The 72,089-nt window shown below is 45.1% G+C and overlaps 3 protein-coding genes and 2 non-coding genes across 22 annotated transcripts in view; 3 read left to right on the top strand and 2 right to left on the bottom strand.

Moving 5' to 3' along the window:
- Positions 1-4,344, top strand: part of cct5 (chaperonin containing TCP1, subunit 5 (epsilon)) — a 5,024-nt gene extending 680 nt beyond the window's left edge. Inside the window, 10 exon segments of the mRNA NM_001173839.1 lie at positions 167-227; positions 615-779; positions 1,166-1,364; positions 1,631-1,823; positions 2,275-2,424; positions 2,676-2,795; positions 2,913-3,098; positions 3,288-3,425; positions 3,570-3,750; positions 3,936-4,344. Coding sequence (NP_001167310.1) covers positions 167-227; positions 615-779; positions 1,166-1,364; positions 1,631-1,823; positions 2,275-2,424; positions 2,676-2,795; positions 2,913-3,098; positions 3,288-3,425; positions 3,570-3,750; positions 3,936-4,063 — 1,521 coding nt within the window. The 3' untranslated portion in view covers positions 4,064-4,344.
- On the top strand, positions 933-1,067 carry LOC123729063 (small nucleolar RNA SNORA49). Its single transcript, XR_006760846.1, has one exon. It is a non-coding gene; the product is annotated as a small nucleolar RNA SNORA49 (small nucleolar RNA).
- On the top strand, positions 2,018-2,151 carry LOC123729062 (small nucleolar RNA SNORA49). The gene has a single exon (XR_006760845.1). It is a non-coding gene; the product is annotated as a small nucleolar RNA SNORA49 (small nucleolar RNA).
- Positions 4,345-18,880: 14,536 nt separating the features above from the next.
- On the bottom strand, positions 18,881-65,738 carry phldb2b (pleckstrin homology-like domain, family B, member 2b). Of its 18 annotated transcripts, none has more exons than XM_014157222.2 (25): positions 65,718-65,738; positions 52,277-52,333; positions 51,893-52,013; positions 50,848-51,030; positions 42,078-42,197; positions 40,004-40,188; positions 38,711-39,904; positions 34,996-35,367; positions 33,600-33,737; positions 33,292-33,429; positions 28,938-29,066; positions 28,350-28,505; positions 28,127-28,237; positions 27,921-28,010; positions 27,666-27,812; positions 26,486-26,638; positions 25,132-25,323; positions 24,897-25,040; positions 24,703-24,805; positions 23,567-23,720; positions 21,410-21,500; positions 21,154-21,300; positions 20,849-21,068; positions 20,651-20,736; positions 18,881-20,505 (listed from the first exon to the last, which is right to left on the bottom strand). In XM_014157222.2, exons 1-25 carry the CDS (start codon positions 65,721-65,723, stop codon positions 20,365-20,367), a joined length of 4,578 nt encoding a protein of 1,525 aa, XP_014012697.1. In that variant the 5' UTR covers positions 65,724-65,738; the 3' UTR covers positions 18,881-20,364. The 18 variants fall into 18 exon arrangements, with proteins under 18 accessions (XP_014012697.1, XP_014012695.1, XP_014012701.1 ...); XM_014157220.2 differs by lacking the exon at positions 65,718-65,738 and adding an exon at positions 65,350-65,677; XM_014157226.2 differs by lacking the exons at positions 25,132-25,323; positions 65,718-65,738 and adding an exon at positions 65,350-65,677.
- Positions 65,739-71,419: 5,681 nt separating this feature from the next.
- The window catches only part of plcxd2 (phosphatidylinositol-specific phospholipase C, X domain containing 2), a 9,938-nt gene continuing 9,268 nt past the window's right edge, over positions 71,420-72,089 (bottom strand). Inside the window, exon 7 of the mRNA XM_014157238.2 lies at positions 71,420-72,083. Coding sequence (XP_014012713.1) covers positions 71,924-72,083 — 160 coding nt within the window. The 3' untranslated portion in view covers positions 71,420-71,923. The remainder of the gene's footprint in view (positions 72,084-72,089) is intronic.

The following is a 72,089-nucleotide window of genomic DNA, read 5'->3' as shown; positions in this document are numbered from 1 at the left end:
TTTTGGCGATTAACGAGGAAGCTTGATCGTCAATTTCATTTTCACGGACATGGCCATCTAGTCAGTGGGTCCCAGAGATATCTTGATTTTATTTGGTTATAGTTTGACTCCTGCAGAATCCCAGCCTCAGTGAAGAAATTCACTAATGTCCTTTTGTGTTGTGCAGTCTCACATCATGGCAGCAAAGGCAGTTGCCTCGACGCTGAGGACCTCTCTAGGACCAAACGGTAAGCCCACTGAAGCTTATTTATTAGATTTTATTTAACTAGGCAAGTCAGTTAAAAACATCCATATTTACAATGACGGCCAAACCCTAACGACACTGGGCCAATTGTTCGCTGCCCTATGGGACTCCCAATCGTGGTCGGTTGTGATACAGCCTGGAATCGAACCAGGGTCTGTAGTGACGCCTCTAGCACTGAGATGCAGTGCCTTAGACTACTGTGCCACTCGGGAGCCACATTTGTAAACAGAGCTATAAAGGAACTTCTAGTATTGGTGTGTGCCCAATCCCTCTGATTACTCAACACAGTAATGGCTACCTAAAGCTACACATTCATCGTGTAGTACATTTGATTTCCCCCCCACACCCTTAATTTTTCCTCTTCCTACAGGTCTGGACAAGATGATGGTTGACCGGGATGGAGAGGTGACCGTCACCAATGACGGAGCCACCATCCTCAGCATGATGGATGTGGACCACCAGATCGCCAAGCTCATGGTGGAGCTCTCCAAGTCTCAGGACGACGAGATCGGAGACGGGACCACCGGAGTCGTTGGTACGGGACCCTACAGATTTGAGTCCCTGTGATTGGTCTGACTCATTAGCTTACAAGATAAACAAATTATTATGAAAATTGGATTGTACTCTTCTCCTGGTTCCTTTTTTTGGCGCCAATCTGGACATTGGATTAATGTTGCTCGACGCTGCTCCTCCCCTCCCTTACTCCAGTCACTCTGTCCCCAGTGAGGGTTCTGGCATTGACGGGGATAGAGCAGCATGGCTTTCTCACTTCTCTCATCTAGGAACTTAATCTTACATGGGGCTTATGAGACAGCTGATCATTTCTAAAAGCCATGCTCAATTCTTTCTATGATAAGATTGTTCTTCAATGCAGAATCATATTGGTACACTCATCCTAACTTACTCATCTCCCCTCTCCAGTGCTGGCTGGTGCTCTCCTGGAGGAGGCAGAACAGCTGCTGGACAGGGGCATCCACCCCATCCGTATCTCTGACGGTTACGACCAGGCCGCCAAGATCGCCATCGCGCAGTTGGACAAGATCAGCGAGACCTACCCATACGACCCCAGCAACACGGAGCCACTCATCCAGACCGCCATGACCACACTGGGATCCAAAGTGTGAGTCTCACTGGCAGTTAGTGTTTTTTGTGGTCGTCATGGCAACTTTCAAGAATTTCATTAATGGTCCAGCTAGCGGTTGCCTTTTTATTGTTTGCATGTCTACTTGTATTTTAATGGAACCATGCAGTCTTTGCACAAATATGAATGATACACAAATTGATTTGGCCCGTATGGAAAGTAGGATTAAGTTATTATTTGCGAACCTGGTCATTGGTTTCATAAGGTCTCATACAGATTTCTCTCCCCCATCTTCCCTTTCTCAGGATCAACCGCTGCCACAGACAGATGGCGGAGATTGCAGTGAACGCCGTCCTGACGGTGGCGGACATGAACCGTAAGGACGTGGACTTTGAGCTGATCAAGATGGAGGGCAAGGTGGGAGGCAAGCTGGAGGACACCCAGCTCATCAAGGGAGTCATCATAGACAAGGAGTTCAGCCACCCTCAGATGCCCAAGGTACACACCACACACAGCTCAGGATAGTTTAATGTAATAGCGTTGACATTTAGGCTAGCATGACCTTCATCAACGGTAGTGGTACCTTATCCAAGGTACAAACCCAGTCATACAGTTGATATAAACGTGGGTCATGTTAGCACACCTCAGATCCAACCCAGTGTAAACTAGGACCGACTGGATCAGTAACTCTTCTTCCCCTCCCTTACTCCAGTCACTCTGTCCCCAGTGGAGTGGTCTGGCATTGATGGGATAGAGCACCACGGCTATCTCGCCTCTCTCATTTAAGACATTCACCTTAAATTAGGCTTGTGAGAGAGCTGACAATTTCTGTAGATTTAGAGGTGTACTTTTTTTTGTCCATCCAAGTCCGAAGCACTCCCTTTTTTTAATTGTATTTAGCCAGATAAATGATCTTGTACAGTAATTGCCTGTATTCTTTTCCCCTCAGCTCCTGAAAGACACAAAGATGGCCATCCTGACCTGCCCGTTTGAGCCCCCTAAGCCCAAGACCAAGCACAAGCTGGACGTGACTTGTGTGGAGGAATACAAGGCCCTGCAGAAGTATGAGAAGGACAAGTTTCTGGAGATGATCAAACAGGTCAGTCACAGAAACTTTAGGACTTCATATTTCTCTATAGCACAGCTGCATACTTTTAATTCCAGCCATTCAGTCTGGACAACTTAAACATGTGTATATGAAGTTCCCCTATCTCCTTGAATCTAATTGAATATGATCTAAACTAAAAAATCTTAAACCAGATAGTGGAGTTACCTGAATGTAATTTGGTGAAATAACATGAAGGTGTGAAATATGTAATATTTTAACTTTTTATTTATATATATTTTCAGATCAAGGATACTGGTGCTAACCTGGCCATCTGCCAGTGGGGCTTTGATGACGAGGCCAACCACCTGCTGCTGCAGAATGAGCTGCCTGCCATCCGCTGGGTCGGAGGGCCTGAGATCGAGGTGATACGCGCACCGTCACACACAAACTACATCTACCTACAAAAAGTAATCGGGGGGGGGAGGGGGTTCACCAAAGTATTTCTGCATCGCTAACCTCACTGTTTTCTCCTCCCTCAGCTGATTGCCATAGCGACAGGGGGCCGCATCGTGCCTCGGTTCTCTGAGCTGACCGCTGAGAAGCTGGGCTCAGCCGGCGTCGTTAAGGAGATCTGCTTTGGCACAACCAAGGACCGCATGCTGGTCATCGAGGAGTGCAAGAACTCCAGGGCAGTCACCATCTTCATCCGTGGAGGAAACAAGATGGTGGGTGGACTGGTAGTCTGCTAATGTTGACTGTTAAGAGATTATGCTGAGGCAACTGATAATCAGTTAATGTAGACAGCTGTGATTCCTCAATCAGCTGTATCTTTCGGTCACGGATGGGCACTTCCTGTACCTAAGTGTACAGGCTTTCATTGCAGCCCAGAACTAACTGTTTCATTTCCCTGTCAGATCATTGAGGAGGCTAAGCGTGCGCTGCATGATGCACTGTGTGTCATCCGTAACCTGGTCAGAGACAACCGCATTGTGTATGGTGGCGGAGCCTCTGAGATTTCCTGTGCCCTCGCTGTCAACCAGGCTGCTGACAAGGTAGTGTGTACACACACAGTATCAGGTGAAAGATTAAAACCTTGTATTTGACTGGCATCAAGAGTGTGCCTCGGAGTAACACTAATAGCCTGATGATGATTCTGAAACAAAGCAATGTGCTCATACCTCCATCTCTCTCTGCAGTGCCCGTCCCTGGAGCAGTATGCCATGCGTGCATTTGCTGATGCCCTGGAGGTGATCCCCATGGCCCTGGCAGAGAACAGTGGGCTTAACTCCATCCAGACCATGACAGAGGTCCGTGCCAGGCAGGTCACTGAGAACAACCCAGCCCTGGGCATCGACTGTCTGCACCTCAACACCAATGGTAAGGACAGACTCACAACTTGTCAGCTGTACATTTTTGTGTTTATACCCATCTTTTGTATATCCAATATTAACAATGTTAAATGTTTTCATTCACCTGTCTAGGGGCTACAGGTAAACACTTAATGTGAAGCGTTATATCTTTAATATAGCTGTTATTGATGTGGATTATTTTCTCTGTCCTAGACATGAAGCAACAGCATGTAATTGAGACACTGCATGGGAAGAAGCAGCAGATCTCTCTGGCCACCCAGGTGGTCAAGATGATCCTGAAGATCGATGACATCAGAAGCCCGGGAGAGTCTGAAGACTAAGGACCCCCACCTAGCCACCTACCCCCACTGAGCGCGTTACAGTCTTCTAGGACTCAGCAGACTTCTAATCTAGAATATTCTGGAATGGAGGTGTTCTAGAATTACCGCTTTAGAATGTTCTAGAACTCTACTCTGCAAAGTTCTAGAATGTTAAGTGTCCTAGGTTAGGCACTTGTCCAGCACAGTGTCCAACCCTGCGTACTGTTATTTATCATTTGATACTGAACTGCCGCCCCCCCTCCTTCAAGCTGAAGTCATCAATAAAATGTTGGTCTGTGAAATTTCTCTTCTGTGTGGGTTTTCACCCAATATGATACAAATATGCTTGTGCAATACTGTTCATTGTTTCATTTGAGTACACTTGTCACTATTGCTTTGTAGGTAATAATTATATGCACTGTGTCAAACGCATTTAATTCATATGAGATGGTAGGCACATGGAAGCTTTGCTCTCAAAGACATGCTCTGGTACATTTGATGTTGACTATTGAATATTTTACACCTCTCACTTTGGGCTGTATGTGTCCGTGTAGTTCATACATGCATAATAAGTAATTACTGTCTTACCTCAATTAGCCACAATCCCTAGTTTAAAAGCAATTTTCCTTAAAGCTGTGGTATTTTCCCTACACTTCACCACAGGTGGGCCAGCCCACTAGCAAATTAAGTTGAAGTCAATGGTGAGGGGAAAAATACTTAATGCTTTTATTCATGGTTATGAGAACATTTGATCTTGGATGGGGTGGGGGCCACAAACATTCTGAATTCACCATGAGGGTTACCTTGGGTGCTGTGGGTCTGCTTACGCTCACATCCATACCCACACATGCAGTCAGAGCCCCTAATCTTTTGGGGGTCCTAAGCAACATTCTGATGGGGGATCCCCTGCCACCTTGTGACCTAAACATTTTGGCGGCCCCCTCGAGACAGTGGAGAGCAGTTTTAGAGTAAATTTCCTGCAATTCTAAACATTTTGCCATTGGGCGTAGAGAAAATGTTGCAGTTTTCAAGCTAATCTATTCTAAACACAAAAGTGGAGCAGCCAGTTGCCTCCTGACTCTTCAGTTGAGCTCAATATAACATTTCTCTCACACAGGGAAGAGCAGGAAGCCACTGAAGGTGTTGCACAACCAAGAAGAACCAGCCAGCACATGCTCTTTGGGGAGACGCATGTAGACCACCTCCCCCTCTTCCAGCTCTAGAGACAATGCATTAGATATACAGTTGAAGTTAGAAGTTTACATACACTTAGGTTGGAGTCATTAAAACTCGTTTTTCAACCACCACAAATTTCTTGTTAACAAACTATAGTTTTGGCAAGTCGGTTAGGACATCTACTTTGTGCATGACACAAGTCATTTTTCCAACAGTTGTTTACAGAGTATTTCACTTATAATTCACTGTATCACAATTCCAGTGGGTCAGAAGTTTACATACACTAAGTTGACTGTGCCTTTAAACAGCTTGGGAAATTCCAGAAAACGATATGGCTTTAGAAGCTTTCGATAAGCTAATTTACATAATTTGAGGTGTACCTGTGGATGTATGTATTTCAAGGCCTACCTTCAAACTCAGTGCCTCTTTGCTTGACATCATGGGAAAATCAAAAGAAATCAGCCAAGACCTCAGAAAAACAATTGTAGACCTCCACAGGTCTGGTTCATCCTTGGGAGCAATTTCCAAACGCCTGAAGGTACCACGTTCATCTGTACAAACAATAGTACACAAGTATAAACACCATGGGACCATGCAGCCGTCATATCGCTCAGGAAGGAGACGCGTTCTGTCTCCTAGAGATGAACGTACTTTGGTGCGAAAACTGCAAATCAATCCCAGAACAACAGCAAAGGACCTTGTGAAGATGCTGGAGGAAACAGGTTCAAACGTATCTATATCCACAGTAAAACGAGTCCTATATCGACACAACCTGAAAGGCCACTCAGCAAGGAAAAAGACACTGCTCCAAACCTGCCATAAAAAAGCCAGACTACTGTTTGCAACTGCACATGGGGACAAACATCGTTCTTTTGGAGAATTGTCCTCTGGTCTGATGAAACAAAAATTGAACTGTTTGGCCATAATGACCAACGTCATGTTTGGAGGAAAGTGGGGGAGGCTTGCAAGCTGAAGAACACCATTCCAACCGTGAAGCACGGGTGGTGGCAGCATCATGTTGTGGGGGTGCTTTGCTGCAGGAGGGACTGGTGCACTTCACAAAATAGATGGCATCATGAGGGAGAAGATTATGTGGATATATTGAAGCAACATCTCAAGACATCAGTCAGGAAGTTAAAGCTTGGTCGCAAATGGGTCTTCCAAATGGACAATGACCCCAAGCATACTTCCAAAGTTGTGACAAAATGGCTTAAGGACAACAAAGTCGAGGTATTGGAGTGGCCATCACAAAGCCCTGACCTCAATCCCATAAGAATGTGTGGGCAGAACTGAAAAAGTGTGTGCGAGCCAGAACGCCTACAAACCTGACTCAGTTACACCAGCTCTGTCAGGAGGAATGGGCCAAAATTCACCCAACTTATTGTGGGGAGCTTGTGGAAGGTTTCCGAAAGGTTTGACCCAAGTTAAACAATTTAAAGGCAATGCTATCAAATACTAATTGAGTGTATGTAAACTTCTGACCCACTGGGAATGTGATGAAAGAAATAAAAGCTGAAATAAGTCATTCTCTCTAATATTATTCTGACATTTCACATTCTTAAAATAAAGTGGTGATCCTAACTGACCTAAGACAGGGAATTTTTACCAGGATTAAATGTCAGGAAATGTGAAAATCTGAGTTTAAATGTATTTGGCTAAGGTGTATGTAAACTTCCGACTTCAACTGTATACTCATCGCCCTCATAATGATTGTACTCATGAGGAAACATAATACTCTGGCTGTTCTTAGAAGTTTCACACACATGGTTCCTAAATGACGGTGATCCATGGCAGTGAATCTGAAGTAGTAGACTCCTCTCACTGGTGCAGTGAAGATACCTGCATCAGAGGAGAAGCAGGGAGACATCAACATTGTCCATTTCTGATAGACACTGCAGGACTGTTAGTCATTGCATTCATACTCTGTCTATGAATATGAGAGAGAGCAGCCGATCATGACTTTAAAGCTTGAACCTCTCAGTAGAGGTTGTTTACTCCTATCATTGGCGACCCATCATTCAGGACTGGTGGGGCTTGTTTTGCATGTTATTTGGCATTAATACGTTTCACATCAGTTGGCAAACAATGTAAAAAAAAAAAAGAGAGAGTCGTGTTAATAAAGCCGCATACAAACATGATCTTTTTTTTGCTTTCTTGTGTAAGGCAGCTCCAAAATGCAGATGTTTCAGCCTAGCTTAGTGCTTTCTGAGCTTTTTTACGTCACCGCAAAATCTACAGGGAGAATTCGAAAATTCAAGCTCCTTGGGTGCTGCCATAGAGTTACATTTGAAGTGCCCATCCAAGAAGGCTCAAGGTCATTGGCCACAGATAAAATGACGTCAAATCACATTATATCTACTGTAGCTTTGTTTGGACTGATCATGTCAACATCATACTTTCAAAATCTTAGCTAGCAAGCTAGACAAGCACTCATGAATCACGTCGACAATCTACTGGTAAATCCTTTTCAATCCTTGTCATATGAAGAGAAATTATGGATAAAACGTATCGGTGCTCATCGGCCATTGGACATAAACATTACACAACAAGTTGGAAATTGCAAATTCAACAATGAGTGGTTTGGAAGGAATCAGTGGCTAACTGCAAGTGCTGCAAAGTAATCACTAGTCTGCTATTCAGTGGAGTGGGTGTGTGGTCCAAGTCTGGGTTTAAGGGTCTCTTTTCCAAGCTTAAAAGAATAAACTTTCGGGCTCCCTGAGTGGCGCAGCGGTCTAAGGCACTGCATCACAGTGTTCGAGGGGTCACTACAGACCCAGGTTCGAACCTGGGCTGTATCACAACCAGCCATGATCGGGAGTCCCATAGGGCGGTGCACAATTGGCCCAGCATTGTCTGGTTTAGGGGAGGGTTTGGCAGGGGGGGCTTTACTTGGCTCATTGCTCTCTAGCGACTCCTTGTGGCGGTCCGGGTGCCTGCAGGCTGACCGCGGCCGTCAGGTGAACGTTGTTTCCTCCAACACATTGGTACGGCCGTATTAAGAAGCGTGGTTTAGTGGGTCATGTTTTGGAGGACGCATGACTTGACCTTTGTAGAGCTCCAACCTGAAGATCACTGACGTCATGATTCAACCTTGTTTTTTTCAGAGTTCCCAGTTGTCTTTAAAGTACCCTAAATCCAGAGAATACCAGACTTTTATGACAAAGTTTGATGACAAAATTTGGCCACAAGGAGCGCCGCACCACCTTCCTGTTCAAGTGAGCACAGCACAACAAGGTATGTCCAAAAATGTATTGTATGCTGCTGCATAACTTATGTAATATGCCAGGAAGATATGTATACCATGGCTAAGAAAGTAATACTAAGTGTATGTTGTGTAGTAAGCTGTTAGTAGCCCATGTGCCTCACCCTAATAATTTGGTCCCTTTCCCCCTCATAACTTACTGTCTACTGTTCTGACTTGGTGGTGCACATGTAGCCTATAGCCTGTTTTAGAGAAATGTAATCATCAAATATTGTAAGACCTTTCATTGTCTGTTTATATGCCCCCTTTATTTATCCTACGGTTCTGACTTGGTGTACATGGAGAATACTGTTCTGAATTCTGTCACTGTACATTTCAAAAGTGCTAAACAAATAGTTATATTGACTACATCCGTACTAGCTCGAAATTACGAATTGCCTCTTATCCGCTCTTCATCTCCTTATGCCATAGTTTGTTCATCTCAATTGTCAGTAGGAAACCACATTTGTTTATGCAAGTCAGCCATATTAAAGGCAGTAAATGAGGCTGAATGAACTGTTTCACTGCCAGACAAGGCTCTGCTGATAGCCATCTGTAACAGTGGTAAGGATTCACTCCATGATGCTGAAAAGAAAGCTCTGCTGTTGGGACAGCTTTATGTAGGCCCTAACAGTTTGTGGGCACCGTTTGTCACCGTTATAGTGCAATTCATGCATTGTTTAGGGTTGTGTTTTGTAATAGCTTTGCTGGCATGCATAATGTTTGTTATTGTTGAGTTTGCCCCACGAAGATTTACATGCTAAAATCGCGACTGACTCCTATACAGAGAGGTCACAAGTCATTGTTCTTGTTTTCTGTGTGTATACCTATACTTGTTCTTTACAATCTGATGGCACAACTAATACTTTTTGAAGTAGTAGTAGTATGCACTACTATACCAGTAACTGAGTTGTAGGCTGTGCCGATGTTAATGATGACTCTACTGTAGATGAGCGGGATTTCAGTACTGAAGGGTCCCAACAGTCCATCACCTAAATCAACAGAGACGGCCAGCTTTGGTCTGTCTGTAAACACAGGAGAGTGAAAAAAATACATTTACATTATAATTTACTTAAGTGTAATCAAAGTTAAATATAAATTATGTTTTTTTCTGGTTGTCTTTTATGCATTTTATCCAAATCCTAAAGCAAACTATAACTTTAAAATCCAAATGTGAATGAATAAACATGAGGAAAGGGTTGTCTGCATCTGTTACCTGCGTTCTGTCTCTTCAGCTCGTCCACCTCCCTCTCACTGGTACTCTGGCATCCAAGGCTGTGGTTTAACAGAAAACATATGCAAAAGCGAACTTGAATTTAGTTATCCTGACCATTTTTAAGGTGATGGTTTCATTATGTTAAAGTCCTCCTAGTACTTGTGTAACCGATGTGAAATGGCTAGTTAGTTAGTGGTGGTGCGCGCTAATAGCGTTTCAATCAGTGACGTCACTCGCTCTGAGACCTGAAGTGGTTGTTCCCCTTGCGTTGCAAGAGCTGCGGCTTTTGTGGCGCGATGGGTAACGATGCTTCGTGGGTGTCAGTTGTTGATGTGTGCAAGGGTCCCTGGTTCGAGCCCAGGTTGGGGCGAAGAGAGGGACGGAACCTACACTGTTACACTTGTGTTTTCACTCTCACTGGCTGTCACTGGCCACCAGGGCTGACATAACATGAAAGAAAATATGATTACTGAACAAAGTTAAACCATAATATCAAACAATACTCAAATACAGTAAATGTATCATTTCTAACTGATGACATCTCTGTGACATTTACCTGCATTCTGTTTCTCCAGCTCCTCCACCTTGTTCTTCTGGAGCCGCAGTTCAGTCTTGGCGACACTCTGCTCCTCTCTGAGAGCCGTCGCCTCATTTTCACTGGCTGTCACTCTGGCCCACATGGCTCGCAGTTCAGCTGCTTGTGCTGAAATTATGTCATTTTGACAATCAGTTCTCAAAAATGGTTAATCTTTCACTGATATGACCTCATAATGCCCTATAAATCAGCTAATTACCTGCATTCTCCCCCTCACTGTCCCTGTCTGGCCTCCATGTTCCTCAGCTCCACTCATTTTGAGCGGCAAGGCTGGTAGACTGTGTTTAACCCTGTTAAGTGATGTCTTTCTCTCTGACCCCTCCACTCTCTCCCTGACTCCATGCCCAAGACAGACAGAACAGCAATACCAGCAGAGAACAGCACCCCTAATTCTGAAATGGCACCTCTTCAGAAATGATGTAGTCTATGAGGCTCTGTCCCCTTGTTTATGTACACTCACAACGTAGTGAGCCGCTGCATGACAATTTAACATGTTTCTGACTCGCTGATTGGACAGAAACCCTTGCCAAAGATGATGTTATAGCATGTCTCTTGTATCTGATGTTTTTTAAGACTGTGGGAGAAATGAACCTGTGCTTTGTCCCAAAGTAACCCCCTATGTGTACACAATGCACCTCTAGCCTACACCTATGTCTGGAGAGAATACTCAGAGCCAGTCTGAATACAGAACAAGATTATCCTCTAGTGGTTTGGAACTGCGGGTTCTGAGCACATGACATAAGAAATGATGAAGCCTCTCATTGATGATGTTGATCACAGCCTCAATAATAACCAACACTGCACTATGTACAAAACAATGTTTCACTGTCCCAGGTCACCTCATCTATTCACTACTTTGTTTTACAGTTGTTAATGTTGCGACAGTTCGTTTCTGGTAACAGAACAAAATAGTCAGCACATAGTAACTTCTGATTTAGCTGTACTTTAATTAATGCAAACACGTGCGTGGTATATGTGTGGTTCGTATATATACGGTCTCGCTGTTTTGCCTCGCAGGGTAAAACAGAGAAGAGAGCGACACATCCTATTGTTCTCGCTTTTATACTCTGACAGAGATAGTTCCTGCTCAATACTGGCCTGTCAGAGGGAGGAGGAGCGTGGTTTAAACTTGCTCCTCCTATCGTTGGCGTGCAGGCTGGTCTCAGCCTATTGACGCACTTCCTGTCGCCGGTTGTAGTTCTTCTTGTCTTCAACAGTTGATTTATCCGTAGTTCATATACTTAATATTGTAGCATAGCGTCCCCAGTATATTATATAAGTTATGCATACAAATAGCCAGTTCAACCCTAACACAGTATAGAATAGTAAGAAGTCATAGGTACAAGGAGAGACATAAAGCCTTTATCTGTTTATTCATGCTAATGAGAAGAACAGTTATGTGTGGTAATTAGAAGCCCTCATCTAACTTCACTTGAGATAGAAACATTTCCCCGTCACACAAGAGTGAGCAGGAAACCACTGAAGGTGTTGGAGTTATTACTATCATCCCCCTCCTACAGCTCTAGAGAATGCATTTGAAATATGCACATTCTAGCCATGTGAATCGATATTGATATTCTCATTAAACATAACTCTGAGGTCATTGTGATATAGCTTTACACCCATGTTATGTCCAAGATATTCTATAGTAGTGAATGTGAGGTAGTAGACTCCTCTCACTGGTGCTGTGAAGATACCTGCATCAGAGAAGCAAGGGGGCCAGCACTGCCCACTTCTCTATGTTACAGTAAACTGTTCAGTGTGTGTTGATTAGTGTTGCCTGGTGCTGTGAAGATGACATTTAATATTTAATAGCCTTTGGGTTGTAGGCCCTGCCAGTGTTGGTGATGACTCTACTGTAGACCAGTGTTGGTGATGACTCTACTGTAGACCAGTGTTGGTGATGACTCTACTGTAGACCAGTGTTGGTGATGACTCTACTGTAGACCAGTGTTGGTGATGACTCTACTGTAGACCAGTGTTGGTGATGACTCTACTGTAGACCAGTGTGGTGTCAGTATTGAAAGGTCCTACAGTTTCTGAATCAGTCAAACCTGCAGAGGTCACATTTGGCCTGTCTGTGAACACAGGGCAGTCAGCTGGCTGATTAATCAACGGATTTCTTTTTGAAGAGAAGATAGGCTACTGCACATAGAAAATATATGCAGGGCTCATAAAACAAATTTGTTTTCGTGGAAACAAAGATGGAGACAAAATTACTGTTGATCTTCCTAAACAAATAGAACATTTTATTTTGTAATACATTCACATTTAATGAGTTACCTTGTTCAGTTTCAGGTCATTACTTGCCTTCTCACTCTGACTGATTCCGTCTGGTCCTCATAGCTGACAGTTCAGCTGTTTACCCTGAAATAATGGGAAGATGTACATTTCTTCTTTATGTCAAGGGTGGTGGTGGTCTGTCCGGTCGTCTGTTTGTCAGTCATCTCTGTAGCTTCAGTCATTTGGCTCTCGATCTGAACCTCTCTCACCCTGCTCTCCCTCCCTTCCCTGACCCTGTTGAGTGATGTCATCCTGTCTGACCCCTCCACTCTCTCCCTGAGCCCATGCCCCAGACAGACAGACCAGCAACACCAGCAGAGCTAAAGCACCCCTGATTCTGAAATGGCACCTCTTCAGAAATTACATAGTCTATGAGGCTCTGTCCCCTTATTTATATACACAGACTGTACAAAACATTAGAAACACCTTCCTAATACTGAGTTGTACCCCCTTTTGCTCTCAGAACAGCCTCAGTTCATCAGAGCATGGACTCTACAAGGTGTCGAAAGAGTTCCACAGGGATGCTGGCCCATGTTGACTCCAATGCTTCCCACAGTAGTGTCAAGTTGGCTGGATGTCCTTTGGGTGGTGTTCCATTCTTGATACACACAGGAAACTGTTGAGCGTGAAAAACCCAGCAGCGTTGCAATTCTTGTCACACTCAAACCGGTGTGCCTGGCACCTACTACCATACTCCATTCAAATGCAATTAAATATTTTGTCTTGCCCATTCACCCTCTGAATGGTACACAATACATGTCTAAATTGTCTTAAGGCTTGAAATTCCTTCTTTAACCTGTCTCCTCCCCTTCATCTACACTGATTGAAGTGGATTTAACAAGTGACATCAGCAAGGGATCATAGCTTTCACCTGGATTCACCTGGTCAGTCTATGTCATGGAAAGAGCAGGTGTTCCTAATGTTTTGTATACTCAGTGCTGCTTCATAAGAATTGTGCAAATGTTTCTGAAAAAATTGCCAAAGAAGATGTAATTGCAGGTCTCTTATATCTGATGTTCTTTAAGACCGTGGGAGAAGTGAACCTGTTCTTTGGTTGAAGGCCTCTCCCCTCCTGCTCTGGTCTGTGTTGTTGTTTGGTGAAAGTGACAGCCTTCATTGGTTAGTCAGCCAAAGTAAAGCAGGAACACATTGAAACATACACCCACTGACATACATGGTAATATAGCAAGGTAATATAGCATGTATTTCCTTTAGAGGAGATATGTATGTGCAAATAAATATGGTTATCTGTATGTAAGTGTGTGCAGAGCAAAGAGTAGGAATTAAATTATACATCCTTTATAAGGAGGTTGTTAAAGGTTACGAGAAGAACAGTTGGGTGTCTAGGAAGCCCTAACCTCCTGACTCTACACCTAACCTCTGGACTTCACCTAACCTACTGACTCTTCACCTAACCTCCTGAGCTCAATACAGCATTCTCCATCACACAGGGAAGAGTAGAAAACCAATGAAGGTGGTGTAGTTATTTATGTCACCTTAGAGCCCACACCCTGAATAGAGATGACATCCCCCTCCTCCAGCTCTAGAGACAATAAACTGGACAAGGACTCATGTTTTCCATTGTCAGGATGTTCATATATTACCATGACCCTCTGATAACTGTGGAAAAGGACTGCACCTGTATTATAGCTGTGCCAATCCACTGTATTTTATCTGTGGTAGTAGACTCCTCTCACTGGTGCTGTGAAAATACCTGCATCAGAGGAGAAGCAGGGAGAGATCAACATTGTCACTGCAACTTATTGGAGATATTGGACTGAATGTCTGTCTATACAGTGCCTTCGGAAAGTATTCAGACCCCTTGACTTTTTTTGTTACGTTACTGTCTTATTCTAAAATTGATTAAATTGTTTTTTATCCCTCATCAATCTACAAACAAAACCCCATAATGACAAATCCAAAACAGGGTTTTAGACAATTTTGCTAATTTATAAATAATTACATTAGTATTTAGACCCTTTACTCAGTACTTTGTTGAAGCACCTTTGGCAGCGATTGCACCATCGAGTCTACTTGGGTATGACGCAACAAGCTTGACACACCTGTATTTGAGGAGTTTGTCCCATTCTTCTCTGCAGATCCTCTCAAGCTCTGTCAGGTTGGATGGGGAGCGTTGCTGCACAGATATTTTCATGTCTCTCCAGAGATATTCGATTGGGTTCAAGTCCGGGCTCTGGCTGGGCCACTCAAGGACATTCATAGACTTGTCCCAAAGCCACTGCTGCGTTGTCTTGGCTGTGTGCTTAGAGTTGTTGTCCTGTTGGAAGGTGAACCTTCACCCAGTCTGAAGTCCTGAGCGCTCTGGAGCAGGTTTTCATCAAGGATCTCTCTATACTTCGCTACGTTCATCTTTGCAATCCTGACTAGTCTCCCAGTCCCTGCCGCTAAAAAACATCCCTACAGCATGATGTTCCCACCACCATGCTTCACCGTAGGGATGGTGCCAGGTTTCCTCCAGACATGACGCTTGCCATTCAGGCCAAAGAGTTCAATCTTGGTTTCATCAGACCAAAGAATCTTGTTTCTCACCGAGGAGTGGCTTCCATCTGGCCATTCTACCATAAAGGCCTGATTGGTGGAGTGCTGCAGAGATAGTTGTCCTTCTGCAAGGTTCTCCCATTTCCACAGAGGAACTCTAGAGCTCTGTCATATTGACCATCGGGTTCTTGGTCACCTCCCTGACCAAGGCCCTTAGCCCCCGATTCCTCAGTTTGGCCGGGCGGCCAGGTCTAGGAAGAGTCTTGGTGGTTCCAAACTTCTTCCATTTAAGAATAATGGAGAGCACTGTGTTTTTGGGGACTTCAATGCTGCAGACATGTTTTGGTACCCTTCCCCAGATCTGTGCCTTGACACAATCCTGTCTCGGAGCTCTACGGACAATTCCTTCAACCTCATGGCTTGGTTTTTGCTCAGACATGCACTGTCAACTGTGGGACCTAATATAGACAGGTGTGTGCCTTTCCAAATCATGTCCAATCAATTTAATTTACCACATGTGGATTCACATCAAGTTGTAGAAACATCTCAAGGATGATCAATGGAAACAGGATGCACCTGAGCTCAATTTAGAGTCTCATATTAATGGGTCTGAATACTTATGTAAATAAAATTGTAAAAATGTCAAATTTGCAAAAACTTTGAAAAACATGTTTTCGCTTGGTCATTATGAGGTACTGTGTGTAGATTTCTGAGGATTTTGTTTTATTTAATCAATTTTAGAATAAGGCTGTAACGTAACAAAATGTGGAAAAAGTCAAGGGGTCTGAATACCTTTTGAAGGCACATGTTTAGGATGATTTGCATTTTATATTTAGAAAGATGCATTTGTAGCAAGATAAATACAGTGAGGGAAAAAAGTATTTGATCCCCTGCTGATTTTGTACGTTTGCCCACTGACAAAGAAATGATCAGTCTATAATTTTAATGGTAGGTTTATTTGAACAGTGAGAGACAGAATAACAACAAAAAATCCAGAAAAACGCATGTCAAAAATGTTATAAATTGATTTGCATTTTAATGAGGGAAATAAGTATTTGACCCCTCTGCAAAACATGACTTAGTACTTGGTGGCAAAACCCTTGTTGGCAATCACAGAGGTCAGACGTTTCTTGTAGTTGGCCACCAGGTTTGCACACATCTCAGGAGGGATTTTGTCCCACTCCTCTTTGCAGATCTTCTCCAAGTCATTAAGGTTTCGAGGCTGACATTTGCCAACTCGAACCTTCAGCTCCCTCCACAGATTTTCTATGGGATTAAGGTCTGGAGACTGGCTAAGCCACTCCAGGACCTTAATGTGCTTCTTCTTGAGCCACTCCTTTGTTGCCTTATGTTTTGGGTCATTGTCATGCTGGAATACCCATCCATGACTGATAAGAGAATTATCTAATAAAGGTAAATGAATCAATAAACCATGATGAATTATTAGTCATACAGCATGGTTAATGAATAATCGATGTAATGATCAATGTAGTGATCGATTAGTGTGATTAGTCCCAGAAAGTCCAGGAACCACTGGAGAGGGAAAGAAATGTGTGTGTGTAATTAGTGTAGAGAGCAGGGGACAGATGGTAAAGGGAGTAAAATTTCAAGGGGTTCCTAACCTTGAGGGAAAGGAACAGGCTGAGCTGGATAGTGATAAACAGTGTGGGAAGTCAAAGGGGGATGAGGTTCACCAACAGTTTGTGTGTAAATGCATGTGCGTAAGTAAGCAAGAACTATATAATGACTGTTTTGTTATCGTGACCTCAGAACGTTCTCTGAATAAAGCTACAGAAACCTTTTGCAGAAAGCTGAGTCCTTGCCTAATTATTTAACCCATTGTCTTACAAACCTTGGGCATTAGTCAAGGCGTATTGATTATTGATTATTATCATCAAGATATAGAATTCCTTTATCAATGACCCATTTTCAATGCCCTGGCTGAGGGAAGGAGGTTCTCACCCAAGATTTGACAGTACATGGCCCCGTCCATCGTCCCTTTGATGCGGTGAAGTTGTCCTGTCCCCTTAGCAGAATAACACCCCCAAAGCATAATGTTTCCACCTCCGTGTTTGACGGGGGGATGGTGTTCTTGGGGTCATAGGCAGCATTCCTCCTCCTCCAAACACGTTGAGTTGATGCCAAAGAGCTCCATTTTGGTCTCATCTGACTACAACACTTTCACCCAGTCGTCCTCTGAATTATTCAGATGTTCATTGGCAAACTTCAGACGGGCATGTATATGTGCTTTCTTGAGCAGGGGGACCTTGCGGGCGCTGCAGGATTTCAGTCCTTCACGGCGTAGTGTGTTACCAATTGTTTTCTTGGTGACTATGGTCCCAGCTGCCTTGAGATCATTGACAAGATCCTCCCGTGTAGTTCTGGGCTGATTTCTCACCATTCTCATGATCATTGCAACTCCACGAGGTGAGATCTTGCATGGAGCCCCAGGCCGAGGGAGATTGACAGTTCTTTTGTATTTCTTCCATTTGCGAATAATCGCAACTGTTGTCACCTTCTCACCAAGCTGCTTGGCGATGGTCTTGTAGCCCATTCCAGCCTTGTGTAGGTCTACAATCTTGTCCCTGACATCCTTGGAGAGCTCTTTGGTCTTGGCCATGGTGGAGAGTTTGGAATCTGATTGATTGATTGCTTCTGTGGACAGATGTCTTTTTTTACAGGTAACAAGCTGCGGTTAGGAGCACTCCCTTTAAGAGTGTGCTCCTAATCTCAGCTTGTTACCTGTATAAAAGACACCTGGGGGGGCAGAAATCTTTCTGATTGAGAGGGGGTCAAATACTTATTTCCCTCATTAAAATGCAAATCAATTTATAACATTTTTGACATGCGTTTTTCTGGATTATTTTGTTGTTATTCTGTCTCTCACTGTTCAAATAAACCTACCATTAAAATTATAGACTGATCATTTCTTTGTCAGTGGGCAAACGAACAAAATCAGCAGGGGATCAAATACTTTTTTCCCTCACTGTAAATGTGCCAGTTCATGTCTGTAGTTGTGTAGTACCTGCATTCTCTCTCTCCAGCTCCTTCACCTCCTTCTCACTGACTGTCACTCTGCCCCCCATGGATAACAATTCAGCTACTTTGACTGGAATTAAAGGGAAACAATATGAATACGTTGATCTAACATCCACTCTCTGTTACACCACATCACTCAGCGCACCTCAGTTCGGTCCAGATGTCAGGGGCGGTGGTGGTCTCTTGACCTTCACTGTGACCCTGTCGAGTAATTATCTCTGACACCTCCACTCTCTCCCCCTTCCCTGTGACCCTGTTGAGTGATGTAATTCTCTGACACCTCCACTCTCTCCCTGAGCCCATGCTCCAGACAGACAGACCAGCAGAGCTACAGCACCACTTATTCTGAAATGATACATCTTTTAGACATGTATTCTATAGGCACAATCCCCTTCCTTATATACATACACAAGTTAGGGAGCCACCGCATGAGAATTTAACAAGAACTCGCTGTTTGAACATAAAACCGGGACAAAGATGAGGTCATAGCAGGTCTCTATTATCTGATGTTCTTTAAGACCGTGGGAGAAATGAACCTGTTCTTTGGTTGAAGGTCTCTCCTCATGTAACCCCTGTGTGTATACAATGTGCCAAGAGGACTGAGAGCCAGTCTGAATACAGGACCAGAGCACCCTCTAGTGGTTCTGATACAACACCGCTGCTTCTGATTACATGGAGTTTCCCAGTGATATTTAGCATAACCAGAATCTTTACATGGATCATGGACCCTTCATCAAATCAATGTCTCATGAAAACATGTTCTCTTTTCAAGAAAAATTACCAAACACATTTTCAAGTGACAATATGCTCTTGCTTTAATATGTGTTCTTGCTTTTTCTGTATGCAGAAATAAAGATACATGCATTGATAATCAATAGCATAAATACAGTATGATATAGCTACATGATTAAAAAAAACAGCCATTTAAAAAAAAATATATATATATATATATATATATAATGGTTAAAAAGCACATTAATGCCCGATAATGAATCAAACCCCTGGCTAGCCCGACCCCGGATACTTCATATCTGAAAGGATACAGTAGAAACAATGGGCAGGGTGGAATTTTGTAATTTAAGTAAGCATTTCACTGTTAGTCTTCACCTGTTGTTTATGAAGCAAGTGACAAAAAATGGATTGGATTTGCTTACACCTGTCCTACACTCACTGCATAAGGTGCTAGGGTCAAGTTGGGATGGTTTAGGGGTCATTCTCTGTCCCTCAGACTGTTCCGCTGTCACCCTCTACTGAAGAGAGGGAATAACTAGATGTATATGATGGTGGGAAGGAAAAGCATCATGACTGAGCACTAACATACAGTAAGCCTATATGCCAAGGCTGCTCACCATTAAACATGAAACAAGGCATTTGATTAATACAACTCACATATAGCTATCTGGTTAGTCAACGTTAACATACGCAGCGAAAGCTTGACCAGCATGATTATAATCTGTGAGGGTTAACCTATATGATCCTGTATTTATTATACCACTGACATGTATAAGGCTGCATCTCAATGACAACCTATTCCCCAGGTAGAAGCCTTGGGTATTGTATTTTACCACAGATGACTTGACCTTTGGCTACACTGGAAGACACAATGGAGGACATTGGCCTCATGAGAAAAGACACCATACAAAAAGATTAGCACCTCTGGGTTATGTGATCACAATGTAACACACACACACACACACACACACACACACACACACACACACACACACACACACACACACACACACACACACACACACACACACACACACACACACACACACACACACACACACACACACACACACACACACACACGAGACCTGAGGTCTTTGGGGATGAGTAAATATCAGTAACTTGCCCCCTGATCATTTGACCCTACACAACCAGGAATTTAAATGACCATTCTGTTTGGTTGTTTACTAATGATGCATAAAAACACTGGCCAATCCCAGCAGAGCTACTGTGAGAGTTAAGGCACACTGTTGGAGAACACGTCCTTGGACATTTTTATAATAATAAAATACAGAAATAAAAAGTCCATCTGTGTCACAGAGAAGAGAGAGGAGCTAGTCCTGTCGTTGTAACCACACACTGGCTGTATCCTTCCACTCCGAAGCACCCCTCTTCACACCATGAACTGAGTGTATCCCTCCGACGCGTACAGATTAAGTCTCCTACACCATAAAGTGGGTGTATCCCTCCGCCATGGCCATATCACGCCTTCTACACCATGAACTGAGTGTATCCCTCCGCCATTGGCCATATCGCGCCTTCTACACCATGAACTGAGTATATCCCTCGGCCCCAGTGACAATGACATCCATCCAGATCCTCATGGCCTCAGGAGAGGGGGCCACCATGTAATAGACCCTGTCATGAGTCTTCACACTGAACGTCAGACATGGGTTAGGACTCTGGAGGGGGGAGGGAAGGAGGGGGAGAGAAGAATAGGGAAAGGGATCAGATACAGCAAGGCTACAAGGATTCAGCATTTAATAAGAGAAAAACCGTGTCTAACACACACACACACACACACACACACAATAAAGGAGTAGGTACCTTGTGTGCGTTCTTTAAGTGGTCGTAGTAAACTTCCTCTATTGCTTGGAAGTAGATGACCCCTTTCAGCTTGGCCTCATGCTTGTCTGCAGCAGAGACAAAACACATAACAGTTAGAAACACACAAGCAGACCAGAAGACTAGGACTTAGTGGTGTGTTACTCAGAGTCCAGTCCATGGTCCCTGTCCGTTCTTTACCTGAGAAGTAGGAAAGCGTTCTTCGGTTGCGGTCAAAGACGAACCAGCGTTTTTTCCAGGTCTTGATCTTTCCCCCCATCTTGACCAGGAATCCTCGGCACGTCTTCTCCGTGAGGGACAGGTGGAAACAGGTGTCAGCACTGTGGCCCGCTGACTCTATATGGGCTTTTAGGTCAAAGTCATCCTTACGAACTGGCAGGTAGCGCGTCAGAGGACGGGACTGTGGGGACAGGGGTTAAAGGTTACTCTAGTAGTCAGCAATCTTAGTCCTGGAGAGATACTGTTTCGTATGCCTATTGTTTTACCTGTGCTCTCTGTTTCTCCCGTAGTTTCACCTCCCTGTCGATGAGTTTCTGTCGTCTGTTGGTCTCCTCCTGCAGTCGTTTCTCCAGATCCTCCCTCCTCCTCCTCTCCTCCTCCAGAGCCTGTTTGCGTGACTCCATCTCTTGCTCCTGCATCAGACACAACACACACTTTACTTTAGATGTCTGTGTGTGTGTGTGTGTGTGTGTGTGTGTGTGTGTGTGTGTGTGTGTTTATCTGTGCACATGTGTATGTTACCTTGTGTTCTATGAGGCGATTCTTCTCTGCCTGAGCCTGTCTCAGCAGACGCTCCATTTCCTCCAGTTTGGTCACGTTAGACATACTGGCACTGCAACACACAGACATTCTACAGGCTGGGAATGATGCAGCACAGGACTTATTCTTCCCATGGAACACACACAGTCATTAAGAATGGGCCCTGCTGGAACACATTAGAACCAGCCTGGACGTGTGTGTGTGTGTGTGTGTGTGTGTGTGTGTCTCAGCACAGTCTGCTGCTTTTCATTTCCACTTCAAAAGAAACACCTGGAATAAGTCTAGCTAACTCCTCCTCTATCCATCTCTGCTTCAGCTCTACCATAATCCTTCATTCGTTCTCTCAGCCCTCTCATCTCTCTCGCTCCTCTCGACATCTCTTCGCTTACATTTGAATCATTTAGCAGACGCTTTTATCTAGGGCGACAGTAGTTAGTGCATGCATTCTCATCGTTTTTTTGTACTATGGCGTTGCAAGCACCATGCTCTACCAACGGAGCCACACGGGGATTCTCTTTCCTGTTCCTGTCACCTTTCTCAGAAAGAGGCCTCTCCCTTACATAACTAGTACACACACACACACACACACACACACACACACACACACACACACACACACACACACACACACACACACACACACACACACGTCACTCCAGTGATGGCTTTACAGAGATGCAGTATTCCATATGGTGTTCCATTCCCGAGGCTACATGGATACTCCTTTGGGAATTATCCTGATTGGAGCACTGTGTGTGTGTCTGTATGTGTGATTACAGCGCCATGCGGATCAGAGAGGTAATCCAACAGGAATGCTAGCCAGGAAATATAAGCAACCTGAAGCTCAGACTATCTCCCTCCCTCACTCCCTCCCTCTCTCTCTCTCCCTCCCGCTTACCTGCATATATGAGAGGGAATGGAGCTTATGGTCCATTCAGATGCTCCAAGCTAGTCCAGTCCAATTTAACCCAAAAAGAACCAACCAGAGCCAAGACCCACAGAATACAGAATCTGTGCCGTGAGTTTACAGAACCAATCCCGTTTTACCTTCAGTCCAATCCGAAATGAAACCACAAAACCTAATTGTGCTTTGCTGTGTCACTGAAAGCTTCACAGTGCACAGAAACAAGCAAACAGCTCCAATGTCTGGACCACAGAAACGGACTAACCCATCTAAAACCCAGGGGTGTAGAGCTGGACTGAACCCTCTCCAGACAGACAGAGAAAGAGAAAGTGAGAGAGGTACAGAGAGAGAGAGCGAGAGAGAGCGAGAGAGAGATAGAGAGATACAGAGTCAGAGAGAGCGAGAGAAAGATAGAGAGAGAAAGATACAGAGAGAAAGAGAGAAAGAGAGAAAGAGAGAGAGAAAGAGAGAGAGAGAGAGCACTACATACAGAACTCATGATTTCACCACAGTGAGGCTGAACCCCAAATCTACCTCCGCTTGATAGCTATCCCCGCTTGTAACCTGACTCCCCTAACCTCCCCCTGAGGAGGGAGCCTAAATGGCGGGAGAGCTACAGGTCCATTTGCAAACATACTTTTTACATTAGCTCTACACAAACACACACAAATGTTTCAACATGCATGAACATTCACCTCTCTCTCTCCCTCTCCATGTTTCACATTATAGAAAATGAGAAACTGATTTCATATGATCGGTATGCACATTCAGCCTCTGAACACACACACATCAATTCTCCCCCTTTTCCTTCACCTCTCCTCAACACACACACACACACACACACACATCAATTCTCCCCCTTTTCCTTCACCTCTCCTCAACACACACACACACACACACACACACACACACACACACACACACACACACACACACACATCAATTCTCCCCCCTTTTCCTTCACCTCTCCTCAACACACACACACACACATCAATTCTCCCCCTTTTCCTTCACCTCTCGTCTCTCCCCAACACACACACACACACACATCAATTCTCCCCCTTTTCCTTCACCTCTCCTCTCTCGCTCTCCCCAACACACACACACACACATCAATTCTCCCCCTTTTCCTTCACCTCTCCTCTCTCGCTCTCCCCAACACACACACACACACATCAATTCTCCCCCTTTTCGTTCACCTCTCGTCTCTCCCCAACACACACACAGCCACCTACCAGGAGACGTTGTCGGGGGAACAGGCAGAGATGCTGGTCTCCATTGAGTCAGAGCTGTCCACGCTCATGGTGTCGTATGCCTGGCCGTTATCACAGTAACCGTAGGAGTCCAGGTACACGTTGGACTGGGAGGCGGCCCGAGAGCTCGGCTGACCTAGACCAAAAATACAACAAGACCACACACAGTCAGACAGAAACCACAACAAAATCACACAGTCAGAAAGAGACAGACCACTACCAAAGCACACAGGGTCAGAGAGAGAGAGAGAGAGAGAGAGAACAAAGACCAGAAAGAGAGGATACAAAAATATTTTTTAAAAACAGCGTGAGAGAGAAGCTGTGCATATTTGATGTGTGTATACCATCGAGTTACCTGTCTGTACCCCTCCCTGCACTGAGCCCTGTTCTCCATGACCGCTCCCCACCTCAGGGACCACAGTCTGACCGGATGGTACAGACTGTTGGCCCTCCCTCTGATCACACTGACCAGCCACGGTTAAAACACACAGCAAACTAAAGGTGCAAAAAATTACCACAACAAAAAGGTCCAAATAACAAATGTCCAAAACCGTATAGTCCAAAAAAATAGAGCCCAGAACAAAATGAACAACCCCAACCAGTGGACCTCCAACCTGACTGTCACTACGAAGTGAGTAATGTAACACGCACTCCTACAGTAGGGTACAGCAAAGACACACACACACACACACACACACACCGAGACACACACAGGAAGCCTGATACCATCACCCAAAGAGGGTCAGAGACACACCACACCCCTCTGATGACCCACCCCAAGGGACAGGCTTCAATCTCACCACAACACACACACACACGTTATCCATGGGTTACTAGGACCCGGATGCTTCACAACAGCAGAGAGCATTTCCTGCCTCTCCTCAAATCTCTCGACAAACAAATAAACAAACCATGCTTCTGTCCACCCATCACACACACATCTGATGATCCATCTTATAGGTTGAAACCCTTGCCTTATAAGGTAAGCTGTGTGACTAACTTGTTCCGAGGGTCACTGGTGGTGTGACAGACAACTCTCCTAGACAAACTCCTCTTCTCTCCCCTCTCACTACTTCAGTTTCGCGGTCAGTTTACACATGCGTGAGGTGTGTCCTCACCCTTGTGCAGGCGCCGTTTATCTGTGTCTCTATTGGAGGAAACAGACATGGCCCGGGGTAGAATACTGCCACAGCTAGAACTCTGGACCAGGGGCTGATGGGACTGTGGAGGACCAGAAAGAGAGAGAGATTAAAGGTGATTGTGTGTGTGTGTGTGTGTGTGTGTGAGTGAGTGAGTGAGTGAGTGAGTGTACCTTGTTAGGCATGCTGCGTCCTAGTGTAGCGCAGTTGAACTGAGGGGTGACAATGGACGTGGTCTTCTTCCTGGGTAATGTGTCACTCAGGTGGGCCCCACCTTCTTTCACTAACCTCTTTCTTTCCTCCAGTGAATGGAAGTGCTGAACACACACACACACACACACACACACAAAATAGTCAGAATCATACACACACACACACCAGCACAAGACACAAACACACAGCCTTTACCTGCCTGTTGTGGCGGTGTTTTTTGACAGGCAGAGGAGGAGGAGGGGAGTCAGGGAGGGGAGAGGGGTCACGATAGGTCACCATGTCCTCCGGCCAATGAACCGAGGGGGTTTTGGTGAGAGGGGGGCGGCGGGGCAACAGGGGATGGGAGGAAGAGGAGGAAGGACAATCGACAGGAGAGGAGTGACAGAGCTTAAAGAGGAAGAGATGAACACCATCAAAGAAAGAGAGAGTATAGAGGACAAAATATAAAATCAAGAAAAATTGTAAAGCAAATGCATGTAAAACTGAGGAAGGCATACAGTGCATTGGGAAGGTTTTCAGACACCACCGTAGGGATGGTGCCAGGTTTCCTCCAGGTGAGATGCTTGGCAATCAGGCCAAATGATCCAATCTTGGTTTCATCAAACCAGAGAATCTTGTTTCTCATGGTCTGAGAATACTTTAGGTGCCTTTTGGCAAACTCCAAGCGGGCTGTCGTGCCTTTTACTGAGGAGTGGCTTCCATCTGACCACTCTACCATAAAAGCCTGATTGGTGGAGTGCTGCAGAGATGGGAGAATCTTTCAGAAGGACAACCATCTCCACAGAGGAACTCTGGAGCTCTGACAGAGTGACCATTGAGTTTCTGGTCACCTCCCTGACCAAGGCCCTTCTCCCCCGATTGCTCAGTTTGGCCGGGCAGCCAGGTCTAGGAAGAGTCATGGTGGTTCCAAACTTAATCCATTTAAGAACGATGGAGGCCACTGTGTTCTTGGGGACCTTTAATGCTGCAGAAATGTTTTGGTACCCTTCCTCAGATCTGTGCCTCAACACAATCCTGTCTTCCTACGACCTTATGGCTTGGTTTTTGCTCTAAGCTATAAAAACAAAGAGAGTCGTACACTCCATATGTATAACCTCCCAGTAATTTATTGGGTAAAACATACACTGTCAACTGTGGGACCTTATATAGAGAGGTGTGTGCCTTCCAAATCATGTCCAATCAATTGAATTTACCACAGGTGGACTCAAATCAAGTTGTAGAAACATCTCAAGGATGATCAATGGAAACAAGATGCACCTGAGCTCAATTTCGAGTCTCATAGCAAAGGGTCTGAATACTTATGTCAATAAGGTATTTTTGTTTTTTATTTTTAATAAATGTGCAAAAATTCCTACAAATCAGATTTGGCTTTGCCATTATGGGGTATTGAGGAGATTGAGGAGAGAAAAAAAATGATGTATCAATTTTAGAATAAGGCTGTAAAGTCAAAGGATCTGAATACATTCCGAATGCACTGTAAATAGTGTTATCCTCCTCCACACAAACACACCTACTGACCAACAAACACACGTGCCCCTTACACACACACCTCGTCCTCCGCTGGTTTTTGGGCGCTGTCGTCAGTGGGGGGGCTAGGCTCAGAATCAGGGGAGGGATTGGCCAGAACAGGGGCAGGGGCGGGACTAGGGTTCCCCCCCAGCTGGGAGTAAATTTCATTGATCTCACTGACTGTTACATAGCCCTGGAACATACCATGAGGGAAAAGAGGGGAGAGAAGAAGTGGCTAGAGATGAAGTGGACAGAGAGAGGGAGAAACAATGGTGAAAGAGGGAGATTAAAAGTGAGAGATTAAATAAAGAGGGGGGTTGAGAGATAGAGAGAGGGAGAGAGAGGGAGATTCAGCCATGTTAAAACTTTTTGTTAGCTTGGTCAGTTAAACTGCAGCATCAGAGACAGTTATACTGTTATGCATGTTAAACATGTTCCATTAGTTTCACATAGACAATGAATGAAGAGAGAAGGTTAAACATAAACAATATGAACATCTTTAAAGGCCAGTTTGTTACCAGTGCAATGTGTTATTATCACTGTATAAATGGAAGACAAGAGGAGGTGTTTCTAAAACGGCCTGTAAAAAGTGCTACTCAACCTCAAGATTCCTGGATCTACAAGAAACTATCCATCACACAACTCATTCCATAGTTCTCATGTTATCGTTTGACCATAACCTTTTTGATACAAGGGACCAAGATTCTAAGAAACACTAGCTTAAAGTAACTGTCCAGTGAAACTCTCACTTTTTAAATTCTGTTAACTCATACACAAATAATGTTGTTGACTCGTCCTATACTCGCATTTGTGGCCAAAGCATAAATTGGAGAAAAAAACATGTAAAAAAACCCACCTCAAACTTGTATCTCAAACAGACCGTTTAAAAAAACGCTTGCCATTTTGTCATAGAGGATGATGTCATCCTTCTGAGAAGGATGAGCTGGCCAATCAGCAGTCTACTCACATGAGTATTTTTTATGACCGGTATACGCCGGTCATGTTGTTGGGTACGCCCACATCATTCCAAAACAGAAAAGCTGTTTTTTAACATACCTAATTACCATTTCTTGGAAGGTAAACTATTTCACTCATAATTATTTGTCATTAATTATAGGTCATATTTCATAGAAATCTGGAAAGTTACTTTAAATGTCTAAGGATGATGGAAAGAGAGGTGGAGGAAGGGATGAGAGGTAGATGGAGGGAGGACATAGTACCTCAGCGCTCTTTATGGAAAGAGAAGAAAGGAGGGAGGATAGGACCAGCACGTCAGCAGGAAGGATAAGAGAAGACAGAGAGGAAGAGGCGTGGTCACAGGACTGGTCGCTAGGAGATCGACACACGTCAGCCAACGACGCCATATCCTAGGAAACAGGAAAGGAGGAAAGGAGAGGAAAAGAGGAGGAAGACAGTGAGACGAGGGGGACCATGGGTGGGAATGGAGAAGGTTGCTAGGCAATAGTCAAACATACCCCCTTGAGACTGATAGGGCTGAGAGGGAAGCCCCGCCCACCTGTGAGGTCAGCATACTTCCTTTCCACAGAAGCAAGGTTATCTTTCTCCTGCGAGAGAGAGAGAAAGAGAGAGACTTTAATATGCAATTAGAACTGAAATCAATGGACTGTTGCAAAACACACACACACTCACAAACAGACACACACACAGTGTGCGTACATACCCTCTGCAGCATCATCTGCAGGTTGGTCCTCTCCTTCAGGAAGCTGTCCTTCTCTCGCTGAGCCTGCTGGGTAATCTGTCCTGCCTGCTTATTTAGGGCCACCAGCCTCTCCTTGGAATACACACATACAATAGTTTAACAAACACACAGTTTAACACACACACACACACACACACACACACACACACACACACACACACACACTCTAACACACACACCATACCTTGCGTGTGATGGTGCTCCGTTGGTAGTCAGCTATCTCTCTGAGGAGTTGTTGTGTGTTTTCCTCCTTCTCCTCATCATGACGACTCTCTCTCTCCAGCTGCTGAAACTCCAGGTCCTCAAAACGCTTCGTCTCAGCTTCCAGCACCTCTGAGTTCTGACACACACACACACACACACACACACACACACACGTTTTTCTCAGATTGTGTTATAACTTTTTTGCTGTCCGCAAGTGTTCAATTACCATTTTCTGCATGAGGGAGAGAGCATTCAGTCACACACGCACAAACACACACACAACCATACCAAGGCATGCTCTCGCCAAACCTGCTGCACAACCATGCTTCCTCTCCTATCAAAAAACAGCTACTATCCCCCATGAGCAGGCTGACTGTGTGGAGCCTTCTGACGGACATGATATGACACATACTAAAACTGACAGACTGGAGGAAAGGTGAAGAGGAAGAGCGACCCTCCTGTAGATAAATGATAGGGGGAAGGAGAAGGAGGGGTGAACAGGTGGGGAAGGTGTGTCACAGGAAGTTGTTTATTTTAGCAGGAAGTGTGTGTGTGTGTGTGTACTGACCCTGGCGAGCTGCTCCTGTAGGGGCTCCTTCATGGCCTCAGGACAGCAGTGGAGCTGGGAGCGCAGCTCACACACACTCTGAGACAGCTGCTCTACCCTAGCCCTCTCAGCCTCCAGCGACACACACGCCTGGCACACACACACAGACGGATGGACGACAAGCATACAAGCACGCTCACACACACACGTGCATATGTACGCAGAGGTACAGTACACACACACACACACACACACACACACACACACACACACACACAGGAATGACAAGCAGACACAGGACAGAGAGAGAGAGGATGGTAGCGTTAGTGGGAGTTAGGAGGCAGAGTTAGTTACTACAGTGTTACATTGGTCAGGAAAGCAGAATGGAGGACTAGAGAGCAGGGAGGAGGGAAGGACTGACACAGTGGTGGGTTGGGGATGATGAGGGTTATTATGAGACGGAAAGGGGTCTTCAACACAGACCACCAACAGTCCAAGACGTTCAAGCCGACCAGACACAGCATAAACAGGCTGACCGACCAGACACAGGAGAAACAGGCTGACCGACCAGACACAGGAGAAACAGGCTGACCGACCAGGCACAGGAGAAACAGGCTGACCGACCAGACACAGGAGAAACAGGCTGACCGACCAGACACAGGAGAAACAGGCTGACCGACCAGGCACAGGAGAAACAGGCTGACCGACCAGGCACAGGAGAAACAGGCTGACCGACCAGACACAGGAGAAACAGGCTGACCGACCAGGCACAGGAGAAACAGGCTGACCGACCAGGCACAGGAGAAACAGGCTGACCGACCAGGCACAGGAGAAACAGGCTGACCGACCAGACACAGGAGAAACAGGCTGACCGACCAGACACAGGAGAAACAGGCTGACCGACCAGACACAGGAGAAACAGGCTGACCGACCAGACACAGGAGAAACAGGCTGACCGACCAGACACAGGAGAAACAGGCTGACCGACCAGACACAGGAGAAACAGGCTGACCGACCAGACACAGGAGAAACAGGCTGACCGACCAGACACAGGAGAAACAGGCTGACCGACCAGACACAGGAGAAACAGGCTGACCGACCAGACACAGTATGTGTCAAACTAGACAACTTTATTTTTGTCTTTCTCTCAACTGCTCCTTATCCGTCTTCCTCTCATCAGATCTGTAATCACCAAAATGTGTAAGGGGAAGTCTCTCCCTGTCTCATTCTATCGCTCTCTCTCTCTCTCCATGGTATGTGGTTCCTCTCTCATGTATCTGCCAGCTGTAGGGTTAATGGAACTCTCCGGAAGCAGTCCTGAACACGACCCAGAGGAGAAGAGGGTGCCAACACACACACACACACACACACACACCTTCCTCCTATCTATCCAACCCCACTTCATTCTCCTGTCATCGATCTTTTAGTAGAACCTCACTATACCCCCCGTGTGTGAGAGGCTAGGGTAGTGACCACTATACCCCCCGTGTGTGAGAGGCTAGGGTAGTGACCACTATACCCCCCCATGTGTGAGAGGCTGGGGTAGTGACCACTATACTCCCCCATGTGTGAGAGGCTGGGGTAGTGACCACTATACCCCCCCGTGTGTGAGAGGCTAGGGTAGTGACCACAATACCCCCCCGTGTGTGAGAGGCTAGGGTAGTGACCACAACACCCCCCCGTGTGTGAGAGGCTAGGGTAGTGGCCACTATACCCCCCGTGTGTGAGAGGCTAGGGTAGTGACCACTATACCCCCCCCGTGTGTGAGAGGCTAGGGTAGTAACCACTATACCCCCCCCCGTGTGTGAGAGGCTAGGGTAGTGACCACAATACCCCCCGTGTGTGAGAGGCTAGGGTAGTGACCACAACACCCCCCGTGTGTGAGAGGCTAGGGTAGTGGCCACTATACCCCCCGTGTGTGAGAGGCTAGGGTAGTGACCACTATACCCCCCCCGTGTGTGAGAGGCTAGGGTAGTGACCACTATACCCCCCCCGTGTGTGAGAGGCTAGGGTAGTGACCACTATACCCCCCCCGTGTGTGAGAGGCTAGGGTAGTGACCACTATACCCCCCGTGTGTGAGAGGCTAGGGTAGTGACCACTATACCCCCCCCGTGTGTGAGAGGCTAGGGTAGTGACCACTATACCCCCCCGTGTGTGAGAGGCTAGGGTAGTGACCACTATACCCCCCCCGTGTGTGAGAGGCTAGGGTAGTGACCACTATACCCCCCCCCGTGTGTGAGAGGCTAGGGTAGTGACCACTATACCCCCCAGTGTGTGAGAGGCTAGGGTAGTGACCACTATACCCCCCCGTGTGTGAGAGGCTAGGGTAGTGACCACTATACCCCCCCGTGTGTGAGAGGCTAGGGTAGTGACCACTATACCCCCCAGTGTGTGAGAGGCTAGGGTAGTGACCACTATACCCCCCCCCTGTGTGTGAGAGGCTAGGGTAGTAACCACTATACCCTGTTGTGTATTAACAGCTGTATATTTGGACCGGAGACTGCATGACAGGGATTTACACATACCAAGTCAGCTAGTCACATGTCAATCAATGTATCGCTGGGTGTGGCTCGAGAATACATACTGCAGCATGCTCATTACATACAGTGCCTTGCGAAAGTATTCGGCCCCCTTGAACTTTTCGACCTTTTGCCACATTTCAGGCTTCAAACATAAAGATATAAAACTGTAATTTTTTGTGAAGAATCAACAACAAGTGGGACACAATTATGAAGTGGAACGAAATTTAGTGGATATTTCAAACTTTTTTAACAAATAAAAAACTGAAAAATTGGCCGTGCAAAATTATTCAGCCCCCTTAAGTTAATACTTTGTAGCGCCACCTTTTGCTGCGATTACAGCTGTAAGTCGCTTGGGGTATGTCTCTATCAGTTTTGCACATCGAGAGACTGAAATTTTTGCCCATTCCTCCTTGCAAAACAGCTCGAGCTCAGTGAGGTTGGATGGAGAGCGTTTGTGAACAGCAGTTTTCAGTTCTTTCCACAGATTCTCGATTGGATTCAGGTCTGGACTTTGACTTGGCCATTCTAACACCTGGATATGTTTATTTGTGAACCATTCCATTGTAGATTTTGCTTTATGCTTTGGATCATTGTCTTGTTGGAAGACAAATCTCCGTCCCAGTCTCAGGTCTTTTGCAGACTCCATCAGGTTTTCTTCCAGAATGGTCCTGTATTTGGCTCCATCCATCTTCCCATCAATTTTAACCATCTTCCCTGCCCCTGCTGAAGAAAAGCAGGCCCAAACCATGATGCTGCCACCACCATGTTTGACAGTGGGGATAGGGTGTTCAGGGTGATGAGCTGTGTTGCTTTTACGCCAAACATAACGTTTTGCATTGTTGCCAAAAAGTTCGATTTTGGTTTCATCTGACCAGAGCACCTTCTTCCACATGTTTGGTGTGTCTCCCAGGTGGCTAGTGGCAAACTTTAAACGACAATTTTTATGGATATCTTTAAGAAATGGCTTTCTTCTTGCCACTCTTCCATAAAGGCCAGATTTGTGCAGTATACGACTGATTGTTGTCCTATGGACAGAGTCTCCCACCTCAGCTGTAGATCTCTGCAGTTCATCCAGAGTGATCATGGGCCTCTTGGTTGCATCTCTGATCAGTCTTCTCCTTGTATGAGCTGAAAGTTTAGAGGGACGGCCGGGTCTTCGTAGATTTGCAGTGGTCTGATACTCCTTCCATTTCAATATTATTGCTTGCACAGTGCTCCTTGGGATGTTTAAAGCTTGGGAAATCTTTTTGTATCCAAATCCGGCTTTAAACTTCTCTACAACAGTATCTCGGACCTGCCTGGTGTGTTCCTTGTTCTTCATGATGCTCTCTGCGCTTTAAACGGACCTCTGAGACTATCACAGAGCAGGTGCATTTATACCGAGACTTGATTACACACAGGTGGATTCTATTTATCATCATTAGTCATTTAGGTCAACATTGGATCATTCAGAGATCCTCACTGAACTTCTGGAGAGAGTTTGCTGCACTGAAAGTAAAGGGGCTGAATAATTTTGCACGCCCAATTTTTCAGTTTTTTATTTGTTAAAAAAGTTTGAAATATCCAATAAATTTCGTTCCACTTCATGATTGTGTCCCACTTGTTGTTGATTCTTCACAAAAAATTACAGTTTTATATCTTTATGTTTGAAGCCTCAAATGTGGCAAAAGGTCGAAAAGTTCAAGGGGGCCGAATACTTTCGCAAGGCACTGTACGCACACAGTGCTTATGACACCACAAATTCATAGAAACTCCATATAGCAGTACACACACAGACACACACTCTTTCTCTCTCCCTCCCTCATGTTGCGTTGACCCCAGTTGCCCCAGTGTTATCACACAGTGGTATTACCGGAGTCTTCTGGTTCTGTGCCTGTTGTTCCATGTCAGACATCTTGGTGTTGAGTGTCTCCAGAGCATCTCTCTCCTGCTGCAAGGCTGCTAGCTCCGCCTGCTGCTCTGCCTCCACCAGGGCCCGCTCCACCTCCACCTGGATGGAGAGAAAGAGGGAGTGAGTCTATCCATCTCTACCTCTATTACCTCCTTCTTCCTCCCTACATCTCTCTCCCCAATTTTTACTTCCCTCCATCCCTCTCTCTACCACATCCTTCTCCCTCCATCTCCCTCCCTGCCTTCCTCCCTCTCCCTCCATCCTTCTACCTCTCTGAGAGACTCGTCCATCTGGTTGTCCAGTTCTTTGATCTTCTGTTCTAGCTCCTCCATGTTGTTCAGCACCTGGATCCTTTCCTCCTCCACACGGGTCACTTCCTGCCTCCGCTGGCCCTCCTCCACCAGCGCCTAAAGATGACGTCACACTCTCACAATGGAATCTATGCTATGTTCTTTATTCACTGGTCCTGGAGAGCTACAGGGAGTGAATACGTTTGTTTCCAGCCAAGAACTAACAAACCTGATTCCGTTTATCTAGCTCTTGATGATTAGTTGAATCATGTGTGTTAGTGCAGGGCTGGAACAAAAGCTACAGGTTGTCCTGAATGAGGGGTGAAAAACACTACAGTTCATAGAAAAGTTCTAGGTATTAACATGATCGCTAAATCCAACCAATTAAGCTATCTGTAGAGTACCTTTCTGTTCTTCAATTACTCACCAGAAACTATGCAGCTGTTCATACGGACCACACACACACACACACACACACACACACACACACACACACACACACACACACACACACACACACACACACACACACACACACACACACACACACACACACACACACACACACACACACACACACACACACACACACACACACACACACACCTTAGGTTGCTATCCTTAGCACTCTCTAATCTAATAACCAGACTGTAAATATCTCATGTGTGTGTGTGTGACCTCTCACAGCAACCAATTTTTACAGTATCCAGCACCTCCGGGTTCTCACAGTAAAATAGAAGACTAATTCACAACAACAAACAACCCTGACCTCTAAAACAATAGGTTGCTGTGGAGGTCTAAGAAGAAAATACATTTTTGAGAGTAGGGAAAATAAAAATACAGTATGTGGACCTTAAATGGTAAGGTAAGTCAGATTCCAGAGGAGTTTCCACATCAGAACTAAGGAATGTACAAGGAGGGGTTGAGCCGTGACCATGGCTAGTGTGTGTTTTCTTCTGTTTACAGTGAGAGGGGAGCTCTCTTTCTCTCTACCACTCTCCTCTCTCTCCTTTAACTCTCATTTAGTCATGAGAAGCTACATTAAGCTGCATAAAGCTTCATAGGCTGTTATTAAGCTTGATTAGGCCTGTGTAAGGATTGCCTGACCAGAGGTCTCATTAACAGGTTGCCAGGTGATAAACACTCTGCCTCCTGTCAATCATTTAACAAGGCTTAATTAAGCTTTACTCAGTGGAAGGACAGCAGTAGCACCTTATGTATCTCTGTGTGTGTGTGTGTGTGTGTGTGTGTATGTGAGAGAGAGGCAGGGAGGTTGGCTGAAAGAAGTACAGGAGAAAGGGAACAAGAGATCAAATATAAATGGGAGAAAGAGAGAGATTAAGAAAGTAAAAGCGAGAAAGTGAAAAACTCTCACCCGATTGGTCCTCGGCAGGCGCGCGGTGGGCGAGGTGGTGGAGCTTCGTAGGCTGATGGCCGGCGATTCCGCCCTGTTGTCACGGTGGCCGCTGCTCCGTCGCTGTCGGACTGGACGCTCCTCGTCGTTACCATAGTAACCGTTCTCCGAGCCGCTACCAGCCCCATTTCCGTTAACGGTTGAGTCGGAGAAGACGGATTCTGACTCATCATCGTCAGAGACCTGGAGTTTCTCTAGTTCCCGGTTGATCTTCTGAAGGTCGGCTAGACCAGCACCGGTATCGACACTGGAACCAACACCCCTCTCCCTGTCCTGCTCCGATCGACCCAGCTCTGAACACAGAGACAGAATGGTTTCCAGCCGCTGGCGTTCCTACAACACAGCACACACAGTTAAAAGCCCACAAAAATACGTACATACAGAGTTACACACACAGACACACTTAGATATATATGTACAGAGACACACACACACGGATTTTTATCTATATCCAACAGAGCCAAATACACAGATATTACCTGTGGAAGCATGGCTGCCATTAGGAGCATTTCTCCTCACAGATCTCCATAGGGCAAACAGAATTTTCTCATAGCCCTTATATTTCTCTCATAGAGAATAACGACAGCCCACAGTAACACAAACTAAACCTATAGCTAACTAACTACTAGCGCTGTGCTACTGAACTAGCTATAGAAATTCACTAAGACAGTGGGCTGCTATCTGCAATGCACTGCTGCAGGTGAGAGAAATTAGAAACCACATCGCCCCGAGAACTGAGTGACTGCTAGCAGATATAGTGAGAGAGAGAGGGGGGGGAGAGAGGAGAGAGAGCATTCATGTGTGTGTGTGTGTGTGTGTGTGTGTGTGTGTGTGTGTGTGTGTGTGTGTGTCTGTATGTGTGAGAGAGAAGAGGCAGCAGAAGGCTTTCTTGCAAATGTTATTGGCTCGGAGTCAGACTCTCCAACCGGAAAAGCCCAACGTACTACATACGACATTGGAAATAAATCCCAAACACACACACACACACTCTACACACACACACAAACATAGGCCAATAATAACAACAGTCAGTCAACAAGTAGCAGAGTAAAGCAATATTCTGTCAATTTGACACCTGACTCAGTACTAATGGAGACAAACCGCTGTAAACCTACTACACAAAAGGAGGTGAAGGAGTACAGTTAATAACAACTGGCTCTGGGTGTAACCTGATCTGATCACAAACAGCCCTGGCACCCACAGGAGAGGATATACTGATATAGAAATGCAATCCTTCCTCTTCTCTCACCATCCCTCTCTCCCGATCAACACCCTCTCACTCTTTCTCCCCCGTCTTGCTCTCCCTCCTTCTCCTATCCCCATTCACAATCTCCCCCTCTGCCCTCCTCCATTTTCTCTCTCTCCCTTCCCTGTCTCTACCCACCACTATCAATTCAATTTCAATTCCATTTAAGGGCTTTATTGGCATGGGAAATAGATAAACAAAAGTGAAATAAACAGTAAATGTTGACAGGAAACATTACACTCACAAAAGTTTGTCATCAAATAGTTACAGGGGTACACGCAAAGCCGAATAAATATTTTATTGTTTTTGTAACTTTTCTTCTTCAATTTTTTTTTCTTTTGTAACACTGTTTCACGACACATCAGTGACATGGCAGGAGACGTTTTGTAACAATTACTGCTTCGCATACAAGCCAGTGAACTATATGCATTACAGCTGGATGAGTCAACAGACGTGGCGGGCCTGGCACAGCTCCTGGTATATGTCCGCTACGTTTACGGGTGGTCAATTAAGGAAGACATCCTCTTCTGCAAACCACTGGAATCCAGGACAACATGAGAGGATATTATTAAAGTACTGGACAGCTTTGTGACATCAAATGGACTTTGGTGGTCAAGATGTGTTGGTATCTGTACTGATGGCGCAAAAGCCATGACAGGGAGACATAGTGGAGTGGTAACGCACGTGAGAACAAGAGAGCCTCATCAAAATTGCAACAAGCGGTTCTGTGAAAATGTTATTTAATCAGAAGCCACTGCCAGATTTCTGGATAGAGCTGCGCTCAGAGTTTCATGCCTTGGCAAATCACTCTGTTAAGACATTGATGCCCTTTGCAACCACGTACCTATGTGAGAGTGGATTCTCGGCCTTCACTAGCATGAAAACTAAATACAGGCACAGACCATGTGTGGAACATGATTTAAGACTGGGACTCTCTCCAATACAACCCAACATTGCAGAGTTATGTGCATCCTTTCAAGCACACCCTTCTCATTAACCTGTGGTTAATGAGTAATTCACAATTTTTGATGAACAAATAAGGTTTTATAGGGAAGATGGCTAAATAAAGAGCAAAATCATTGATTATTATTATTATTATTATTATTATTATTACTAGTTGTGCCCTGGTCCTATAAGAGCTCTTTGTCACTTCCCACGAGCCGGGTTGTGACAAACACTCACACTCATTCTTATATTTAATAAATGTATCGTATAGTGTGTGTGGCAGGCTTACAATGATGGCAAAAAACAACATTTGAGAGTGCGCTGACCCTGGTGCTAGAGGGGGTACAGCTGGAGGTTGAATGTTTGAAGGGGTACGGGACTATAAAAAGTTTGGGAACCACTGCTCTAGGGCAACGGTGTCTAGATGGAATTTGTATTTGTGGTCCTGGCAACTGGGCCTTTTTTGGAACACCATTATTTTTTGTTTTACTGAGATCTCCCTCTCTCCCTCACCCAGCATAGGAGCGAGCAGCTGTTGGAAGAAAGATTCCCAATAGTGAAATCAGGGACAGAATAGTAGTGACGTTCTCCTGTCTCGCCTCTAGAGGGCAGAGTAGATCCACAGTTAGCATACAGAGGAGAAGCATCTCAATAGTCTACAATAGTGAAGACAAAGGAGAGGAGACTAGGAGAAGAAGCTATTTTAGACTATTGAGATAAAGCCTAATTCTGTTGAGTGATTGGTGCATAGATGTGTGTTTCTGACATGTTTGTATGTTCTCCCGTGAAGGCAGCCTTTACATCGCTGGGGAAAATACTTTGAGGAATGATCCTCTGGGAATATTCAGCCCACTTCAAAAGGCGTTCACGTTGCCCAACACTTGTATGAAAGCCACCGGCCGTAGTTGTGGCTGCACATCTTTATTTTGGACTTAGCCCTGTTTACTTTGTGTGTGTGTGTGTGTGTGTGTGTGTGTGTGTGTGTGTGTGTGTGTGTGTGTGTGTGTGTGTGTGTGTGCAGAAAAAGAGAGAGTGTGTATCCACCTGCCCTATATTTCTGCTCTCCTAATACAATCTGGTTCTAGCCCACATCTGACAGTTCTGTTATGGGTTCCTAACGATCCAAACCAACCCAACTGTGCTGAACTGCAGATGGCCCCACTTACGGAACCACACACACACACACACACACACAAAACCACAGCGGGCCCAAAAAAGCCAGTGTTTTCCTCTAAACCGGACCCAACCCAGCGGAGGAGTAAGAATAGCTAAGCATGTTAACATAGGCTAGCAGCCAGAGGCAGTACTTCCCTGAGGGAACATATGTTTGTGTGCGTATATTCATCTGTGTGTATATGCCCCAACAGTGCAGCTCCCGAAGAGTGTGTTTAGGAGGTCGAGAGGTCAGAGGGAAGATATCTGATTCCACCTCATAACTTTGCTATTTCATTCAGATCTTTTAAAAATGACACACACACTACTCACCAGTCTCTCCACCTCCTGTTCTCGTAGTCTCTCATCTCGCTGGCGATGATGGTAGTCAGTCAGTTCTTCCTTCCCACTCAGGGAGCTGATACTACCACTCCTCGCCCTGAACCCTCCCGGTGGGGTCACCCCCACCCCCAGCCCCACCCCTCCCTTTCCAAAGGACTGTCTTCTCTCCCCCAGACCAAACCCTGGTTCAAGCCCACCCTTCCCAAAGGACTGTCTCCGTTCCCCTAACCCTAGACCAGGCTCCAGACTGCCACCCCTGTGCTCCCTCTCCCCGAAAAAAAGCTCTGGTCCAGGGGAGACTCCGCAGTTGGCTGGCCACTCTGGCTCCTGGAGGCTGGATGTGGAGCTGGTGGAGGTGAGGCTGAGTTTCTTGGCCACGCGGGGACTGGAGGAGCCCCCTGATCGGAACGGGACAGTCACGTCTGGAGGGGCCTGGGTGGCAGACTTTGGGGAGGAGAGGGAGATGGATACCACCCCCTCACCTTGGTTCCCCTTGTGGTTCATGTTTTGGGCCTGGCTGTAGTTAAAGTTAGTGGTTTGGTTATGGTTGTAGTTACTGATTGTGGTGTGGTTTTGGCTATTGTTGTGAGAAGAGTTGCGTAGAGGTTCAGAGCGCCGCGAGGTTGGGGGGAGGGTAGAGAGCACCAAGGCTCCACTATCATGGGAACGTGACGACGATGACGGGCAGAGGCGGGGCAGAGAGAGGCTGTGACTTCCCATCATGCCGCCTATCGATCCTGCAGAGTACTTCCTGGTTCGGTTGCTAGGTGTCGGCTCATGGTTGCCGTGACTTCGGCGTCCCAGGCGTGGGCTGGAGGGCACGCTGGCTGCTCCACTGGTTGGAGAGAGGGATGAGCGTGGAGGAGGAGAGGAGAGGCTCTCACCACCGGCCACTGAGTTAGAGGAACCTCCCCCATTCCACATCGACAACAGGGGGGAGGAGTTTGGGTTTAGTTGGCGTCGCCCGTCGCCAGGGGAGGCCAGCAGGCTGTCCTGTGATTGATAGGATTGGTTCCGGGTTATGGAGGGTCGGGAGGAAGGGGGGTCAGAGCGCCGAGAGGGGGAGGGAGGGGCGGCGGCTTTGACGGAGAGGGGCGGGCGATCAGAGCCATAGAAACGCCTAGCCTGCTCTTGATAGGCTGACGACATCGAGGTGGGTGAGGTCACAGGCGTGGTGGGTGGAGACTGGGAGAGAGGGGAAAAGACATTAGAAGTGTCATACCATGTCCATCTAGTGCATGCCTCAGTTCTGCTGGGGTTCATTGAGAGCTACAGCTGTCATACCTGTGTCATACTGAAGTAGGAGGGGCTAGAGTCCCCATTGGCTCTCAGGCTGGTCTCCAGGGCGATCTTCTTTCGTTGTAAGGTGTCCATCAAATCACGGAGCTCTGAGGCAGAACGCATCCCTCTTGCACTGCCGGCCCCTCCCACCACCCCATGGCTGTAGTCACTACTGAACTTCAGATAGTCTGGGGAGGGAGGGAGAGAGAGGAGTTCAACTTTAAGTTGTATTAGTTGCATGTACAGGATACACATGGTATACACCATCCAACGAAATGCTTATTTGCAGGTTCCTTCTTGACAATGCAACAGTAGATACAGGAGAGGAGAAAGCAGAAAAGAATACACATAAGACATGTTATTTGAAAGTGTCTTATCTTCACCACTAAGTGAACAGTGTCCATCATCTGTTTCGTCTGTTGAAGCCTATAGGTCTGAGGGTGTTCTTATTATTCGGAGAATATCTCTGTGTAATCGTGCGTCAACGTGTGCCTTCTTCTGTGTGGTTTTGGTCTGAGAGTAAAGGAGAAAGTTATATGGTGGTCGTACCTGCAGCTAAGTCTATTCATAGCTGGACTTGGCAGGACACTCATAACCCAAACAGCAGAGAGCTGCCAGTAAACTGCCTATAACACCGAGGGCCCAAGAGCCAACACACACAGACAGAGAAAAACTCAGTTACACGCTCCCACCTATTCTCAGGTTTAAAACTAACACGCACGGTAGTTCAGGTCTCTAAAAGTAGCAGAGCAACCCACTTCCTGGGGGAAATAGAAAGCCTCTCAGTGGTCAGGAATTTCTTCAATCCCCTCTTGAAAATCCAATGGAGAGGAAACCTAGTCATTTTACTCATCAATGAGCTAAACAAAAAGCAGACAAGGAGGTTAGCCATTTCACCCTGAGTAATGGGACCCCTCTTTACACACCGTCAAGACAGTAACACACACGACCTCCAAAACACACATAGAATCACTAAACTTAGACGGACATGTGTGCCTTGCGTGTACACATGTCCGAAGTGTGTTTACCTAGAGGTGTGTGTATACACGTACTAAATGTGGGCATGACAGTATGTATACTGTGCATGTCCCGTGTGTGCACACATGAGAGTGTGTGTAGGTAAGATTGTGTGAGCGAGGGGTCCTGGTGTGTAAAGGTTTAACCTCAGCCTTGTAAGGAGGGGGATAAATGGGGCAGAAAGCAGAAGACATCTGGTCTCGAGACGCTGTCAGAAACACAAACACAATCACACTAGACTCCATTAATAGACAGATTTTCCTTTAAGGTCTGGTTAATATCAGCTCACTCTGATCTTTATAAAACTATTAACACTAAAAAAGGTCCATGGCTCCTCCCTATACAATTGAGTTGAGAGAGTGTGTGTGTGTGTGTGTGTGTGTGTGTGTGACCCCTATACAGATGTATATTTGTGTGTGTACATTCCTGCTGTCTAGCTGCCGAGACAGTGAGCGAGCAGCGATGATATATACGCAGACACACACACCATGTTCAAATGCAGAGATCAATCACTACGGTTACAGCGGAACACAGCTGCATCACCACGACGACAGCTATTGCCAGATGTGAAAAACATTCCACCCGTCTTGAGAAGTGTGTTTTAGGTGTGTGTGTGTGTGTGTGTGTGTGTGTGTTTCTAACCCTGTGACTTGTCAAAGACCCTCTGCCTCAGCAAAAGCATATCTATGAAGATATCCACATACACATTAAGGACCTAAGAATGCTTTAGTTTACATTTTTGTCATTTGGCAGATACTAAGTCTCCTCTATACAGAAGGACTTACAGTTAGTTCAGTCATCTTAAGATAGCTGGGTGAGACAACCACATATCAGAGTCAAAACAAGTACATTTTTCCTCAATAAAGTAGTTACACATGAGCGCGTCTCTATCACACACACCTGTAACTGTACCCTAACAGTGGGAGAGAGGAAGTGATATGAGAACTGTGGGACTAGGGGCTGATATGGGATCTATAGAGGGGGAACAAAGGAGAAGAGAGGACTGGGGTCAAGGGAGGTCAGAGGTGAAAGAGGGTAGGGCCGAGTGTGTGTGTGCTACCTGTGCTGTAGGCCAGAGGAGAGACAGGGCTCTTCTGGGGCAGCATGCTCTTCATACGGCTGGCCTCTTCTGGATGGTTGAAGCGGAAGAAGTAGGATTTACCCAGACACAGAGAGTAACCTGGAGAGAAAACAAAGTCAGATAAACACACACTAAATGAGAGACAGAAGAAGAATAAATAATTCAACACAGTACATGTGTTAGACCTCTAGGTTCTCTGTATAACTATCCATCTGCACCACACTCACACACACAGTCTGGGCCATTCCAGACCACAGTGTTTGGCCATCAATTAGGATCACAGAGTCAGGTATTAAACAAGACATCAGGGTCACAACCTCATATAACTCTCTCCCCCTCTCTCTCACACCCACACACACAGCAGTCATCCACAGCTGTCCAAATACCTCACAGAAAGAGGGAGAGATAAAGAACGAGGGGGGGGGCCTTATCACTCTCTTTATTTCTCTCTTGAATGCAGTGGTAAGAAGATCCCTGAGTGAAGGTCAGAAAAAGAACACCATCTTGGACATCTCTCTGCCAGCCTCAAACTGACCCTTCCACATGATCCCGATAAACAATTCAGCCACTTATCTCTGTATTAAACAATGCTGATTCGTGTAGGATTGAGATATTATCTCTGTTTTAAACCATGCTGACGCTTGTAGGTTTGATGTTTCAGTTTCAGGGATCCCTCCCAAGCAGCTTAAATATGGAGAAAAACAATGTCAAAATGACAGAACTGTTCCATCCATCTGTCTGATACCAAAGATACCTACACTCGGACAGATACCAGAGAGTAAACCAAACCGGGGAGAGGAAAGAGAGAGCGAGCGAAAGGAAAAATATAGCATGGAAAAAATGTCTGGGCTAATTTTCTCTCTCACTCTCCTCTCTGTCCCAAAACCCCAATGTTAGGAGAGGGTAATAGGGATGACGTAACTCCCTTAGAGGGCTCAGAGTCTGATCTGGTGTGTGTGTGTGTGTGGTTTTAACATGTAGCTGATGTGTGCAACTAATGTGTGAGTAATGTGTGTGTGTCTGGCCGTGTAAAGAAATATATCTGACATGCTTCCCTCATCCTGAAAAACTGCAAGTGTGTGTATTTGTTTTTAGCTGAGGGTACTTTACTGGGCTCGCTGTAGTATTTCTAGAGAATAAGCCAAGCCAAGGAAAAGATCTAAGACCAAAACTTCTCATACCACACTGCTGAGTGTGACTTATTACCCACACACACTTACCACAGGAAATAGTACTCAAGACATACATGTGAAATTCTGGTTTTGACCTTTTCCTTTCAATTGAGAATGTTTTCACACAGGACTGTTTAGTCTATGCAGCTGGACTAGGCACTACACAGTAAACAAAGTAGGATAGGACACATTGTGATGATTTGGCCCGTATCTTCACACACAAAGACTACAACATGCATCCCAAAGGTGTCCATGCATGCGACTTAATCAAAAATAAATAAACAAATATGTTGTATTGTCACATACACCGGATAGGTGTGGAAGAACTTGACTGGCCTGCACAGAGCCCTGACCTCAATCCCATCGGACACCTTTGGGATGAATTGGAACGCTGACTGCGAGTCAGGCCTAATCGCCCAACATCAGAGCCCGACCTCACTAATGCTCTGAATGGAAGCAAGTCCCCGCAGCAATGTTCCAACATATTTTTTTTCTCTCCTTTAACGAGGAAAGTCAGTTAAAAAGAAATTCTTATTTTCAATGACCTAGTGGAAAGCCTTCCCAGAAGAGTGGAGGCTGTTGTAGCAGCAAAGGGGGGGAACCAACTCCATATTAATGCCCATGATGTTGGAATGAGATGTTCGACGAGCAGGTGTCCACATACTTTTGGTCAGGTAGTGTAGAATCATAGGAAAACAACACTGTATATGCCATGTGTGACCATGGTTGTGTATAAAGACTGTTTACAGTCTCTGTTTAATCACTCACAGTACCATATGGTGTTTAGCATGACAGCAAACAGAGGAAAGGAGAGAGCGAGAGAACATCTGTGTGTGTGTGTGTGTAACAGCAGTCTTTCTTCATAAACTCAAATTCCTTGACTCAACAGTCTGCCAGTTTTATAGGACTGTTGCCCTTATTTGTTCATTACACTACATTCTAATTTCCTTTCTCCCAAAAACAACAAATAACAACCCCTCCAAACAACAAACACACACCAATCTTGTTTTTTACAGATATCCCCAGCTACAAAGATAACCTCACACACTTTGATCTCAGAGATGCCAGTGAAGAAGACATCTGGTACCAATTTCTTCTGGTTAATCTAAATTAACCTAACACAGAACCACAATGTTATGGGAGGGAAACCAGTCTATATTTAGGAATAAGAGAGTGTCTATCTAATTGCCAAATGTGGACCATTAGGTTAGAATATTAAACAATTAGACATTTATTCCACAGACTATATGTCACCCTGCCTCTCTTACATGGAGGCTGCTGGAGGGGGAGAGGAGGTGAGGTAATGACCCCTATAACTACCAAATACCATGTGTGGGACACTGGCCATGAGCACACTGACTGACACAAAAAAACAATCTTCCAATCTAGGTCATTGGATTTGGGGGGGGCTCAATCTTCTGGTCTGCTGCTTGGATGTGTTGAGTGGATCACAGCGGTTTTGCAGGGCCCTAAAAAAAAAAAAAAAAAACACTGCAAAAGTCAATGCATCATTCCTTCCTCAGTGTGATCACTGACACGATTAGTGTCCCTTTGAATAATAGGCCTACTATAGGCTGAAGTAGAATAGGAGGAAGAAAGAAAGTAAGGGAGGGAGGATGCATTTGAACAGGGGACGCAGCTGGTATACATGAGTAGCGTTGTCATGTCACCTGACAGATGCTGCCGCTTTCAATTACATGTCCTCTCTCCTTTATGAAACAAATAAAAGTAATGAGGCTAATCTTGACATCTTAAATCAAAGGCACTCTCTCAATAACCGAGTCCCAGGAAGGCAGATACAGATTTCCTTTGGCGTCACTTCAGTTCTACTTTCTATGACCGCAGGCTGTTTTTTCTTGTCAAGTGAAAACCAATCACGTCGTTGTCTGTCTGTGAACTACAACCCCTGAGGTGCGCGCGCTAATACCATTCTTCACAAAGGTGATGCGTACGGTTCCGCTTACCTTGTTGACGTCAAGGTAGCCTTTTCAAATTTGATCGTAGGTCATGAAGTTAATTTCCCCCTGCAAACGTGGACAATATAAAAGACTATCTTGAAAGCATTTAAGCAGGAGGTTCTTATCTCAATTATACAATTTATGGTTGCAACAGTAAGCGTGACGCAAATGGTTTCCTGTTGCCTACCCTTGCTATATTCCTAAAACATTTAGCCTAATCAAGAGCAGCTGACAAACAAAAATTCGCCTAACAATAAAAAGAGCTGTATCATAAAAATTAAAGTACGCTTCCTTCAAGGGGCAAGTTGCTTCATCTATTTTGGGAGTTCTGAATTAAACTCTAGAAAAATTTAACTTATTCTTAGTTTAGTTCAGCATCAGAACCCAAAATATAAGCTTGTTTCACTCCAATGTTTGTAAACGAAACAAATGTAAACAAACACTATATAGCCTCAACATGGTTAAAACTATACTTTTGATATCATGGATAGTCAGACCTTGCATCCATAGCTCGGTCTATGAATTTGAGATTGGTTGCATTTCTCCAGCCCTATCCCTCATCTTTTTACCAAAAAAAAGGGCTGGGCCCCCGCTGTGTTCTTGTTTCAACTGATTATTGCCGCTTTCTAGTCACAAAAGGCTACAAAACCAAATTGATGTACACATGCACGCGCACTCACAGGGGTCTTCCAAGTCAGGGAATTTCTGAAATTAGGCTATCTTTACTAACCTTTTTACTGAGTCCCATTCAGTGAATACAACTGCAGTATTTTCGGTTCTTTCTCTATGTCTGAACAATTACCATCGCGTTCTTATCCTCCTTCAGCCCAGTCCAAAGTTCCAGAAATGACTCGGGACTTCGGGGTACAACAGATTTCCATCCAGATGGGGTTGAGGTAAGGAGCGCACCAACTCTCCAAAAAAGGGGTTGGTGACGTCTGCTTGACGCGAATAGACTGGGGTAAAAAGCAATACCGTCCCCTAAGAAAGTTTACGAGCTCTGGATGAGATCAAAAGCAGCCTCTTGTAAAACCCAAAACGAATGTATTTGATTAAAAATGCATTTCATTTCAGCTAAAATAGCCTCGGACCCCGTTCTCTGTTGGTTGGAACACAGCGGTTTAAAAGCCAGAGGTATTTGGTTCCGCCCCCTTACTCTATTTCTTTGTCTACCTAGCCTACTTTTCCCTTCTCTGTGGAAACACCTTGAGAGGAATGTTACTATAGCCAACCTCACATCTATAGAGCTCAACAGCTAAGAGGGAGAAAATAACAACTCAAACTTAAATAGATGTGATTTCTATCAAAGCCATATTTTCCCAAATTCAGCCTAAATGTTTAATTAGATAACAACTTTGATCTGATGCATAGAAGAACAGCTTCAGAAAACTACTCAATATAGAATGGGAAGGAAAGAGAGACAGTGGACTAGAAAATAAGTGAGAGCCTTGGATAGAAGGGAATGAGGTAGAGAACTGTGATGGAGAGAGGGAGAGAGAGAGAGAGAGAGACTGCATGGTATAGGGCGGAGAGAAAAGGGGAAAAACATCCACTCTGATACTTTCAGAGTGATTCCTCACGAAACCAGGACAAAAAAAGACCATGATTTTTGGGATTTTCACGAAATTTAACTCCGGAACATTGATATGCCCGTGTAGAGTATATAGGCTATTATGTTCACGAATATATAGACAAATTTGACTAATCAAAATGTGTATATTTGTTATATTCATGTTTTTATTTTTCAATATTCATAAATTAATGTAAGACATTTTTTATTGAAATCAAAATACTACCCATATTACAGAACAAGTGGTGACACTTCATATGACAATTTCTGCTTAGTAGCACCTATAGATAAACCATTACAGTCTCTTAAAATACCACCCTGCTTACCACTGCTGGCTTGCTTCTGAAGCTAAGCAGGGTTGGTCCTGGATGGGAGACCAGATGCTGCTGGAAGTGGTGTTGGAGGGTCAGTAGGAGGCACACTTTCCTCTGGTCAAAACAAATATATCCCAGGGCAGTGATTGGGGACATTGCCCTGTGCAGGGTGCTGTCTTTTGGATGGGATGTTAAACGGGTAACCTGACTCTCTGTGGTCACTAAAAATCCCATGGCACTTATCGTAAGAGTAGGGGTGTTAACTCTGGTGTCCTGGCTAAATTCTCAATTTGTCCCTCATACCATCATTGTCACCTAATCATCCCCGGCTTACAATTGGCCCATTCATCCACTCTCCTCTCCCCTGTAACTATTCCCCGGGTTGCTGCTGTAAATGAGAACGTGTTCTCACTCAACTTACCTGGTACAATAAGGGTTCAATTTTAAAAAAGGAGGCCTGGGTAAGGCCAAAATTCCATAAATATCCCACATTTGATCAATTATTTCTCAATTATGCTTTTAGAAACAAATGTCAAATATATGTAAACAATCCTTCCTCCAAAGGGACATTCTATGGGTTAAATTTAGTCAAATTCACCAAAATCATGGTCATTTTTTGGTCCCGGTTTCGTGAGGAATCACTCTGCTCCTGGCAGACACATGTTTAGGGATAGTGTTTCTGTGTGTGTGTGTGTGTGTGTGTGTGTGTGTGTGTGTCTGGTGCCTCCACATCATCATATTGATATGAGTCAGCGGTATGGTTTGTAATCTCTGTTATTGGCAATACTCTGCAAACACAATATGTATTTCCAACAAAACACTCCAGTTACATCACTTTGTGTGTGTGTGTGTGTGTGTGTGTGTGTGTGTGTGTGTGTGTGTGTGTGTGTGTGTGTGTGTGTGTGTGTGTGTGTGTGTGTGTGTGTGTCTGTGTGTGTGTGTGTGTGTGTGTGTGGCTGTCTGTAGCCTGAGAGATTATCCTAGAGGATGTTTCCATTTCACGCTCTCTTTCTCTAAAACCCACAAGGTTCTCTCGCTCTCTGTTCCTTCTTCTCTGTCCTTACCATGAACTCTCCCATTCTCTCTACCTCTTGCCCTCTGCCCTGGCCTTTTTGTCTTCTTATCATCCCTCTCTTTTCACACTAACATGTTTTTCCGCCTTTTCTTTGTATCTGAAAGGTATTGCGGGTGTTGTGCCGAAAATCTCCCCCCTGTATTTTATTCTGTTATATTCCAGTAGATTCTTACTACAAAATATACGTGCGTTGACTGTGATCTTGGTAAGTGTGGCTTGTCTGTTTAATGAACAAAATAATGAACTATTGATTTCATTCATTTGGATGTAAAATGATTAAACTCAAAATATGCCATTCTGTTGTTTTGGACCTGCCTAAACAAATTCATAATGAATTCTTGTTTGATGGTGTATATTCAATGGATTTATTCAAATAGACGTCCACCCACATCTGCACATGGGCACTGGAGGTATAAAAGGCATATTTTTTTATTTAACCTTTATATGCAGGCAAGAATGTGGTAAAAATGAGCCTGTTTGAAAGGGGGGTCATGTAAACATTGACCTTTTTTTTTTTACAGGCAAAATACCGTAATTCCTATGTGAGCGCAGTATAGAGACAACGCCTTGGCCTCCAGGACGTATACATACCAAGATGTTGTCAATATTTGAGTCAGCTAGCCACAGTGAGAAAACAAACAGGTCAGTCAATATTTAACTGACAGTGGTCAGACCAGACCACGACAGAGAGCTGGGGAAGAGGTGTGGAAAGAGAGAGGGGGATTAATGGGGATAGAGGGAGGGGGGAAAAGTGAGAGAATGTAAAAATAGAGGAATGTGTTTGCGTTCTTGTTTACACCTTCCAAAAACCCAAAGAAGGAAAAAGAGAAAGGAATGTTGGGTAATGAATGGGAAGGGAAAGAATGAAAAGGAGGATGGATCAAGGATTTAAAGATGAGAAATCAGAGAAGTGAGAGTGAAAAGGACTAAAAGAGAGAGAGAGAAAGAAATGTCTAAAGAGAGACTGAAAAGGAGAAGGAGAGAGAGAGCGAAAGAGAGGAATGGAAAAGGACGAGTATGTTCTCTGCAGTTGGAAGTTGTGAGTCATTGCATTGTAAACAACAGGAGCTATCCATTCCAAACCAAGGATAATTAAACTAAAAGGCTAATGGCTCAACCACACACAAACACCACACACACAGCTTCACAACACCATGAAGAACCCGGGTCATAAACTTTACTCACACGATTCATACACATATACACTGAGTGTACAAAACATTAGGAACACCTACTCTTTCCGTCACATATACTGACCAGTTGAAATCTATGATCCCTTATTGAGGTCAGTTGTTAAATCCACTTCAATCAGTGTAGCCTTGAGACAATTGAGACATAGATTGTGTATGTGTGCCATTCAGAGGATGAAGGGGCAAGACAAAATATTTAAGTGCCTTTGAACAGGGTATGGTAGTAGGTGCCGGGCACACCGGTTTGAGTGTGTCAAGAACTGCAACGCTGCTATTTTTCATGCCTTCATGGTTTTCCAGTGCGTATCAAGAATGGTCCACCACCCAAAGGACATCCAGCCAACTTGACACAACTGTGGGAAGCATTGGAGTCAACATGGTCCAGCATCCCTGTAGAGTCCATGCCCCGACGAATAGAGGCTGTTCTGAGGGCAAAAGTGGGTGCAACTCAATAGTAGGAAGGTGTTCCTAATGTTTGTATACTCAGTGTATACAGGAGGGCAAAAGCTAACCACACGCGCACACACACACACACACACACACACACACACACACACACACACACACACACACACACACACACACACACACACACACACACACACACACACACTCATAGGCTGAAAATATTTAGCATGGGCTCTTAGAACCTCAAAAAGTTCTACAGCTGCACCATTGAGAGCATCTTGACTGGCTGAATCACAGCTTAGTATGGCAACTGCTTGGCATCCAACCGCAAGGTGCTACTGAGGTTGTGCGTACGGCCCAGTACATCACTGGGGCCGAGCTCCCTGCCATCCATGACCTCTATACCAGGTGGTGTCAAAGGAAGGACCTACAAATTGTCAGACTTCAGCCACCCAAGTTATAGACTGTTCTCTCTGCTATCGCACACCAAGCGGTACTGATGCACCAAGTCTGGAACCAACAGGACCCTGATGAGCTTCTACCACCATAAGACTCCTAAATAGTTTGTCTCGGTAGCTAGGTAACTATTTAACTATTTGCATTGACCCTTTTGGTACTAACTTTTTGACTCATCACATACGCTGCTGTTACTGTCTATAATCTATCCTGCTGCCTAGTCACTTTATCCCTTCCTATATGTACATATCTATCTCAATTACCTCATACCCCTGCACATCGACTCAGTACTGGTACCCCTTGTATGTTATCTATGTTATCATTACTCATTGTGTATCTACAGTATTATTAGGTGTTTACTTTTCTATTATTTCTCTATATTCTTTCTCTCTACATTGTTGAGAAGGGCCTGTAAGTAAGTAAGTGAGCATTTCACTGTTAGTCCACACCTGTTGTTTACGAAGCGTGTGACGAATAACGTTTGATTTGATTTGTAACCAATGCAGGCAAGGCAAACAACACTGCATTTAAACAAGTACTACCGGTAGGTGGCGACAAAGTGTGTTTGTTTGCGGTCCTGTGTGTGCATTGCTCTGTATATCTCACCTTGTGTGAGCGGGACGGGTGATGTCACAGGGACGCCATCCAGGGAGCAGAGGTTACCACAAGGGTCGAGGATGATGACCCCTGACGTGTTGATGATTATGCAGTGTTCCGCCTCGATGCCTACACCCTGGATGGTGATGTCTTGGGGTACCGCCGCGTCCTCACGCCCGATACGGGTCACTCCTGGAAAAATTTATGTTATGTCATTGTGGGGGAAAGTTCAGTTGACTTTAGATCAGCATTTTTTGGGGTGAGTGTTGCATTGTTAGGCTAGAGAGTTATATAGTCAGCTAAGCTTAGCACATCTGTTTAAGAGAGTGTTTAAGTCTCCCTACCAGTCAGTCTGATTCTGTGTGTAGATTTCTGTTATCTCTGCTACCATCTACACCCTGTTGGCTTGTTAGCAAGATATCTGTCTGGAATACTGATGAACCAGAGACACCTGTGGTGTCAACTACTGAAAGGTCTATAAATACACTGTAATTATGTCATTATACAGTAAAAATACTGTGACTGTGTGCATGTGTGCTTGCATGTATGTGTGTGCACTTGTTACAGTGTGTGTGTGATTGCATTTGCGTGCATGCGTGTGTGTGTGTGTCTTTAGTGTTCCCTGAGGGGGGAAGTCAGCTTGGCTCCCTGTCCTGGCTCTATTGTGACCTGATTTCCTCCCAGAGTATCACACACCCCCCCCCCCCATCTCCCTTTCTCTCTCTCGCCATTTCTCCCTCTCTCTCGCCCAAACTCTCTTTCTCTCTCCCCCCATTTCTCCCTCTCTCTCGCCCAAACTCTCTTTCTCTCTCTCCATCTCCCCATATCTCTTTATCACCCCTCTCTCTCTCCCTCTCCCACATCTCTCTCTCCCCTTCTCCCTTTCTCTCTCTTCCCCTCTCTCCCTTTCTCTCTCTCCCTCACACCCCCTCTCCCCAGTAGCAGTCACCATGGTTACAGGGGGTTCTCGGGAAACAGATGAAAGGGACATGGCATGTATGGCCTAATCAAGTGTGTGTGTGTTTGTGTGTGTGTGTGTGTGTGTGTGTGTTACCTTCTTTAAGGGGCAGTAGGGTGATAGCCACACTCAGTCTCCCACTGCCCAGGCTGACCAGATGTGGTGTGGCTGTTTGGACCTTCAGACATTTCCCTGTGTCTCTCAGGTCCAAGGGAGACTGGGGAGAAACATCCACACATTTCATATACAGTCAAATAGTTCTTAATATTACATCTTAAAAGTATGCTTCTTTTCATGAACAACCAATTTGTATTTTAAAGTAAGGAAAAATCGAGCATGTAAACTCTAACAACTTATTTTGAAAATAAACTGAAAGCAGCTTTCTATAGTGCTGCTGGTCCAAACTATAAAGATCTTACTGTAGCAACTATTCTACTACCAGTACATTGTGATGTAGCTGAGTGAGGTATCTATTGTCACCTGTGGCTCGTCTGGACTCATCTGGTCTGACTCTGGCTGACAGAGTGTCTCTGGGTCCTACAGGAGAGAAAGGAGAGTGAGGTTAGACTCAGTCAAACACACATATACTGTAAAGACACAGAGAGGCCCAGAAAACTAAACACACACACCCCAACAGCTGTAAAACCCGGGAACCCGTGTGAGAAGCGGGAATGCCCACAGCCAGCTGATTGCATATTTAGAACAAACACAGAAACGTAAACACATGCACGCACAAAGAAAAGTGTTGATAGGGGACAGAATGCGTTCAGACCATCAAATAATTGGCATATATATTACTCTTATAGAATTTCCATGTGGGCCGAGGATATTGGAAATGTAATCAAAGCCTATTGGATGATAACTTGTTTTTAACTAGGACAGAAGAATTTATAAATGACTTTTTAGGACATAGTGAAGACATCAAAACTATGAAATAACACATATGGAATCATGTAGTAACCAAAAAAGTATCAATCAAATCAAAATATATTTTATATTTGAGAATCTTCAAATTAGCCACCCTTTGCCTTGATGACAGCTTTGCACACTCTTGGCATTCTCTCAAACAGCTTCATGAGGTAGTCACCTGGAATGCATTTCAATTAACAGGTATGCCTTGTTAAAAGTTAATTTGTGGAATTTCTTTCATTCTTGATGCGTTTGAGACAATCAATTGTGTTGTGACAAGGTAGGGGTGGTGTACAGAAGATATCCCTATTTGGTAAAAGACCAAGTCCATATTATGGCAAGAACAGCTCAAATAAGCAAAGAGAAACAACAGTCCATCATTACCTTAAGACATGGCTGTTTATTTACCACCACAGACAGATGCTGGCACTAAGACCGCACTCAGTCAGCTGTATAAGGAAATAAGCAAACAGGAAACCACTCACCCAGAGGCGGCGCTCCTAGTGGCCGGAGACTTTAATGCAGGGAAACTTAAATCAGTTCCACCAAATTTCTATCAACATGTTATATGTGCAACCAGAGGGAAATCACCTAGATCACCTGTACTCCACACACAGAGACGCGTACAAAGCTCTCCCTCGCCCTCCACTTGGTAAATCTGACCACAACTCTATCGTCCTTATTCCTGCTTACAAGCAAAATTAAAGCAGGAAGCACCAGTGACTCGGTCTATAAAAAAGTGGTCAGATGAAGCAGATGCTAAACTACAGGACTGTTTTGCTATCACAGACTGGAACATGTTCCGGGATTCATCCGATGGCATTGAGGAGTACACCACATCAGTCACTGGCTTTATCCATACGTGCATCGAGGACGTCGTTCCCCCAGTGACTGTATGTACATACCCCAACCAGAAGCCATGGATTACAGGCAACATTCGCACTGAGCTAAAAGGGCAGAGCTGCAGCTTTCAAGGTGCGGGACTCTAACCCGGAAGCTTACAAGAAATCCTGCTATGCCCTGCAACGAACCATCAAACAGGCAAAGCGTCAATACAGGGCTAAGATTGAGTCATACTACACCGGCTCCGACGCTCGTCTTATTATGGCAGGGCTTGCAAACTATTACAGTCTACAAAGGGAAGCACAGCCGCGAGCTGCCCAGTGACACGAGCCTACCAGATGAGCTAAATCACTTCTATGCTCGCTTCGAGGCAAGCAACACTGAGGCATGCATGAGAGCATCAGCTGTTCCGGACGACTGTGTGATCACGCTCTCCGTAGCCGACTTGAGTAAGACCTTTAAACAAGTCAACATACACAAGGCTGCGGGGCCAGACGGATTACCAGGACGTGTGCTCTGGGCATGTGCTGACCAACTGGCAGGTGTCTTCACTGACATTTTCAACATGTCCCTGATTACCAACATGTTTCAAGCAGACCACCATAGTCCCTGTGCTCAAGAAGACAAAGGCAACCTGCCTAAATTACTACAGACCTGTAGCTCTCACATCTGTAGCCATGAAGTGCTTTGAAAGGCTGGTAATGGCTCACATCAACACCATTATCCCAGAAACCCTAGACCCACTTCAATTTGCATACCGCCCAAACAGATCCACATATGATGCGATCTCTATTGCACTCAACACTGCCCTTTCCCACCTGGACAAAAGGAACACTTATGTGAGAATGCTATTCATTGACTACAGTTCAGCGTTCAACACCATAGTACCCTCAAAGCTCATCACTAAGCTAAGGATCCTGGGACTAAACACCTCCCTCTGCAACTGGATCCTGGACTTCCTGACGGGCCGCCCCCAGGTGGTGAGGGTAGGTAGCAACACATCTGCCACACTTATCCTCAACACTGGAGCCCTCCTGGGGTGCGTACTCAGTCCTCTCCTGTACTCCCTGTTCACCCACGACTGCATGGCCAGGCATGACTCCAACACCATCATTAAGTTTGCAGATGACACAACAGTGGTAGGCCTGATCACTGACAACGACAAGACAGCCTATAGGGAGGAGGTCAAAGACCTGGCCGGGTGGTGCCAGAATAACAACCTATCCCTCAACGTAACCAAGACTAAGGAGATGATTGTGGACTACAGGAAAAGGAGAACCGAGCACGCCCCCATTCTCATCGACGGGGCTGTAGTGGAGCAGGTTGAGAGCTTCCAAGTTCCTTTGTGTCCACATCAACAACAAACTAGAATGGTCCAAACACACCAAGACAGTCGTGAAGAGGGCTCGACAAAACCTATACCCCCTCAGGAAACTAAAAAGATTTGGCATGGGTCCTGAGATCCTCAAAAGCTTCTACAGCTGCAACATCGAGAGCATCTTGACTGGTTGCATCACTGCCTGGTACGGCAATTGCTTGGCCTCTTGCTTGGCCTCTACAGAGGGTAGTGCATACGGCCCAGGACATCCCTGGGGCTAAGCTGCCTGCCATCCAGGACCTCTACACCAGGCGGTGTCAGAGGAAGGCCCTAAAAATTGTCAAAGACCCAAGTCACCCCAGTCATAGACTGTTCTCTCTACTACCGAATGGCAAGCGGTACCGGAGAGCCAAGTCTAGGACAAAAAGGCTTCTCAACAGTTTTAACTGATAATCAAATGGCTACCCGGACTATTTGCATTGTGTGCCCCCCCCCAACCCCTTTTTTACGCTGCTGCTACTCTCTGTTTATCATATATGCACAGTCACTTTAACTATTCATTCTTGTACATACTACCTCAATTGGCCCGACCAACCAGTGCTCCCGCACATTGGCTATCTGCATTGTGTCCCGCCACCCACCACCCGCCAACCCCTCTTTACGCCTATTGCTACTCTCTGTTCATCATATATGCAGTCACTTTAACCATATCTACATGTACATACTACCTCAATCAGCCTGACTAACCGGTGTCTTTATGTAGCCTCGCTACTTTTATTGCCTCGCTACTGTTTTTCATTGTCTTTTCACTGTTGTTTTTATCTCTTTACTTACCTATTGTTCACCTAATACCTTTTTTGTACTATTGGTTAGAGCCTGTAAGTAAGCATTTCACTGTAAGGTCTACACCTGTTGTATTCGTCGCACGTGACAAATAAACTTTGATTTGATTTGATCTGAAGGTCAGTCTATCCGGAACATTTCAAGAACTTTGAAAGTTTCTTCAAGTGCAGTCGCAAAAACCATCAAGTGTTATGATGAAACTGGCTCTCATGAGGACCGCCATAGGAAAGGAAGACACAGAGTTACCTCTGCCGCAGAGGATAAGTTCATTAGAGTTACCAGCCTCAGAAATTGCAGCCCAAATAAATGCTTCGCATGTAGATGCATGTCTGTTACATGCTTCACATGTTACAGACACATCTCAACTGTTCAGAGGAGACTGCGTGAATCAGGCCTTCATGGTAAAATTGCTGCAAAGAAACCACTACTAAAGGACACCAATAAGAAGAAGAGACTTGCTTGGGCCAAGAAACACGAGCAATGGACATTAGACCGGTGGAAATCTGTCTTTTGGTGTGATGAGTCCAAATTTAAGATTTTTGGTTCCAACCACCATGTCTTTGTGAGACGCAGAGTAGGTGATCTCAGCATGTGTGGTTCCCACCGTGAAGCGTGGAGGAGTGATGGTGTGGGGGTGCTTTACAGGTGACAATGTCAGTGATTTATTTAGAATTCAAGGCACACTTAACCAGCATGGCTACCACAGCATTCTGCAGCGATACGCCATCCCATCTGGTTTGCGCTTAGTGGGACTATCATTTGTTTTTCAACAGGACAATGACACAACACACCTCCAGGCTGTGTAAGGGCTTTTTGACGAAGAAGGAGAGTGATGGAGTGCTGCATCAGATGACCTGGCCTCCACAGTCACCCAACCTCAACCCAATTGAAATGGTTTGGGATGAGTTGGACCGCAGAGTGAAGGAAAAGCAGCCAACAAGTGCTCAGCATATGTGGAAACTCCTTCAAGATTGTTGGCATTCTGGACCATTTGCACCCTCTCTGGACTACTGACCTCTGCCTGCCGTTGAACGGTCGTTTGCCTGCCCCGTACTAGAAATAAACTTTTGTTTCTTCGACACTGTCTGCATCTGGGTCATACCTGAAACCTGATAAATGTGTGTTACTTTGAAGAATCGAAAATCGAAAATATATTTTGATTTGTTTAACACTTATTTGGTTACAATATGATTCCATGTCTGTTATTTCATAGTTGTGATGTCTTCACTATTATTCTGCAATGTAAAAATAGTAAAAATAAAGAAAAATCCTTGAATGAGTAGATTTGTCCAAACTTTTGACTTGTACTGTGTGTATATATACTCAGCAAAAAAAGAAACGTCCTCTCACTGTCAACTGCGTTTATTTTCAGCAAACTTAACACGTGCAAATGTTTGTATGAACTTAACAAGATTCAACAACTGAGACATAAACTGAACAAGTTCCTCAGACATGTGACTAACAGAAATGGAATAACGTGTCCCTGAATAAAGGGGGGGTCAAAATCAAAAGTAACAGTCAGTATCTGGTGTGGCCACCAGCTGCATTAAGTACTGCAGTGCATGTCCTCCTCGTGGACTGCACCAGATTTGCCCGTTCTTGCTGTGAGATGTTACCCCACTCTTCCACCACGGTACCTGCAAGTTCCGGACATCTCTGGGGGGAATGGCCCTAGCCCTCACCCTGCGATCCAACAGGTCCCAGACGTGCTCAATGGGATTGAGATCCGGGCTCTTCGCTGGCCATGGCAGAACACTGACATTCCTGTCTTGCAGGAAATCACGTACAGAACGAGCAGTATGGCTGGTGGCATTGTCATGCTGGAGGGTCATGTCAGGATGAGCCTGCAGGAAGGGCACCGCATGAGGGAGGAGGATGTCTTCCCTGTAACGCACAGCATTGAGATTGAGCTTGTTATCATTGCAGGCAGTCTGATGGCGCTGTGACACACTGCCCCAGACCATGATGGGCCCTCCACCTCCAAATCGATCCCGCTCCAGAGTACAGGCCTCGGTGTAACGCTCATTCCTTCAACAATAAACGCGAATCCGACCATCACCCCTTTGTGAGACATAACCGCGACTCGTCAGTGAAGAGCACTTTTTGCCAGTCCTGTCTGGTCCAGCGACGGTGGGTTTGTGCCCATAGGTGACGTTGTTGAGGACCTGCCTGACAACAGGCCTACAAGCCCTCAGTCCAGCCTTTCTCAGCCTATTGCGGACAGTCTGAGCACTAATGGAGGGATTGTGCGTTCCTGGTGTAACTCGGGCTATTGTTGTTGCCATCCTGTACCTGTCCCGCAGGTGTGATGTTCGGATGTACCGATCTTGTGCAGGTGTTGTTACACGTGGTCTGCCACTGTGAGGACGCTCAGCTGTCCGTCCTGTCTCCCTGTAACGCTGTCTTAGGCATCTCACAGTACAGACATGGCAATTTATTGCCCTGGCCACATCTGCAGTCCTCATGCCTCCTTGCAGCATGCCTAAGGCACGTTCACGCAGATGAGCAGGGACCCTGGGCATATTTCTTTTGATGTTTTTCAGAGTCAGTAGAGTTTTCATAACTGTGACCTTTTAATTGCCTAGCTGTTAGTGTCTTAGCGACCGTTCCACAGGTGCATGTTCATTAATTGTTTAAGCTTCATTGAACAAGCATGGGAAACAGTGTTTAAACCCTTTGCAATGAAGATCTGTGAAGTTATTTGGATTTTTTGAAATTATCTTTGAAAGACAGGGTCCTGAAAAAGGGACTTTTCTTTTTTTGTTGACTTTATATATACATACGTATATGGGGGTTGGAAATTATGCCGAAAATTACATTGATGGAATCTACAATCTACCTGCACTATTAAAGCTGAACTACCCCCTAACAATTGTTTTTATAAATACATAAAATACAAAAAATAACACACACACACACTCACAGAAACTCCTCTCCCGCACACACAGCTGCCACATGTGAGAGAATGTCTGTGTGAAAGTGTTCCAGAGGGAAAAAAATCACTTCAACAGGGCACAGGCTGGGAGGACACACACACACACACACACACACACACACACACACACACACACACACACACACACACACACACACACTCCAGTGGGAGGAATGGGCTGGAATGTTCCATGCCGGCCGTTTTCCCACGAGTGTATGGGAGTGTTTGGCATGCCCATGCCCACATTGGGACACACACATACACACACAGACACGCACACACACCACAGTGGCACTCTACAACCATGACTGTGACCATGAGTGGTTGTCTCTGGTCAAACCGCCCTGAGGGACCAAGTTCCCCACAGAAGACCACGACCTTAGTTCTTGGCAGTGGTAATGACAATTCCACCCTAAAGGCCATGGAATGAGAGGGGACAGAGGTTGTGAATTTTCAACTGTTGATTGGAGTGAGGTTTATTTCACAGCTCTGTGCAAGAATTAAAACGAAGGCCAATAAATCCACATCTAGATAGTGTGGGTGTATGAGTATGTGTAAAAGTATAGTATGTATGAAGAATTGACCTTAAAGCGTTAGAAAGTGTGTGAGAGGACGGAGAGCAGTTGGCAAGGGGAGGGATTAAACACAGAGAAAATATTCATATAGATATGAATACAAACAGTAAGAGCACCAGAATGACATGGTGGGGAGGTGTGTCTATGTTTGTTGAATTTCTGGGTGGGTTGGCCTTGGCGAGTGATCGAAGTATGTTTACCCCTACCACATGCACACACACACACAGACGAGTGAAACAGCACAGCTCAGATGATTAGAGCCTTGTTAAAACCCCATCAACCGCACCTCCTTCCCTTCAATCACCCCTCCTTCCTCTCCTCCTTCCTTCCTTTCTCTCCCTCTCTCTCTTCTTCCAGCTCCTGCTCCTTACCCTCCTATCATTTCCCTCCATCCTCTTTCTCTCCTTTCCTTTGTCTCTTCTCAGCCGTCCTCTGTCCCCTCCTTTGTTTCTCCTCTCATCTTCTTTCCTCCTATTCTCTCCTCTCACCTCTCCCCTCCTCCATGTTCCTCTACTCTTTTCTCCTCTCCATGGTCCTTTCTTCTCCTCTCCTCCTCCCACCTCTTCTTTCCTTTATTCTCATCTCTCTCCTCCTCTTCTCTATCCTCCTCTCCTCCTTTCCTCTGTAGAGGAAACACAAATCACCAGCCGCGCCAGAGCACTTCCTCTAATTCAGAACTCTCTTCCTGTCTGAGCTCACTTCCTTTATGGCGCAAAAGCACCATTGCCCCTCTACAGACACATTCTCTCTCTCACACACACACACGCACGCACGCACGCACGCACACACACACACACACACACACACACACACACACACACACACACACACACACACACACACACACACACACACACACACACACACACACACACACACACACGCACACACCCAACATCTCACATCAGCTCTTGTCTTTATCACATTTGCTTCCCGACATCACACCATGAGAGAACACACACAAACACTCAAACACAATCATGTTCACACACACATCCTACTCCACGCTTCAGGGAAACGGGTGTTACCTTAATGCGGGTGTATTCCCAGCAATCGCTCACACACACTCTTACACACACCACACACACAAAGGATAATCGACAACTGATAAATTGGGTATGTATGTGTGTTTGAGAGGAGCAGATGTAGATGGAGGTCAACAGCAGTTGAAGTAGAAGTGCTCTTCATAATGACAGGAGCTGCTTTACGATCACCCTTATCCATCTTCACGCCTCCCCCTCTTACACAGCCCCCATCCCACAAACAAGGTGAGCAGGCAAGTCAGGGCAGGTGTTTGGCCTCGTTAAGCTTTAGCGGAGCACTCAGGTGTGTCGCCCCGGGATACAGAATACTGAACTACCCTCAGCAGCCACATTCTTGGGTTGTGTGTGTGTGTGTGTGTGTGTGTGTGTGTGTGTGTGTGTGTGTGTGTGTGTGTGTGTGTGTGTGTGTGTGTGTGTGTGTGTGTGTGTGTGTGTGTGTGTGTGTGTGTGTGTGTGTGTGTGTGTGTGTGTGTGTGTGTGTGTGTGTGTGTGTGTCACATTCCTATACGTCTATAGGCTCCATATCTCTGGTGATGGGGATTGGATCCCAGTCCAAGTCGCTCCTAAAGGTCAGAGAACATCAGAGGTCAGAGAACATGTCTTGGGGTTCTAAGTTCTAACCCAGAGATTTATGCGTTTTCATAACAGAGGTCTACTACTTAAGGTAGAAATGGCAGTATAGATGTTTAAACTGCTCAACACACACATAGCATAAGAAGCACAGAGCAAAGTTATATTTCTAAGGTAGTTGCTGGGATGGTGTAAATAAAACTAGACTGAATTACACACTTCAATGGATATTCCAACACTGAGCCTTGGTCTGCTCTGATCTTACTGGTCAAACACTTGTTTGTGTGCTGCCTAACCAATGGCTGCGCTTTGTAGGCCTACAGTGGCAGTTCAGGAGGAGAATCAAAGGTTTCTTCTGATTTTTGTTGTTGTTGATTAGGCCTAGTCCAAAAAATGCACTATATTGCGCTTGGACTAACCTATAGGCTATGCTCTGTTCAGTTTGAGAAGGAGAGCACGAAGATGTGGAGGACCAGAGGTCAACTTTGATAGCTTGCTACTAAAATAATTTATTTTATTAAAAATAATGTTTCTTTCCCATGATGTAGGCTTATTTAGCAGAATTATTCCCTTCACAATAAGTCAGATTTGAGAAAATGACATTGTGGAGCTGAAACTTGAAGCAGCAGCTGTGGCCCAATCAATCGGCAATGGACATGGTTCTGAAAGTAGGCAAATTTGAGTAAGCAGCATAATTCATTTAAACCGTTTTCATTTTGAATTTACTAACAACGAGGGCTTTGTGTTGGAGCCTGTTGCTTCCTATTTAAGAAATAAGAAGTAGGCCTACCTGTTTGACAGAGGAAATTAGGCTATGGGCTGCTATATCCATAGACTTTTAGGTCAATTCCTCCGCACTTTTTAAATAGCCTACTCAGTGTCAATGAAGAGCTGTTAAGTTAAAACCAAGACTCAAATTGAGGGGGTATAAGAGGCCTACTTTTTATTATAGAAAAAGCACAGGCTTTCCCCATGTTAGCTTAAGAATATTTAGGAAAATAAAATGGATCCGATTATATAGTGATCTATAACAGCGCTTTGGTCCGCGCTGTTATATGCTTGAAACAAGCTGTTTCTATGACATTCAGAGGCTGAGCTACAACCTTCTATAACCAAGGAGACAAAACATGGACTTACTTGGGAAGTAATCTAATTCTGACACTATCAACTGATTAAGCTATTCACTTTCTTTACAGTAGAATATGTTTAAACCCAGGCAGCTTTTAGGGAAACGATTGTGACCTTCTCTCGTTGGGTTAAGCCACGGAAGAAGAGTAGCCAGCAGTTAAAGCATGCATTATTCTGCATCATTAGGCCTACTCTGTGTGGGGTGGAAAGGTAGGCCTAACTTTTGAAAGTACCATGCTCATATTCCTAACGACGTCTCAGATTTAATTATTTGCAAACAGGGACAGTTAAGTTGCAAACAAGACACACTGATTTGGCATTGAAGAAATATGATAAAATGAACACAGGCCTATCTCTCTGTCTATTCTTAGCCTGTAATTTCGGGAATTTGTGTGGTATTAAAATATATTTTGATAATATGTCAAATTACGTAGAATTGGATGAAATCTTTATAAAAAGGATTTTGTTTTTATGACCTGCAAAAAACGATGATAGATTCATGCAATGCTTTTACTATAAAGGAGATCTTTCCATTCCTACTCTTGTCCACGGTGGTCTGTGAACCCACAACCTTCTGGCCCGCAGCCCTGTGCACGATCAAAATTCCTGCGTTGCCATGTAATGCTTTCAGGACGAAGCACAGTTTCTAAAACGGCATATCTAAGGCTCTGGTCTGTCCAAGAAGTTGGGGTAAAGGGTAGACATGTTCTCTCCTGTCCACCTTATGTTTTAATTATAATTTTGGGTACAGGGGAGGGTCACTTGTTTTTTGTCAAGTGTTCAGTGAGGGTTTAGGTAAAATATATGTTGCTGAAGGGAGGGCCATCCATTTTCTTTTCAGAGAGGTCCCATTTTCTCCACGTAACCCTTATTATAAATAACATTCACTCCCTTAGGGGTCTGTGGTGTGTGCCTTGGGGGGTGGGGATGTAAAAAAAAGGGAAACTGTACACAAGTGCACTAATTTAATATCTCTCTCTTCCCCTCTCTCTTCTGTCTTTCTTTCTCTGGCCGGTCCCTCCCTACATTCCATGTGAGGTCTCCGTACGCTGACAAAGCTCTTATTGTGTCCCTGCTTCTGCCTAGTCCCCTCTGGGTGACACACACACACACACACACACACACACACACACACACACACACACACACACACACACACACACACACACACACACACACACACACACACACACACACACACAGAAACACTTATACATGAGGGTCGAGTGTGGCAACCCCTCCCTCCCTCCCTGTCTCACTCTAATCACTCTCTGGCTAATCAATGGCTTAAGTTGATCAGTCAAGTACCCGGGAGAGGAGAAAGCTGTCTCCAACTCTGGAGAGAGGAACCGACACACACTTTAGAGAGTCTCACACACACACACACACACTTGGGCGAGAGTGACCTTTAGAAACAAACCCCCCTCTGTCTCTGGATTCATCCTCCGCATGGCCTTTCGAACCTGTGTGTGTGTGTGTGTGTGTGTGTGTGTGTGTGTGTGTGTGTGTGTGTGTGTGTGTGTGTGTGTGTGTGTGTGTGTGTGTGTGTGTGTGTGTGTGTGTGTGTGTGTGTGTGTGTTTTAATAAGTGTAGGAGCAGAGCTGAAGAGTTGCTTAATAAATCCTAGCCTGAACACCTCCTCAAACACATACATGTAGACCAGGAAGCTCTTGTTTTCATTGTGTTCATCACCCGTAAACAAATTAAAAATAAATTATGAATCCAAATCAACATATGACAGGATGACTAATGTTGATACAGCTGAAAGTCACTGAAGCCAATCTGATACTTAATATGAAGGTATGCATTAGGAAACCCAAGATTACCTATATAATATATGTGGTGGATCAGCTGGTGCTTTGACTTGCAGAAGGATGGATATCAGACAGATACTAAATGAGTTCTGGGTCAGCTGACCTATACGGTTTAGATGCCAAGTCACTCTGGGATAGACCAGACATTAGAGGAGGGAAAGAGTGGGAGATGAAAGAAGGAGAGGGAAATGTGAGGAGGAATGGAGCGAGATTGCAGGGTGGAGAGAGACCTTTGGGAGAGGAGGAGCACAAAAGGGAGAGTCATAAGGAGAGAGAAAATACAGACACACCAACAGACAGTCCCTCAAACAGAGAGAACGCAACAAAGCTTATAAAGCATGAAAGGGGATGGTGGTTGTTTGGATGAGAAATAGGGTAGTAAGAGGTAGTCTGCGTCCTTTTCTCATGAGGATCGATTCCCTCATATCTGACCAGACTCTGAAACTCCCCTCTGGTTCTAAGTAGAAACAGACTAGAGTGAGATACCACTCTACAATAGTATCTCCCCACTTGGCTATGCCTGTGGTTCCTAAACGGTACTCTGCTGAGACCCACCTAACACGTTCGGGGTCTATCTTCTGCACCACCAAGTAAACAAATGTTCGTCTCAAACTAGAAGAACCCAGTCTTTACCTTCAATCTGAGAAGAATCTGGAAATACTAACTATTTCAGAAAACATTGCAACACTTTCTCCACAGTCTGTGTAGAGACAAACTGCTAAATTAGGTTCCTCTTCTCTCCATCCACTGTTGTGATTGATCGCCTCGTCACATGGACAATGTGCCACTGGCCTGTCTGCCCGTCTCACCTTCATGCTACGATGAGAACATGGCTAGGGTGTGTAGCTTGTCAAGCTCAGGTCAAATTCTACATTCATTCTGTCTTGAAAGGATAAGGCTGGGTCAAAGGTTATAGGGTCAGGGGGTATGGTCTGATACGCACTGGGGTTATAGGGTTCTATGGAGGATTGTAAATGCTGTATGTCGTGGACCAGGTTCATGTTACATTAAACTCCACCTCCCCATGTAGACTGACCCAGTTACCTGTTGAGAGAGGGAGCTTTATCTTCTGCACATGTCACCAACACTATCAGAATACCTGGGAACCGAGAGGGCGTGGTGTACCATACAGTATACAGATCTTGGATCATTCACGTGATCATATTCTGTATACTGTCTGCAGACACAACAATCATGGTGCAGGCACAGGCTTGCCTGCGCAGGACTTGTATCCAGAGCCACAGCCAATATTGGCATGCAGGGTGCACAGCAATAGAAAATCAACAACAGTGTTCTTTGTGTGTTTAAAAATAACCAAATCTGCAATTAAACACGGATTACTGAGCTATAATCTGTCATTATTCTGCTAAATGGCTCACTCAGGAAATTAACCTCTAAAAGAACAACGGAACCGGTAGTATAGGACTAGCCTACCGGTTTAAAAAAAACATTTAGGCTAATGTAACAGAATAACATGTTATGAAAACATAGCAGGCTATAAATAACATATAGACCTTGTCACGTGTAAATAATACACCGAAATAAACGTAAAACGAATAGAATATAAAGGTTTACCGTTGTTGAAACGGGGCTGAGAAGCTCGGTCATGACGAGAGAAGATTCCAACACAAACACAAAAGTTCCCAAACTTTCTCTTTAATAAAAAATCCAAGCGGTTCTGCTGCTGTCACTTTCCTCTAAACCTTGTCCAGGACGCATCACCGGCGCATTCCACCGCTGGACCGAGAAGTTTAACGGCACTCGCGGTTCTTCAGGAGATACTTGATGCGCCGTCCTCACCCACAAACAAAATATATATACATACATACACATACACACAGAGAGGCTGGCCGTGTAGCGCACAGGAATGCACAACAGCTGGAATGGGACCTGGGAAGAACAGGGACTGGACTGGGGGCGCACGTGCGCGTGCTCAAACTTACAGTCATAATGGGTAGGTGTTAACAGACACCTCTGCTTGACCTCTTCCAACTCCTCATCTCCTCCTCTGAGAAAGATATCTAAATTGTGACCTCTTCTTCGGATTGAGACAAATCGGAGCCAAAGTCCCTTTTACGCATGTAGCTTTAATCAATTTATATCAATTCCCTTAGAGCTGCCCTGACTGCAACAACGTTTAGCAAACCTAATTACTTCAGGAATGTATTTCCTTGCACGGTGACTAGCCTATTTCAGGGGGAAATAAAATATAATGACAATATAGTTCCTAATGTATCCTAACTCAGTTAGAGCTATGGTTAGAAAAACATCGATCTTCTATGTAACGGATGCCTCAAGAGAGCGGTGGTAAGGGCTAATCGTTTCATCGCATACCTGCTGTCCGCAGGTGCGAGACGGAATTTGTCCTGCTAGGCACTGGAGCACGCCGACAGCACGCGAATCTCTGGTGTGTGAGTCAATAGTCTGTACAAGACCCGCTCAAGTTACGCACGCGCGTCCAGCTTCCCAGGTGGCTCGCGGTGGTGTGGCGCAAAGATTGTCTATTATATTGACAAGATATTTGAGTGACCGCTCTAACAATGGAAATATCTGTTCTCATAGATGGAAGGCAGGCGGGAGGAGGCGAGATCAGTTGGGACTATTCTAGCATATGAGTGGGCAGATACAGAGTGTGACCAACATGCCATAGGGATAGAGAACTCATCTTTGTATCTGTGCCGTTATAGCTCTGTGACAGCATGGGACAGCGCCATTGAGGCTATCTCCATTTTAAAGTAGTACATTTTCTTCTGCATTGACAGAACTCATAGGAATCCCCACCGAGTTGACTACTTTAAAATTGTGCAAGTCCTCGATGGCAATGTCCATGCTAAAATGGGCTATAGACTCATCATGGATAGCCTATCTATTTCTATGACAACAGGCACAACTCTGATATAACGTTTTTTTTCTTCTCCAAAGCTGCCGAAATGCCACGTGTCCAATTATATCAGTGTATTTGCAGCAACATAACCATTAAGAAACGTCTATTCAATCAAATAGCCTAGTGTATCAAATTAGCAATTGCATTATTTTTTGACCAGATTCGACACGCTCATTGATCTCCATACAAAAACTCCTCACTTCGTGGGCTTATACTCGTGGACTGATTTTGGGCAGGGTAAAACCTCTTGCTTCACCTCTTCCTCTCTGTGTGGAAGGAGAGGCTACCCAGGATCAGAGGGGGCTATCTGACACAGAGAGGACTCAGCATAAACAGGAAAATCCAACACGTGCCCAGCACTGTCCCGCCCAATGGCATGCATGTACATTTGTAACCAATCACTCAATAAATTAAAAGGTCATTGAATGAAAGGTCCCATCTTGTTTGTAATGGACAAATGGTTTTATTTTGGCAATGTCACAGGTCACCAAGTATCCTACTCCTACAAAATATTCTCAGTGTGAAGTGATTCTCCATGTAGGTCATGAAGCCTTTTAGAGTTCATTTCCTGCAATTCTACACATTTTGCCATGGGGCGCAAAGAAGATATTGCAATTTTATAGCTAAATTCATGCAATTCAAACATTTTTGCTGTGAAAAAGGTCCAGTTTTACAGCTTATTTCCTGCAATTCTACACATGTTGGCATGACTTGTGCCATGATATCTGAGTGAGAACGACTAACGAAATTAATGGGGGCTCCCCTTGATTACTACAAGTTTAGATAGCTGGATAGACTAACTTACCAACCTATAAAATGTTAGCTGACATAGGCTAATTGAGTGAATGTCAGTGACTGACATGAGATATAAACACAGCCAATTGTCGAAATTGGACCTTGTGTATTCTACTATTCTAACACTTAACAGTAAGTTGAGACCCCAACTGAGTTCCTAAAATATATATATATTACACTGAGTACACCAAACATTAGGAACACCTTCCTAATATTGAGTTGACTCCAATGTTTCCCACAGTTGTGTCAAGTTGGCTGGATGTCCTTTCGGTGGTGGACCATTCTTGATACACACGGGAAACTGTTGAGCATGAAAAACCCAGCAACGTTGCTGTTCTTGACGCAAACTGGTGCGCCTGGCACCTACTACCATACCCTGTTTTCAAGGCACTTACATGTTTTGTCTTGCCCATTCACCCTCTGAATGGCATACATACATAATCCATGTCTCAATTGTCTCAAGGCTTAAAAATATTTCTTTAACCTGTCTCCTCCCCTTCATCTACACTGATTTGAAGTGGATTTAACAAGTGACGTCAATAAGGGATCATATCTTTCGCCTGGATTCCCTTAGTCAGTCTACGTCATTGAAAGAGCTGGTGTTCCTAATGCTTTGTATACTCAGTGAATGTGTATATATACTGTACATAACCAAAGTATGTGGACACCTGATTGTCGGACATTTCATTCCAAAATCATTGGCATTAATATGGAGTTAGTCCCCCCCTGTGCTGCTATAACAGCCTCCACTCTTCTGGGAAGGCTTTCCACTAGATGTTGGAACATTGCTGCGGGGACTTGCTTCCATTCAGCCACAAGAGTTTCGATGGGGTTGAGGTCAGGGCTCTGTGCAGGCCAGTCAAGTTTTTCCACACCGATCTCGACATCCTATTTCTGTATGGACCTTGCTTTGTGCACAGAGACATTGTTATGCTAAAACAGGAAAGGGCCTTGCAGAAACTGTTGCCACAAAGTTAGAAGCACAGAATCGTCCCCAATGTCATTGTATGTTGTAGCGTTAAGATTTCCCTTCACTGGAACTAAAAGGCCTAGCCCAAACCATGAAAAACAGCCCCAGACCATTATTCCTCCTCCACCAAACTTTACAGTTGGTACTATGCATTGGGGCAGGTAACATTCTCCTGGCATCCATAAAACCCAGATTTGTCCGTCGGACTGCCAGATGGTGAAGCGTGATTCATCCCTCCAGAGAATGCATTTCCGCTGCTCCAGAGTCCAATGGTGGCGAACTTTACACCACTCCAGCCGACAGCTGGCTTTGCGCATGGTGATCTTAGGCTTGTGTGCGGCTGCTCGGCCATGGAAACCCATTTCATGAAGCACCCCGACAAACAGTTATTGTGTTGACGTTGCTTCCAGAGGCAGTTTGGAACTCGGTAGTGAGTGTTGCAACCGAAGACAGACGTTTTGATGCGGTACGCGCTTCAGCACTCAGCGGTCCTGTTCTGTGAGCTTATGTTGCCTATCACTTCGCTGCTGAGCCGTTGTTGCTCTTAGACATTTCCACTTCACAATAACAGCAATTACAGCTCTAGCAGGGCAGAAATTTGACGAACTGACTTGTTGGAAAGGTGGCATCCTATGACGGTGCCACATTGAAAGTCACTGAGCTCTTCAGTAAGGCCATTCTACTGCCAGTGTTTGTCTATGGAGATTGAATGTCTGTGTGCTCGAATTTATACACCTGTCAGCGACAAATCCACTGATTTGAAGGGGTGTCCACATACTTGTGTGTGTGTATATATATATATATATATATATATATATATATATATATATATGCCCCCTATCAACCAGGGGCCCTAAGCGACCGCTTATGCCTAGAGCCAGCCCTGATGTGGGTATACTCTACCAGAAATCAACAGACTTTGCATAATCTAGTTGTCCGGCCTTAACTACCAAGCCATCCTACTTGTCATTGAACAATAAACATACAATTGAGTTCCTGTAGTCCAGGTGGCTTTTTGTTAACTGCTGCATTAAGTAAAAAAACAAATAGCTTTATAAAATTTTTTGCTTAATAATTATTGTCCATTCTTTGGTAGGTATAGCAAAGATCGGCCAATGTTTGAGTTCTCCATGGGGGCCTCCTCCCATCTGGAGGAACTAAACTTTCACAATGACATCATCGTAGAGAAACACAGACCCTGGCGGCAGAGAGATGGCCATGGAATGTTGGACAGCATTCTACAGTGAATTTCACAATTCCCAAGTGATTCCGTGGCGGGGCAGGGAGGGTGGGCACTCCACACCATAGCTGTTTTGACAGGGATGCCGCTCGGAATCAGGGGCCCTTTGCCTTGTGATTCCAGAAAAACACGTTATTCAGACAAATCTCAGTGTTTAGGTTAGGAAACACATTTCGGCTAAACATTGTTGAGTGAAGTCTGTAACAAACTGTCAGTCAAAGAGAAGCCCAATGAGAGGGCTCTGCAGTAGTTACCCTTAGGCAAAGATCTAGAATCACTTTATCCTCTCCTAAATCCTAACTTGATCTATTAGAGGGGAAACAGTTAAAATAACCATAGATCAGTGTCTAGGGCAACTGCATACTGCTCCAGAGGGTTAGAGTGTGTACAATCCAGAGTGGTTTGGGTAGATTCTGTGTGGTTTGGTGTGGTTCCAAGCTGCATTTAACCAGTTCCATCTCAATATCTCTCCCTCCCTCCATTATCTCTTCTCTACAGACAGTCACAGCATCATACTAGGCCATTACATTTTACACCTCTCATAATGAGTTAGATAAATACTGACACACAGAGAGAGGCCTGGAGTCCCCTGATCGGGATGTGATTATCATTGCCTGCCCTGACATCCATAACCTACTACCAAGGCCCTACGTCAGAATGCTCCTGTACCCACTGAAGCGAGGGTCCCTTTGGGGTCGTGAAACTCTGACTATCCTTGGAGACCTGGGGAACTGACTGGGATCATCGGGACCAGAGAAAGAGGAAGAGAGAGAGAGGAAGAGAGAGAGAGAGAGAAACCAGAACAAACAAATAACAGAGGAACGTGTCTGTATTTCTTCGTCTATTTGAGACGCTCCACTCCCACAAGCCTCTGTGGTATGTGTAATGACTCTACAATTAGTGTCCCTTGTGTGTTACTGTGTGTGTGTGTGTGTGTGTGTGTGTGTGTGTGTGTGTGTGTGTGTGTGTGTGTGCATTACTGAGAGCAAGAGCATCAACAATGCAGTTTGGCCTGAGAGAGACACACACACACACACACACACACACACACACCCAGTTGAGAAAGAGGGAGGGAACATCTAGTCAAATGGCTACCCAGACTATTTGCATTGCCCCCCCTACCTCAACTAACCGGTGCCCCCGCACATTGACTCTGTACCGGCCCCCTCCTGTATATATTGTTACTTTTACTGCTGCTCTTTAATTACTTGTTACTTTTATCTCTTATTCTTGTCTTTTTTAACTGCACTGTTGGTTAGAGGCTTGTAAGTAAGCATTTCACTGTAAGGTCTACACCTGTTGTATTCGGTGCATGTGACTAATACAATTTGATTTGAATTGAGAAAAGGAGGGAGGTAAAATGAAAACATCTTTCTCAATGAGGGAGAATAAAACGAGGTCCTCACTGCCTGCAGACAGCAGCTGTGCTGATACAATCTCTCTCTATTTCTCTCTCTCTCTTTTTCTCTCACACACACATACTTTCTTTCCTCCTTAATTCTGAACAATATCTCCTGTCTCTTAGTCTTTCTTTTAGTCCCTCTCTATCGCTCTTCCCCATTCTGTCCACCCTTGTCTGGGACTCCACCTCTCTTCTCCTTCTCTCTCCCTCCCATCATTCCCCTCCAGGAGGACCACAGAAATGTACAGTTAGTCTGGGAGTTTTTCTCTGTGTCAGTGTGATAATCAGTGGACTGCCACAAGCCACACACACACACACACACACACACACACACACACACACACACACACACACACACACACACACACACACACACACACACACACACACACACACACACACACACACAGCTGTGTGTGAGTGGCTGTAGCCAGACTTTCATTGCTAGTTATAAATCAAGATGACATAGATCATAGCAATCTTGAATGTGTTATCATAATAACTGCATGTCAACACACAGCTGTAAACTGCTACCAGTGAAATACTGTTAAATCTGTGTGTGTGTGTTTAAGCAGTCTCAGCCCTTGTACGTTGCTATACTTATAAGCGCAATATGTGAATCTCTGTGGACATTTTCCTGACCATGATCAGTCAATAATGGACATGTGAGCTTTAAGTGCATGAGATAGTCACGTGATGTATGTCTGAGTGTCCCATTATCACGTGTCCCCAAGTGTCTGGTCATGTGATCAGTGATGCAGCTGCCATGATGGGTAGAACGGAACCGTGAAAAGATCCAAGTGGGTTTCTTTTCGACTCATATCCAGTCTACTCATTCTGACTCTATGGTGGCGTTGGTCAGGTTTTCCTGCGGTCCTGTTCGTTGAGCAGGAGGTTGTTGAGGTTGATGACTGTGTTGGCGAAGTCAGTCAGTTCCACAAAGTCAGAGGTGATGATGTTAATCCCGTCAACACCGGGTTTCTGGGTCTCGACCCACGTTAATATGATGGGAAGGTTCCTGAGA

Source organism: Salmo salar, chromosome ssa19 (assembly GCF_905237065.1).
Source record: "Salmo salar chromosome ssa19, Ssal_v3.1, whole genome shotgun sequence".
Classification (NCBI taxonomy): Eukaryota; Metazoa; Chordata; class Actinopteri; order Salmoniformes; family Salmonidae; genus Salmo; species Salmo salar.
This window is presented reverse-complemented; position numbering and strand designations above follow the sequence as displayed.

Bases quoted from the DNA above. Each gene is read 5' to 3' on its own strand.
- phldb2b (XM_014157220.2), bottom strand. From the start codon at position 65,382: ATGACCGAGCTTCTCAGCCCCGTTTCAACAACG. The intron at 52,334-65,349 runs GTAAACCTTTAT...TCTCTCCTGTAG, and splicing joins TCAGCCCCGTTTCAACAACG to GACCCAGAGACACTCTGTCA. The intron at 23,721-24,702 runs GTGAGGACACAC...TTTTTGGTCTAG, and splicing joins TAAACGGCGCCTGCACAAGG to GTCAGCCGAGCTCTCGGGCC.